We start from the raw sequence: 72,089 nt of genomic DNA on the forward strand, positions 1-72,089 counted from the left end.
TGTCATCTCTATTTCACCTGTTAAAGAATATTTTACAAAACAAAATTATTTTACTATATAATTTTACACATGTTCTGTCAAGGAAATTTACACTAAAGTAAGCTGATATAGGTCTACGAAATTTCCGAACCACAGAAAACGACAGAATATTTTTAATATACGCTGATGAAGAAGTTGGTTTAATCTCTGAATTAGAATCTACTGTTGATCTTTTTTTAAATTTTATTAAAATAAATCTTTTTTTCTCGCACTTCAAAGCTACGACATTATAACAGACTATAACTGAAATCAGTTAAGAACGTTCAGTAATAAAATCACAGGCAAGTACACCAAAGTTTCGTAAATATTGTATTGTATATTATACTGAAAGAAACATACTAATACCAAATTCCGTGTTACGTACACTGGGTTTACGGAAAGATACGGTACGTTAAAGAAAAAAGGGTATAATAAAATTATTAAAATAAAGTAGGATAAAGTATTTTATCTGAAAGAATATTTGATCATGTAAGTTGAATGCATTGTTTTCTTCTTATTCTTAAGATAGCATTTGTTAAAATTTAAAGAAGTAATTCGTCTTAATATTGGCCTTAATTACTTCTCCCTATTATTTACATGTCGCCACGATACAGTGACGTCACAGACACCTTGCTTTGAAAAAAATGCCATTCATAACATGTGTGTTGATGTGATAGTGTAGACATTAACAGGGATGTAAGTCAAATTGGTAATATTTCAACCTTTTTTAATCAAACGTTTTGATATATGCTCCATAATATTAATATATTTATTCATAGAGGAGTGACTACGTACACTGTTTTCTTAGTTTGAAGACAAAATTATATACTGTATTGAAATAGCTCTATTAGTTATTTAGTATTAATATATAGATTAGTCTAATAATAAAATTATCTATCAATGATTGATGATAATCATGAAATGTATTTCTGACTCACCATTATTAAAATATAATTTGAAATGAGAACCTGTTCATTATAAGCACATATCTTTACCTTAAAGTTTTAATATTTACTTTATATAATGTGTCATTCAGGTAATTAAAGTTAGTTAGCTAGTGGTAAAGTAGTCCAAATAATAGGACGTTTCGGGACAGCGTGATAACTTTTGACTGTCGCTGTCCAGGGATGACAACTATAAAATATCAGATCATAAAATATAAGTCATCCCGATAAGCCAGTGAGTAAGGCTAGTGATATGGCAGTCTAAATAATGAGACCTCAGGTATACCAGTTCTACATTTTGATATTTCATATTGTCCACCAGTAAAAAAATATAAGGATATTCAACTCTTGAGGACAATTATTTGTAGTATGGTAACAGGACTTTCAGACCCAGAGTCTAGAGTCCGGATACCGGATCTCTGGACAACCCATATATGGGCTGTCTTAATTGTGTTCTGATAATGAATATAAATACTGAAAATGATAATTGCAAAGGATACCATAATTATAATCAAAACTGGATGATTTCAAAAATCAAATTGCTTAACATTTTATTTTATAAATTAACTTGTTTATTTTGTTGTTTAAATTGCAAGTATTAATAAGAAACAGAATTAATGTGTTAAAGATCCTTACAGAAACAGAGAAATCCTTAACGTATAATCATTGTGATGTTATGAAAGCTTAAATATCTAAATGATGTTTTCTGATTAAGGCTTTAAATATTAACCAATATACGACTTAGATTTTTGTAGTATTTTGACGCAATTGATAGCCAGTCGTATTTTTCATACACCTCCTGGCCTAGTTCGTGCTTTCAAAACAAACAAATAAATTTCAATTTTGTACGTGATGATATTTGTAGTCGATATACCAAACAATTGTACTAGGCAATCACTTTTCAATAGGCAATGAGCCGCGATTTCCCTACTGACAAGCTGTTTCCATGTGCTGTTACAAATTAGATTACTTGCGCATTACAATATGTGTGAACGGCAACGGTATGCGGTTTGAACACTTGTAGCCAAAGATGAAAGCATTTAAAACTTTACATGTGTCAAATGCTGATGTAATTAATTAAATAACAAACAACATTGATATGGAATTGCATGCATTTGGGGCAAAAAAAACATGGAAAAGTAATAAGTGACAAGCATCAAAGTGCGCTCCGAGAAATCAATGATAGTTTGATCTTATCGCAATAATATTATACTGCCTTTTTTCCCATCCCATCATTTTCCCAGAAGATAAAAAAAAAACTCTGTTATTTAAAATTATTGTAACATTTTAATTAATAACATTGATTGAAATGGCATATAACTGCTTCAACGGTAAACATTTGTAATATGCAACAAAACAATTACAAGTGTTATAAACTTAACATCTATCTAGCCTTTCAGCAGTTACATATTTCCTTGTACAACCCTCCTTGCGAACATTGACAGGAGTCACTCGCCTAAGTTTGCCAGAGTCCATGCTGTTCACTTGAAGTTATTGGAAATTGAAACCTGTTGCGACATGCTGGATCCTGACTCGAATGGAAGCGCGCAGGCGGTATGGACCATGCTGGTGCAAATGCACTCTTGGTTATCTGTCATTTGCAGGCCATATACACAGCAAATCCAGTCTAGACATGTCAGCTGCTTAAGAAGCTTATTAACTTTTGTACGGTATACTCGTCAATTCAAATAGAAACATGAATGGAAATTTATAATTTAAATAATAATATTTATATGTGACCTGTTAATGAAAAGCTTTAAATTATCACAATTAATGATGTTTTCTATGAAATCGAGATAATAAAAATTAACAATATACCTGACTTAGATTATCTGTGTATTTGCCATTTGCAATTAGGCAGTCTGTTGATTTTTATTGCAGACTACTAAGCCCTATTTTCTGTCATTTCAAAAAAAAACAAAAATGAAATTTCATTTTTTTTAAGAACAGTGATTGATATTTTGCTGAGTTCTGATGATGACAACTCCAATATTTGTCAGCTAGTGCATTAGCTGTTAGTGTCATATAGGCGCGCGCGATTTCCTCTCAAATGAAAGCGTCTTCCATATGTGAACAATTGTGTGAAATTTAAGATTATCTTTAGACCATTTACAATATGTGATGAAAAGGCAAAATCGGGTATATCGGCAATTAAAAAATGAAACACAAGTTCTGTAAAGGCCAAGAAGATGAAAGCAATTGAAAAACTTTACAATGTCTCAAATATATGCTAGATGTAACTTAATGTAAATAACAATGGCAACATTGAATGTGAATTTGTCATGCATTTGGGAAATAAAATATGGCATGGGAAGAGGTATATTGAGGTGACCCAAGGAGCAACAAAGTGCTGCTCCGAGTAAGGAGTCATCCGATAAAGCTTTTGATCACTTATCGCCTGTTGTTTTACTGCCTTTTTTTCCCCCCACCTCCTGTCAATTCATTTTTCTGCCCAGAATCCGAGTAACAAAAAATTAAAAAACTCTGGCCTTATTCTCAAAAATTGTTAAGTTTGTTAACATGTTTTAATTAAATAACATTGAGTTGTGGAAATTGTTGAATAAGTTTTATATTCAATATGGCTTCAACCCGAGTAAGAGCCATTTGTAAGTTTATGTACAAAAACTACATTGTACAAGTGTACATGTAATAACGGCAACTAAATAACATCTATCTAAAGCCTTTTCCCAGCAGTTACCATAATTGAGCCGTGCCATGAGAAAACCTACATAGTGGCTTTGCGACCAGCATGGATCCAGACCAGCCAGCACATCCGCACAGTCTGGCCAGGATCCATGCTGTTCACTTTCAAAGTCTATTGGAATTAGAGAAACTGTTAGCGACCAGCATGGATCCTGACCAGACTGCGCAGATGCGCAGGCTGGTATGGATCCATGCTGGTTGCAAAGCCACTATGTTGGTTTTCTCATGGCACGGCTCATATACACAAGTGATCTTTAGACTCCAGGTCAATTAGATTCAGTTCAAGCTTGCTTTTAGGACAGCCTTATACAGTATAACTTTTTGACCGGTCACTGACCTCGTAGCAAAACAAAAAAGAAAACAAGAATGGGAATTTTTAAATTTTAAATAAGTAGTTTTTATCAATGCGGTGGACCTGTATCCAAAGTAGGAAAAAACGTACTATTTTTAACAAAAATATAGTCACTGACATGTAATGGTAATTGTTGTTCTATGAACATCCCAGATAACCTTTCATGAACAGATCAAGCACAACTATACACTGTGCTAAATGATGTGTGTTCATGCATTATATAATATATGTAACAGCTATTGTTTTATGCAGAATAAGCTTAAAGCACTTATCTATACACAGTTAAGGTAAATATATTAACTGCAGCAAATTTAAAGCTTTCACTTATTTTTTATATTCTTGAGCTTACAGTGTATTATTACGGTAGTTCTGATGATTAGGCCGGTTTTCAGACATGTCCGAGATGGACATAATATCAGACTGAAATAAGCTGAAATTGATAATTATTATAATATTATTATGTAAAGTTGGACCACATGCACTATTACCTAGGCTCTAACCTGTCATATTTAAACAGTCAGATTTTCATATTTAATTAACAATGACCAGCTGGGAAAAAGCAGTGAACTTTAAAAAGTGGTTCAGATTTATTTTATCTCTCTTTAATAGGTATGTTTCAAGTCAATTTTATTGATACTTGCTACTCTTTATAAGCTCTCCTCAAGTAGATGAGAGGTATCAATGGTATATAATTTAAAATTCCAGGCAGTCATTAAGTATAGGTTAGTGTTTATTAGTAAGCATTTATCTAATTAAATTAGTCTAAAAGGGTGCAACCCTAAATATTAATTTTCAATATTAAAGGATCTCTGTCAAATAAGTCACCCATTTCAGCACTGGACTGATGTTGCCTGACCTGTGGACAGAACTTCAGTACCAAGTCTGAGGCTGTTATGTTCATTCCTTTTAATTCATGTATAAGTTAGATAATACATAAAAGTGTGTTACCGGCTGGTATCATCATGCGCGGGGGAATCTCAAGGAACGTAATTTGGGTAGCAAACGAGCCTCGTAGAGGCGAGTTTGCTATCAAATTACGTTCCCTGAGATTCTCCCAAGCATGATGATACTCGCCGGTAACACACGCGTATGTATTGTCTAACTGATTTATTGCATGATTAAAAACAGTAAACTGAACACATTTTTTAAATATCTTAAATTTAAAATATTTTAAAATATTTCCCCTCTTGAGCCTCCCTTAGAAACATTTCATGGTAAACCCCCAACTACCATATAAAAGCCAGAAGATGGCGCTGGGCAGGTTTTTTTTTTTATATAAATTATGCATGCTTCACATCAGAGATCCCTTTTTCAAAATTTTAAATAAACTACTAAAAAAAAAGTTATAAAAAGTGCATAAATACGCATTGAAACATTCTTTATCAATTGGTGTAATTGTTTTTCAAAACAAAAAGTTGTGAAATAGAGTTTCAAAAATAATTTAAACTTAAACTGCTAAAAATTTGAATTTGCTGGGAGGTGGGGGGTGGGGAAGGCGCTACGGAGGTCATGAACCCTGGAGAAATAGGGAATGTAAACAAACCCCACGTGGCTAATTTTATCAACAAACGTTTCATGTATCTATGAAATTAACACCTAGAGCATATTGTAAAGCTTTGACAGAAATGTAATTTGAATTTTTAAACTGAATAGAATATCATAATCATTTTTGCAGTTATATTTTTATGTTATTTAAAAAATCAAGTTTTAAATCAAGATGTAGAGAACTAAACTACAGAAATACAGTAATAAATTATTTCAAATAGCTGATCATTTTCAATACATTATCACAGCAACACTTGCTAATTTGTGTGTATTGTTCTACACCCCAGACAGAGAAAACTGTGAGCGATACCTGTGTGCAACGGAATTTAGAGCATGGCTAACCGTGGCGATACCAGAATTTAGAAAACACAAAACTTCAAAGGAAAATGCCGCAGTCATGCAATAAATTGTGGTAGTCCATCTCAAGGTCTTCTCTGTTGAATGCCAAATTTTAACCTTTCTAGCATTCAGTTAATTCTTGGTTGAATTTGAAATAAAAGTAATCGCTTTCTTAAATTTAATGAATTTTTTGCACATATTTGATTTCACCTCTCTCTAAATGAATTTGATCCTGAATCAATAAATTTGTACCAAGCATTACAGTAATTAAAAAGAGTTACAAATTGTTTGCAGAATGCTATGATTGTTATCAAGAGAAATTAAAATTAGTTTTACATTGGTTGAAATCATTTATGGATTGGACTGTGGTTCTCCACATCAACAGAATCTCAATTATTTCAACCTGTTCAATTATTTCAACCTGTCTGCAATTTAAATAAATTGCTCGTTGAAATAAATTATTGCTCTTTCCAAATGATTTTTAAAGGCATTAATTGATTTTAACCCCTTTCAAAATAAATTAATGTGCACATTGATTTATGTCATTTTTAACAAGCATATATAAAAATGATTCAAGAGTCTCACGTTCAAAAATTGAAATTGTGAGAGGTTAAAATTGATTTATCCACAGTTAAATCGTTATAATGGATTGGTCAACAATTGTAGCAGTTAATGCAAGCATTGGTTTAATTTCACTGTTATCATTAACTCAGTTAGTTTACATTTTTATGCCCCCGAAGGGAGGCATATTAGTTTTCAACTGTCCGTCCGTTTGTTAGTACGTTCGTTCGTTCGTCACAATGTTAACTTTTTGCATGAAGGCACTTTACATGCGAACCACTGCACCCAGGACCTTCAAACTTCACATGCTGATAGTACTTATTGAGTACACAACCCCTACTGACTTTGGAGTCACCAGGTCAAAGGTCACCAGGTCAAAGGTGGTGCTGCGGGGGGGAGCGCATTTGTCACCATTAGTGACAGCTCTTGTTGTATTCTTTAAATAAATTGATGCGAGTGTCTTCTTTAAATGTATTGATGCGATTGTCAAGTGAATTGAAGCTGTCTGAAATATATTTTCACTATTTTGTGTGCCCATTAAAGGAACTAACCCACACATTATAAATGTGTTGAAAACTTTAACTCAAACTGCGGGCAAGCAGTTTTAATGTCAGTTTCAGAGAAGTTGAAAATTATTTAGAGAGCTCAAATTGAATTACACTGAGCTTTAATTTAAGATTTAAAGAACTTTCTTTTCATTTCGGTAATGCACTTTCTGTTTATTTCAAGAGATGTCCAAATAATTGGAGAGATTTTCGATTATTTAAATTTATGTCAGTTTGGCATCCCATACTTCTCACCATCATTTTTGAACTTCTTGCGCAACAGGAGGAGTACCTCCAATTCTAGTATCTTGCAAAGTTTAGTTTGGAAAGCTCCTAGAGTAGAACAGTCTTTTTTCACAACAGATGGAGAAAGTAAACAGAAATATCCAATGTCTGTTTGTTTGGTATATATTTGAAGTAATGATTTAGTCCTCTGATCAATGCAATATCATTTCTCTTTGTTCATTTAAATGTCAGATTTTGTATTTTCAGATTCACGGATAGATAAGGATTAAATATGGCGTGATTTTAGAGTGTAGAATTTAGAGGACTTATAAAGAGCCAGATAGTGCCAGTGTTGTGTTCAGCATAATATTATCTTAGATTGATCTATCCACATAACTGTTCAGTGATGGGCTGTGGACCATCTCAAGTTGAGCCAGCAGGGAACACTGACAATAGGCCAGGAGAAAAACCACAGCAGAATGGTGCCATAACTAATGGAAATAAGACAAGTGATGTGAACAAGAAGTCTACAATTGATTCAAATGCAAACGTACCAGATACAGTCACAAACAATCCAGGTATGGACAGATAATTTATTAGTCATTATGCAAAAGGAAAAATGCACAAATAGGCTATATTCTATGAATTGATCACCCAGTTTATCAAATTGAATGTTTTTAGTATTTTATTCCATGCCAAACCCACTCATCAGAGATGGTGCCACACTCATTTAGTACATTATCTTCAGTCGGTTATTAGAATATATAACTTATCAAATGTAATTTTACTAGCGCGTACGTACTTCTTCAGCATATAGGGTTTGTTTGTGACACCCACATCTACACCTATGAACGAGAACCACATAGCCTAACATATCTTATTTCAAATCAGTAATGTAAATTCCTGACCCTTTAGCCTCTTGGTGTGTATGAAAGGAAAGAAATCAATGGATGTGTTCATTTATTATTTAAACTTTGGATTGCTTATCACACGGACAATCATAAAGTTAGCACTCTGGTATAAACTGCTGATAATAAACAAACTGTACATATACAATACTTAAGTATGTTTCCATATTTACTGATAGCTCATGAAAATAATCAATAACATATATTTGACTTTTACCAGTAATATTTTTACTCATAGTTTGATAGAGATCATTGAAAATCACACTGGGTAACAAAAAGTTGTTTTAGTTCATACTTTTTTCTAGACATATCAGATATCAACAGTTTGAACACTAACTTCATTGACGATGAACCAGATCTAGAATTATCTGCATTGTTGTATTTTGAGACAAATACATTTTTGCATGTTTTCATAGATACTCTGCATCCTTACCCTTACTATGGATAAACATTGACAGATTCTGTTTATTATGTCTCCCTTATATTTGGGGTATATTGTTTTGCTCATTGTTGGTCCATCGGTAGAGCATTTGGTTTGAAAATGTTACTTCGTAGGAATATGGTCTGTGGTAGTGCAGTTAACCCCTATTGTTTTAAGATTAAAGGTCGAGATCAAAGTTTTGGTTGGTCAAAAGTCAATGTTACAGTGACCTCTAGCCTAAAAACGGTTAAAAATGATAATACTTAGAAAGTTACCTGAAATTCTCTTAATAGAAGAGAAACTAACTCACTGTTTATAGATGAACACCATTTGTCATGATGTTATATCAGTGCAATGGAAAAGTTATCTACAGTCGACATTGTATTAACAGACCGCCCAAGGGACTCCTGGAATGGTCTCTTAATGAATATTGAAGTCAGGTGAAAAGAAAAGTTATTTTAACTGTTAATGTAACTGTATTTATAATGAAGAGATTTGTATATATATTTCAAAATGTATAAATGTATATTGTGTATTGTCTCTGTTCTATACATCATTATCATCATCAGTCATCATCAGCATCAAAACGTACTCGCTAATTACACAAGTGAAGTAATGCCCGGCGGGACTTTGGTACCCAGTTGCTTAATAGATACTTTTGTCGAATATTGTACCTGTCGGGACTACATTAATGTGGTCACTAGTCGTTTAATAAAAAAGCTATTTAATGGAATTACTTTGTGTACTGAAAACCTTCGGGAGAGATTTTGACCGATTGTATAATAAAAAAATCGCTTAAAAGAGGTGGTCGCAAGTACAATGTCGACTGTATCTATGTTACCTGCTATACAACAGGATAATACAGTCTTGAACTTAATAGTTCTGAAACTTTTTTCTTTGACTTTTTCTCATATTTCTAAATATTTTTCCCATACTTTTACACATATAATATTGTTACTTTCTCAACATTTTTTACCTTGTGAAATTCTGCGGGTTTAAACTTAGTCTTTTCTAACAACTTCAATTTTAGTGGAGTTGTGTTAAATTTTTTCCCAAATATTTTACCCTGGATCATTAAAATGATACTTTAATATGTTTTATCAGAAAGTGCACTTGATGTAGTTAACTATACATTATCTAATGCTCTTGAAGTTTGAATTTTTAATTCCAATACCTTTAATATCTATTAAATAAAATACAAAATTAAATACAGGGCATTTTCATATTGTTGAACCTTAATAAAAAATTGTTGCATTTCTTTATTTCATATACCGGTACATCTAGATTCTTTTTCTATATGTTATATAATAGCTTCTGATACCAGAATAACTATATTGTGACAAAAACACTTTTACTTGGGAAAAAATCATTTCACTTGACAGAAACTTTCTGATTTCTACATTCATTAAAGTTTATCAATTGACACTAAGCTATTGCAACTCTGATTGATTGAAGTGAGTCCATTGGGATATAAGAACCACCAGGGGACCACATTGTAAAGTATTTTTCATAAATATTTAATGCATTGTAGATAAACTTCACTTATACCAAAGGTATTTGCATGCATTAATTATACGAGGCGTCACATTGGAAATCTGATGTATTGTTTGTTTGTTGATAACCATTACAACCAGCTGAAGTACAAAAGTGCAATTCAAAATGATTTTCTTCATTGTGGTAAACTTTTTTCTTTTGATCAAATCGTGATAAGAGAATGAAAATTAATAGAAAATTGTCCAAATATAGACACATGGAAATAGATCTAAAATCTTCTCTCACAGGAACTTGTACAATCACAGAAACTTAACCCTAACGCTGCTTAATTTCCTTAATGAACTTGTCCACTGTAGCATTAACTGTTAAAATGGTTACTTACCAAAAAGATACTGACTGAATGGCGAACAGTGCAGATCTTGATCAGACTGCACAGATGTACAGGCTGATTATGATCTACACTGGTCACAAAGGCAGAATCAATTGTGTTCAGCATGATAAGGGTTTACTGGAATTTCATATGATTGTTCAGACCTAATTTCTAAGATTTGATGCAATGTAGGAAACCACTAAAATAAGTCCCCAATGTATGTTACCTATTTTACAGCGTAGATAATTGTATAAACATCTGTTTACTGTAGATTGAGTAATAATCACCCTGGCTTGTAAGTCCCTAATCAGTGTTGTATTGGAGGGGACTTGTGGTTAATGCACGCCCACTCCCCACTCTTCTGTCCATCCGTATTTCCGTCATCCTGCTGCAATAATATACATGATAATTTTTCATGAAATGTGATACACAGATAGATGACAATAATATGGAAGATATGCACTTACTTTTATTTTATTGATCTTGCAAAAATGTAGTTACCATGGCAACAAATAAGGAAAAAATGATGAAAGTGGCAGAGTGGGACCCTGCGATAGCTGGAAAAGTACTTGACAATGCATTTTTTCATAATCATGAAGCTTGGTACCTTAACAGTTGGCAACATGGAAAATATGCACATTTTTTTTCTTAGTTTCTGTGGTAGGATGTCATTAAAAGTATGAGAGATTTTTCAATGAAGCCTGAAATATAGATAGAAAGCTGTATGTATAATACTGTGATCATTTTATCCCTTTATCCATCTGTTTATCTGTCTGTCTGTCCATCTATTTAAGTCACAAGTCATGTAACCTGATTTAGTTTTGGAGCATATGTAATTTCTTCATTAATGTGTCATTCTCTTTTCAGTTCCCAAGTCAATAGCATTTACTGTTGATTTAGATGGAAAAGAAACAAAACAGAAGCTATTGGGAGCTCCTCCTCCTAGATTAAAGGTGAGACATTTGTTGTTATAAGATATAAGAAATTGCTTTGACACATCATGATGTGATTTTTGCTACTTTACTAAATGTTGGCTATTGTGATCACTTATCATGTGTCTGACTGTCTGTCTGTCTGTGTTCACATGTTCTTGAAACATCCTTTTTCTGATACCATTTGGTGGAAGTTGATGAAATGTGGCATGAATCTTTCATGGATAGTCTTCTTTCAAATTTACTCAAAGAATTCTATACTATTACTTTAGTTGCCAAGGCAAAGGAAAGGAAACAGTTGTAAAATTTCAAAAAAGTTTCACTGAATGTTCCTTGGGTGACTCTCTACTAAAAACATGGTCACTAGGAGGTTTTGTCAATTTTTCCCTTATGTAGATAACACACACTCTAAAAGTCTTCTTATCAGAAATAGCTGGCCCAATCTTGAAATAGTTTCTCACAAATGTTTCCCTGATAACCCTTTATCAAGATTGTTCAGTTTATTCTTGTTGGAAACAGCCAACATGATTATTCATATAAATCTGATTTACCAAACGTTTCCCTTATATGTATTTTATGAAAACTTGTGATTTGTGTTGGCTCAGTTTAAGATAATTTCATACAAATGTGTCCTAGATTATTCCAATTCTGTTTAAAAAATAGACTACCAGTTTTAAAAAAATAGCAAATTTTTCTAATTCAGCTCTTGCTTCTCTTTTTCACCTGTAATATCATCCTCTAGACATAAATTTGCCAGTTTTGATTTCTTATTAATTAAGATATTTGCGAAGTATACTTAGTCATGTATTGTCAGCAAGTAACATATGACGATACAATGACAGGAATGCGATTGCCCCTTTAACATTTAGCCTGCTGGTGGCACGATTTTGCCTTTGCGACCAGTGCAGACCAAGATCAGCATGCACATCCATGCAGGCTGATCATCATGGTCTGTACTGTTTGCTACTCAGTCAGTAAATTTTCTGTGAACACCCCTTTGAATTGTAAGTGGTACCGTGCAAGTTGAATGAAAGACCAGTTCATTTGAGGAATTTAGCACGGTAAAGGTTAATGTTGACCTCCATGGCTTAGTGGTTTCAAGTGGCTGACTTGCTTTCACAATACACCTCACCACTGTTTCCTTAATACCTTGTTCGATAGGAAGCATTCAGTCTGGCTTACAGGAGGTCGGTGGTTCTACCCAGGTGCCCGTTCTTGCCTGAAATAATGTCCAGACGGGCACAAGGGATCTTCCTCCAGCAAGAAAAGGTGCTATATGATCTTAAACTTGGTCTGTCTTACATGAAACTCAACAAAAAAGAAAACAAGGTGGTCTCAAGATTTAGTGAAATTTCGCTGCAATTGAGCCCAATTAAGTTGAATTAAACTAACTTACTTGTATTTCTTATACCGACTTGGTTTTATTACTATCTGATACATAGACAAACTGGTAATTAAAAAATAATGGAGTACCTCAAAATGAAATATTATCATTAGCACCTCATCACCAGCATTGTGTTGTCTGTATAGATAATTATAAAAAGAATACTTCATTTGAAATTTAACCCTGAAAATGTTATTGGATACTCAAACGGCTTTGTGTGTTATTTGAGATAACATTTTAAAGAAGGGGTAATATTTCATTACAGTGTCACATTGTTAATGTATTGAATGCTTTTTACAGCCTTGAGCATTAAATGTGCATTGTTCATTTTCACATTTCTCACATCAGTGTTATTTAGAACCCAACAAAATGTTATTTCCCTGTCTGACATTTGAGGACAATAACAGACTGATATACATAACATTTTAAAATGCTAAAAACTTTACAGATATCAAATTGAAATGTTGCACTAGTGTGTGACTTTTTTTCTCAAATTAAAAAAAACTGTATTTTGTGGTTCTCTGCTATTACCCCATTGCTCATTTTAATGCAGTTAAGTTTTCTAAAAATTATTGAAAAAAGCAACAATTCTCCTCAAAAGTATGTGACCTATATTTAGAAAGTTGCTGAGAGAAAGTATGAAGTAGTATTAATTGCAAGTCAAAATATGTTAGAAAAAAGTTATGAGAAATACATTTATCGGTAAGAAATATATATGAGCCGCACCATGAGAAAACCAACATGGAGCATTTGCGACCAGTATGGATCCAGACCAGCTGCGACCAGCATGAATCCAGACCAGCCTGCACAGGTCAGGATCCATGCTGTTCGCTAATGGTTTCTCAAATTGCTGTAGGCTTGCTGGTCACAAATGCACTATGTTGGTTTCCTCATGGTGCAGCTCAATCATATACATTTTTTTAATGTAAAAGGGGATGAAAATGTATATGAAATTATAAGATATTAAAGAGTCGGTAAAAGCAAAAAACTCAAAATAGAAAGTGTGGATTTAAATGTAGAGTAAGAATTTCCTGCAAGGTAATAAATCTTTAGCTTGCTGGCGGCAAGTGATTCTGCCTTTGCGAGCAGTGCAGACCAAGATCAGCCTGCAATTCCTTGCAGGCTTATCTTGGTCTGCACAATGTTTGCTATTCAGTAAGTAAATTTTTAGTGAATACCCCTCGAATAATAAATGATACTGCCCAAATTGAATGATAGACCAGTCCATTTTAGAAATTTAGCAGGGTAAAGGTTAAAGAGCTATGGTTATTTTTATGATTATGTCTGGCTTGTGTATTCCTTTGCTATAGCAAATAATGTCGTTTTTCTTTCCAGCGTTTAGATCCACTTAATGTGCCAAAATTGACTGCAGAAGAACTCGCAGAAAAGCAGAGAATAGCAGACGAAAAACGTGATGCTGTGAGTAAAAAAGTTTTGACCATTACCATTTTACCAACATTCCATCTGCCAGTTCTATTTTCTGCTGCTTTCAGATCATTTAGTCCATTCAATTTCACTATTATAGAATTCCGCTCAAGCTGGCGCTAGTCGCCTTGAGTTGGATTGCGCATTTCATTACCTCTCTTGAACAGTCGCAGTTAAACCGTGTTGGCTAGTTTTCTGCTTGGTTGCGTTCTTTGCATGCAGAGGATCTTCTTGAAGACTTTATCAGTAAATCATAGAATACTTAGAACAAAAGATAGAATAAATTGATCACTTTTGTATGTCATGCTTTAAATTTGGAAGAACAAATAATTTTCATATACACAGAATTAACAATATAAATGTTTAAAACTATAGTAACTGTTGTGTTAATGTTTTCTTTCAATTTTCAAAATTTACCAGAACTAAGAATTCTTGTACTTTGAACTGAAAGTGATATGTATGAAGAATAAATGCAACACATGAAAGTTTTACAATGTTTTTACATTTTGGTTGATTTTTGAATATATTATTTGAAATGTCAGCTGACAGAAGGAAAATTTATTTGTTGATACCCAAATTAGGTACCGTGGTATAATATTGTCCAAGCCCTGTAATGATTATGGTAGTCAAAGAGGTTACTAATATAAAACAAGTCACGGAAAACAGTGTCTGTAATACCGGGTATTAAATGTCTTGTATTTCATGATTTGATTGGTTGTTTCTTTCAGCAAATCAAAAGAAAACAGAGCGCATCACTGAAAGCATCACGACGTCGGCAACAGATTCTAGAAGCTCAAAAGTTTGATAAAGAACTTCAGCAAAAAGAAGTTGAAGGAAAGGTAGGGTGTAGGGTGTGAATGCCTGATTTTCTGTGTTTTTATCATTATTATGTACATTACTATAAATAATAACGAAATTGTTCTGGACAGAACCCTAAGGCCATGCCAATAACAGGAAGTCTTAAATAACTAAGGTGATGAGCAGGTATACATTTACAGCCAGCCTCTAAGTGGTCACTTAACTGGAACAAAAGAAAGAAACAAAGCCAATCAACTTCAGTTGGTTAGAATTTATATAGAAGGCTGCTTTGAAGTGATCAAAAATATGTATTATGTGACTGTGCTGATCAGGCATAAAAAATGTTTGTTTCCAGTATCCCAACCTACCCTCAATTTTTGGCCTGACTCTTAATGTTTTTATGGCCTTGGAGAATTTTTTCTTCAACTTTTAACAAAAAGTTGCAAAACTGCACTTTTTATGCTATAAACTTGGTCAGAGATGTTAGAAATCAACTTACTGATGTTCTAAAGGCATAACCCCCTTATTTGTATTCATTTTTTGAAACAAAAATAATTTCCAAAAAATATTCTAAAAAAAATTTACTTATTTACTTCTCAAATAAGGGGAGATAAACCTTACAGGAAATACAACTTTCTTTATAGAATTATTCCCCTTTGTTATTATTGTTTATATGCCATATTTGTTTACAGTCAGGTTTCGAGGTCAGCGATGTGTTTGTACTTAGTAATGGAATGATCCATTTTTAAGGTAGCGTTATTCAATATGATAGTGGTTCTTACCTAAATAAGGCAAGGTAAATCATGCTGATTTCCCTGATCGGCAGACCAGTCTATACACTGAACTCTCAAATGTCCAAATCAAACTATAACTGCAGTAGGCTATTTGCTTTGGTCGGGTCTTCTGAGTTCTGATGTTCTAGTTACTTCCAATGTCATATTTTGGAAGTACTTGAAGGTAAGCTGTATGGAAATTTCTTCAGGCTTTAAACTAGAGGTAGAACGAAATTTCTTCAGTTTAAAAACAGGTTAGTTAACTTTAATGATTGATTTCTTTATTTCACTGTTCTAGATAACAGAATCACTAACATCTGCTGGCAAAACTCGAGAGGCGAAACTGAAAGATATACAAGAAAAACAGAGAATACGAGAAGAGAGAGCAAAACGTGCTAGAGAAAAGGTTTCATTACTATCACTATATTAATGTTTTCATAAAGGGGCCTCCATGGCCAAGTAGTTAAGGTTGCTAACTTTGAATTACTTGCCCATTTCCGATGCAGGTTCGAATCTACTCGAAGCATTGAATTCTTCATGTGAGGAAGCCATCCAGCAGGATTACGGAAGGTTAGGGATTCTAAGTAACCCAGGTGTCAGCCCGTGATGAAATAATCCACGGATGGGCACCTGGGGTCTTCCTCCAATATTTTAAAGTCACCATTTGATTTCTAAATGTGTCAGTGCAACGTTAAACCCAACAAAAAAAGATAATGTTTTCACAAGAAGTTAAAGAAAAGAAACCAGTGTAGTTGTGATGTGTAAAGAGTATGTACTGGATAGAGAAATTGTCAGTTTAGATTCTAGTTTCTGGCCAGGTGTAATAATTTATGTCTAACCAGATATAATGATTTGATGCTTCTGGCCAGGTGTTATACTTTGTTTCTGGCCAGGTGTAATAATTTGATGTTTTTGACAAGGTATAATAGTTTGATATTTCTGACCAGATGTTGTAATTTGATGTTTCTGACCAGATGTAATAATTTGGTGTTTCTGACCAGATGGTATAATTTGGTGTTTCTGACCAGGTGTAATAATTTGATGTTTCTGGCCAGGTGTAATAATTTTATGTTTCTAGCCACGTGTAATAATTTTATGTTTCTGACCAGATGTAATAATTTTATGTTTCTGACCAAGTGTAATAATTTGATGTTTCTGACCAGATGTAATAATTTGATGTTTCTGACCAGATGTAATAATTTGATGTTTCTGGCCAGGTGTAATAATTTGATGTTTCTAGCCAGGTGTAATAATTTTATGTTTCTAGCCAGATATAATAATTTGATGTTTCTGACAAGATGTAATAATTTGATGTTTCTGACCAGGTGTAGTAATTTGATGTTTCTGACCAGATGTAATAATTTGATGTTTCTGACCAGATGTAATAATTTTATGTTTCTAGCTAGATGTAATAATTTGATGTTTCTGACCAGGTGTAATAATTTGATGTTTCTGACCAGATGTAATAATTTGATGTTTCTGACCAGATGTAATAATTTTATGTTTCTAGCTAGATGTAATAATTTGATGTTTCTGACCAGGTGTAATAATTTGATGTTTCTGACCAGATGTAATAATTTGATGTGTTTCAGGTAAAAAAGATGAATGATTTGGATCATGATCTGGAAATGGAAGTAGAGAGAGATGAGGATTATAATGCTGAAGATGGTATGTAATATTCTACATTCATCTTTCTGAACCCAGGATCTGTCTTCATTCTCTGAAACTGTAATACAGTCAATCTCTTTTTGCTCGAATTTTACAAGACAAGCAAAACTTGAGCTATAGGTCACTGTTCAAGCCATTGAAAAATATACAGTATATAGATAATTTGCTGGAATTTGACAATGAGTGTGCGCAAAGTGATGTGTACGAACTATCAATAGTTCAAGCAAACAAAGTTTGACTGTAGTGCAGTATAAGGTTTAAATCAATATTTCACTTAGCTGCATATTATTGATTTCTTTTAGATGGGTTGTGATGTCAAAGTGCATTCAAGAGAATATGCTGATTCTTCAGTTAAGTTGTTCTTATGGCAGCACATATGAGAGATGCTACTTCCAGTAGGGGACTTTTATTGCTTGATAATAGTCATGCTTTGCAGTGTTGTTTTAGCCAATTTTATGTGCAAGAAAATAAAAGAGATCTGAAAAAAAAAATGAAAAGTCTGACATGTTATAGCTGACAGTGAAATATTGCCATACAATATGAGATGATTATCATTTTACCTGATTTTCTTTTAAGCTGTTACCTTAGTATGATTTGCAATTAGAAATGTATGATACTCAGTCATATAATCTTAATGGACACTTTCATAAGCTTCATTTACTGTGGAATGGGTAATATTTTGATTTGAGAGATCAGAACAACACAAAGATTCAAAATTCCTGTGAATATCAAAAAGAAGAGATGACAACAAAGCACAATGTCTTAACAAGGTGAATAAGGCTGTTGACAATCAAATTTAGATATAAAAATGATGTGAAAATGACCAAGTCTACAGTACTCCATATTTGTTTATGATACCAAAGTACATTGAAGAAAAACAAGATGTTTCCTCTTGCTATTGACCTTTAGCCTGCTAAAGTTCTAAAATGGACTGGCCCGTCATTCAATTTGGGCTTAATTATTCAAAGGGGTGTTCACTGAAAAATTTACTGGCTGAATAGCGAACAGTGCAGGCATGTGCAGGCTGATCTTGGTCTGCACCGGTCGCAAAGGCAGAATCACTTTCCGCCAGCAGGCTAAATGTTAAATATGAGGAAAATTACAATCATGTGAAAATCTTATAAAAACTGGGTTAATTTATAACTATCTGATAATTATACAGTTGAAATGGAGATTGATTCTTGGATAGAAAGTAAGAGTAGTGGCCAAGTGTTTGTTTTAACTTAGATAGACATTAGGTCTTAGATGTTGAAAAGTTTATTTCACAAGGTAGGAAGTGTTGTTATATTTTTAGCTAGAACATTGTCATAACAGGAACTGTAAGTTGTTGTTCCTATATTACAGCAATGGGATTTAGGACTAGATGTTGTTGTTAATTTGCAGTACAGCCTCTTTGAGGCAAATATCATTAAAATACTGAATTTTGTTTGTATGTTATTTTACTGAGAAGCAAATGCAATTTGAAAAGAAATATCTCACTTTGTTTTAAAGTATTTTGCTCTTTAGGGGTATCATCATTTTGGGGTTATACTGTAAATTAATTTACACACATCTATTTGAATAAGTATCAAAACACAAGTTGCAAAATCTCCTACTGAAAGCTGTAGATCAAGAAAATTACCATATTTAAGACAGAAGTGCTGGAGCATTTTGTTAGTAGAGAGGATTTTCTTCAATTTCAAGAGTTTTATCAATTTTTTTTTGTTTAGTTGGGGATGAACTTAAACGTAAATATGCACAGTCTTTAGACATGCTGTGAATGCAGTGCTGTTGATGGTAGCTGGTGTACTAGATATGTTAATTCACCTAAAGCATTTAGGGAATCGTATTGAAGAAAAGTTCATTCGTGAGGGATTTTTTTTTGACTGATAATTCAAGTCATCTGTGATTATTGTATTCCCCTTTTCCCCTTTGAAGAAGAGGGAGTATATTATTTTGCTTTTGTTGGTCAGTTGGTCTGTGTACAATATTGTTTCCAATCAACAACAAAGAATGTTTGGTCTACAGTGTTCAAAGTTCATAGAATGGTTTCCTGAAGTCAGCAGATGATCCAGAATAGTAAGATCAAAGGTCAAAGTGGCATTGAGACTGAGATGGGTTTGTGATCAATAGCTTGGGCCTACAGTGGTCAAACTTCATCTAGAGTTTTCAGGGTCAGTAGGCCAGTATCAAAGTCACATTAACCTTGAGATTAATAATACTTTCTGATCAGTAACTGGAGAAAGCTTGGACATAGGGTGATCCCAGTTGTTTTGGAACTCAAGGAGTCAAAGGTTAATGTTACAGTGACCTCCAGACTTAAGACAGTTAACAATAAATGTTTGAAAATACTTTAACTTAGGATTGTAATTCCTCTTGTGGTCAGTAAATGACCCTTATCATTTTATGGATCAGTAGGTTTAAGTTGACAGTCACAGCAGCACTTATATTATTTATCCACCAGAAAAAATGGTATCAGCTTCATAGCTACAGAAACTGAAAGCAACAATTATTAGTCTCCCGCCACACAGTGATGTGGGAGACAAATTGATTTACTCCTGTCTGTCTGTCTGTCTGTCTGTCTGTCACAAAGCTTGTCCGCACAGTGCCACTCTTAAGTCGAACATTTCTCATCTGATCTTCACCAAACTTGAACAAAATGTGTTTGCCAATGAGTCCTTGGCCAAGTTCGATAACTAGCCAGATCAGCCCAGGCTCTTCAGAATTATGGCCCTTGAAACTTGTTTTTTGATAATCAAAGCACTCAAAGTCTGATAAGGCAGTTGAGGTCTTGGTGCATGGTTGACTCATATACTACTATTCAGATGATTAGGCAGTTGTGGGAGACATGCACTTTTCTCAAAAGCAGCTCTAGTTTTATTATTAAATTGCAACAATTGAAAGCTAATTGAAAAAAAGAGTAATCAAGTTCAAATGTTTGTTGTGGTTGTTAATTATTTTTTCCTGTGTTTTTGTCTTAAATTTTGTACGATGTACATTGATACAACATCAAAATGCTATATATACATTTGTACCAGATTTGTATAGCATCTTTTTCATGATAAGCACATTCAAAGGTGCTGCATATAGAAAATCAAGAGCCCGTTGTGTTTTTAGCTCCACCCACTAGTTGATACAGTTTTTTATCATTAATCATGTGACTATGGACAGACCAATAGAAAGGACTACATGTACAAATATGTATTTAATAATATTTTCAGACATCTAGGATATGACATACAACTGTAAATATGGTATATATGTATACATGTTTGATAATTTCATATACTGTTGTATGTGTCTATATAATTTGGTAGTTTCATCTAATTTTAGGTACATTATACAAAAAATGAAAGAAAGAATATAGAATTATTTTGAAAATGTTAGAATGTCCATCCAGTTTTCTTTTGGAAAAGCAGTGTAATTAACTTACATCTTGTGTATATCCATCTGCAGTATCATACAATGTTATTCCAGAAAAAGAATCTCACAAAATTCTCTCCCACCCCCTTCCCATCCCCCTTTGCAGCTGGTCTGTGATAGTTGAGTCCCCAGAATATTTCTTTACCATGAATGTATCCTCTTCTGGTTAAAGTGAGAGTTACAGAGTCTAAGATAGACTTTGCATCTGTTTCTAATTCTTCTAATAGGGACATGGTTTTTTGGTCTTGGAAATTTTGCACTAATTTTTGTTCAGCAAAACTAACTGGCAGGTGCTTTTTTATTTTAATGTTATACATCTTAAAGAAACTATCAAATTTTGACAAAACCTTTTCAGTTTTTCAGTTATTCTTTATATTGAATATTTCTATTTGTAATTAAGTTTACGTTGTTATCTCAAGCACTGTTTGTGTTCAGATTGATTTCAGCACCATTGTAGCATATGGTATAAATTTGCTTGCTTTCTGTCTTTAATTGGAATATTATTGTGAAACACTTCCAAGTTTTGTGCATATACTGAGTGTCTGTTAACAATTTCTGAATTTATTGTGCTTTCTGCCTAGACAGCCTTCTTCATGCGAGATTCATCATTGAATTCTGTCTAATTTACCCAAATTCAGTTTTATTGCAAGACTTGAGGCGTGCATCTTTTTGTACCCCCCGACAACAAAGTTGTAAGGGGGGGTATACTGGTTTCAGGTTGTCTGTCTGTCTGTCTGTCCGTCTGTCCATCTGTCTGTCTGTCCGTCTGTCCGTAGACGCAATCTTGTGCGCACCATCTCTTCTTATCCCCTTGACAGAATTTAATGAAACTTCACACAAGTGATCAGTACCAACAGTAGTTGTGCATGGGGCATGTTAGGTTCTTTTAGAAAAAAAATTTGCAGAGTTATGGAACTTTGTTTTTTTGTTACTATACTATATACATAGACACAGTCTTGTGCGCACTATCTCTCCTCATCCCCTTGACACAATTTAATGAAACCTCACACAAGTGATCAGTACCAACAGTAGTTGTGCATGGGGCATGTTAGGTTCTTTTAGAAAAAAAATTTACAGAGTTATGGGACTTTGTTTTTTTGTTACTATACTATATACATAGACACAATCTTGTGCGCACCATCTCTCCTCATCCCCTTGACAAAATTTAATGAAACTTCACACAAGTGATCAGTAACAACAGTAGTTGTGCATGGGGCATGTTAGATTATTTCAGAAAAAAAATTTGCAGAGTTATGGGACTTTGTTTTTTTTGTTACTATACTATATACATAGACACAATCTTGTGCGCACCATCTCTCCTCGTCCCCTTGACACAATTTAATGAAACTTCACACAAGTGATCAGTAACAACAGTAGTTGTGCATGGGGCATGTTAGGTTCTTTCAGCGACAAAAATTGCAGAGTTATGGGACTTTGTTTCTTGTTAACATACTATGTACATACAGTCTGCATATGCAATCTTGTGCGTGCCTAATCTACCAAACCCTTGCACACAATTTAATGAAACTTCACACAAGTGATCAGTACCAACCCTAGTTGTGCATGGTGCATGTTACATTCTTTTAGATAAATATTCTGCATAGTTATGGGACTTTGTTTTTTGTTACTATACTGTATACATACAGTCTATATACATACAGTCCACATAATTATTCAATCTTGTGTGCGTCAAATTGCAATGTACTGTGTCAGTGCATGCGGGGGGTACATTCATCACCTTTAGTGATAGCTCTAGTTTTCTTTAATTGCAGAAGCACTTAAAATATTTGATTTAGCAAGTTGTTTTGTATCTTAAGGATGTTTTTAAAGGGAATTCCTATAGTTTTTTATGCACATCTTTCTGCGCAGCCGACACTTTCTATGGAAAACTGAAGTGAAGTCAACTTTGTTGAAACATGTGACAGACAATCTTAAATACGATTAATCTTGACTGAAATAACTCTTTTGATCAGTTTTATCAGTAATCAAATGTTGATACTGGTTTATGTTGTATTGACAAGTATCATGCCTGACAGGTATCTTGCCATTTTTTGAGGTTGTGTTTTCACATCGCTTTTTAGTACAAAGACAGTGTCGCTCATATAATGTAAGACAATTGACTTAGTACTGATAAGACATTATCTCCTTTCAGATTATCTAGTATTCAATTATTGAAATAATTAAGAATTTTTAAAACTTTTTTGAACTTCTAGCAGATAAACATGTAATCAGTTTGGCCAGGTTCGCGCCATTTTTCGTCCAAACAGGTGTTGTATTCAAGCGGTCTTAACATAAAATTTAGCCTGGGGACCCATACATTTTTAGCCATTTTTATGTTCACAATACAACAATTTATACACAAGAAAAACAGGAAAAAATTCTATGAAACAGTTTTTTCAAAATTTAAAAAAATATTCTTCACTATAAGTATTTTTCAATGAAAAAAGTTCACAAAAGTGAATATGAAACAAGATTTTTTTTTCATTTGTACCCATTATCGTAAGGATATAGTATTACAAATATGACTATGATATCTAATAAGTAAAATCTGTAAAAAGAATAACCTTAATGTGCTGTCTTGATGTATATTTTGGTTGGTATTTATAAAAAAGAAGAAAATTATGAAAATGTTGAAAAATCGCTGACAGTTTCAGCAACTGTGGGTGTGTTCAAAACAATTTTTCACAAAAACAAGCCTGGTGACCCATTGTTTTTATTTGTTCATTGTTCTCAGCACAAATTTTCCTATCATATATGTGAATTTGAAAAAATTCTATGAAAGGAAAAAACTATAGGAATTCTCTTTAATGACAGGATTTTATTATAGATAAACTTCATTTATTTATAGGTGTATATACAATACTTTTAGGGGAAAAATTGTAGTGCAACATTTTATTGCATATTATTTATATTTTCAGCTGATTCCTGGCTTGACGGCGACAACAACAACAATGACACTCGTTCTGCTGATTCCGCTGAAAGAATTTATTCTGGAAGGTCAAGTCCTAAAAAACAGGCAAATACTAATGGCATAAGGCGAGGAATCAGTGCAAACACTATAGATAGCTTTGATAATGCTTTTAATAGAAAACCACCAAGTGCGTCACATATAACCACCAACGGTATTGATGAATCTCAGCGAGACGATTTCTTCGACACATGACGGCAACATCTTGTTTTAAGTTTACCAAATAGATTTAGAAATTCTATGTTCGCATTGCTTCAGGATCAAAAATATGTTCTGGTTCAAGATATTCTATGAATTGCAGCTAAGAATTTCTTGAACTGAAAACATTTACATTTTACAAATAGTCTGACTTGAAATAACATTCTGTAATCAGAAGGATGTAAGAGTGTCCAGACAAGCAAACTTCATGTTAAAAGATTCAAATCCTATTAATTCTTTAGTAAAACAGAAACTTTACCAGTTTTACCTTTACCTCTATTCAAGGCTTAACTGGTACTCAGAAGTATACTCCGTTCATGAAGAAAGTAATACAGGTTTGCAAACAATATATGAGCCGCGCTATAAGAAAACAAACATAGTGCGTTTGCGACCAGCATGGATCCAGACCAGCCTGCACATCCGTGCAGTCTGGTCAGAATCCATGCTGTTCGCCAACAGTTTCTCTAATTGCAATAGGCTTTGAAAGCGAACAGCATGGATCCTGACCAGACTTCGTGGATGTGCAGGCTGGTCTAGATCCGTGCTGGTAGCAAACGCACTATGTTGATTTTCTCAGTGCACGCCTCATATGACTGTCGGCTTTATGATATCTATTATAATTTACAGTTAATGGTAACCTTTTCATCTAGCCACTGTCAAATTAATGACAACTATCAAGTTGTACCGCTGTGAAATTAATTTTTATATCACTCAAAATTAATTTTTGTATCATTCCATTATCAAACTGTTGATAAATATTGCATCTGAAGCTTTGTGTAGACTTAGAAAACCTAATCTATATGTTAATTAATCTGTGATAAGAAGAACTCTAGTATGCATGCATTATATATTTGCTTAAGTTTTGTAAAGATGCAGGGCCTGTTTTTTTCAACATTCTTCATTATTTCAGAGTATGGGTTAATTCATAACATTAAAGAGCTGTGTCAGGCTTATGTTTTGGTGACTCCTGGAAATCATTATGTTACTGGCATCCTGGACTGCCACCTTACAAAGAAGGGTCATTACTCTATCAGCATACATAAACATGTTTAATAGATTAAGCCAAGCCCCCTTATAAGCTGGACATGGTAATGTTTACCTCTGCTTTTGTGATCCTTCTATACAACTTAAGACAATATAAACATTTAGTTATTTTATAACTACCTAATTTGAATAATCACAAGTTAAACAGTATTATCTGTTCATGTAATTCATACATAATTGTGGTCAATGTGATTGGGGGAAACTTACCAGTTTTGTAGAAGATTTTGCACAAGCATAAGATTTTGCTTGAAGAAACCTAGTCTGCTGTCTTAGTGACCATTCCTTCTATGTAGTTGACAGCTCTTGTCACATTTCAAATCTGATTTCATTATTTTGCAAGGTACATTCGACATTAACAGCTACTGCGAAATTCAGAGTAATCCACTAAATCTGTAAAAGGATTTTTTTAGTTATATATTTTATTTGGAAGAGCTGGGTATGACTTAAACGGGTCTTCAGATATCTGCTGTTGGTTGTAGGAATTTCTTGAATTATGTTATTGGCAAAAATGTGATTTTAAAGAAAAATTGCTGTGAAAATATTTGACCTTCAAAAATTAAATTAAGAAAAAATACATAATATTGTACTATTTTTTTCACCAGTCTATTAGTTCTATGCTTTCAAATTGATTTGGTTAAAAATACAATAAGAATTATATGAGCCGTGCCATGGGAAAACCAACATAGTGGGTGTGCGACCAGCATGGATCCATACCAGCCTGCGCATCCGCGCAGTCTGGTCAGGATCCATGCTGTTCGCTAACAGTTTCTCCAATTCCAATAGGCTTTAAAAGCGAACAGCATGGAGCCTGACCAGACTACACGGATGCGCAGGCTGGTCTGGATCCATGCTGGTCGCACACCCACTATGTTGGTTTTCCCATGGCACGGCTCATATTTTATCACAACTGTCTGAGGTCATTTTATTGATATGCAACTTTCTGGTGTAGGACATTTATTTTTGAACAATTGTCTTGATATCTGTAAATTATTCTTCTGTGATATTTACATACTGTATATAATTATTTACAAATGTACATGCAAAACTAAAAGATATTTATTTACATGCAAAACAACAGTATTAGCCATTAATGAAATTGTCTTGCCTGGGTACCATATTTATAAGTTGTTTTTGAATTTATTAATTCTGTATATATGCAAAATTTATAAAATACATTTTGAATTATGGAGAACCATTATGAATGATTTATTTTATACCTGAGCTGCTCCATGAGAAAACCAACATAGTGGCTTTGCATACGCGCAGTCTGGTCAGGATCCATGCTGTTCGCTTTTAAAGCCTGTTGCAATTAGAGAAACCATCAGTGAACAGCATGGATCCTGATCAGACTGCGTGGATGTGCAGGCTGGTCTGGATCCATGCTGGTCGCAAAGCCACTATGTTGGTTTTCTCATGGCGCAGCTCACCTATTTTTCTCTTCCAATCAGAGATTCATATTTGTACCATGTGACTGTCTATCTTTTTTTCCGTATCGGATACACGATATTCAATATTGGATTGTGAAACTTTTTAGAAATTCCCATGTTAAGGATACAATAAAAGCCGTTGACCGATAAAAATATCTGCACCAGAATTCAGCGTCATTTACTGGTAACACTTGATATACTGTTCTTTTTATGTAAGTTATCATCATCAGTTGTTTCAATCACCTGGAATAATTGTGCACGTCTAGTTGTTTTTAGCTCACCTGTCACATAGTGACAAGGTGAGCTTTTGTGATCACGCAGCGTCCGTCGTCCGCGTGCGTGCGTCCGTAAACTTTTGCTTGTGACCACTTTAGAGGTCACATTTTTTGTGGGATCTTTATGAAAGTTGGTCAGAATGTTCATCTTGATGATATCTAGGTCAAGTTCGAAACTGGGTGACCTGCCATCAAAAACTAGGTCAGTAGGTCTAAAAATAGAAAAACCTTGTGACCTCTCTAGAGGCCATATATTTCACAAGATCTTCATGAAAATTGGTCAGAATGTTCACCTTGATGATATCTAGGTCAAGTTCGAAACTGGGTCACGTGCCTTCAAAAACTAGGTCAGTAGGTCTCAAAATAGAGAAACCTTGTGACCTCTCTAGAGGCCATATATTTCACAAGATCTTCATGAAAATTGGTCAGAACGTTCACCTTGATGTTATCTAGGTCAAGTTCGAAAGTAAGTCACGTGCCTTCAAAAACTAGGTCAGTAGGTCAAATAATAGAAAAACCTTGTGACCTCTCTAAAGGCCATATTTTTCAAGGGATCTGTATGAAAGTTGGTCTGAATGTTCATCTTGATGATATCTATGTCAAGTTCGAAACTGGGTCATGTGCCTTCAAAAACTAGGTCAGTAGGTCTAAAAATAGAAAAACCTTGTGACCTCTCTAGAGGCCATATATTTCATGAGATCTTCATGAAAATTGGTCAGAATGTTCACCTTGATGATATCTAGGTCAAGTTCGAAAGTGGGTCACGTGCCTTCAAAAATAGGTCAGTAGGTCAAATAATAGAAAAACCTTGTGACCTCTCTAGAAGCCATATATTTCATGAGATCTTCATGAAAATTGGTCAGAATGTTCACCTTGATGATATCTAGGTCAAGTTCGAAAGTAAGTCACGTGCCTTCAAAAACTAGGTCAGTAGGTCAAATAATAGAAAAACCTTGTGATCACTCTAGAGGCCATATTTTTCATGGGATCTGTATGAAAGTTGGTCTGAATGTTCATCTTGATGATATTTAAGTCAAGTTCGAAAGTGGGTCACATGCCATCAAAAACTAGGTCAGTAGGTCAAATAATAGAAAAACCTTGTGACCTCTCTAGAGGCCATATTTTTCCTGGGATCTGTATGAAAGTTGGTCTGAATGTTCATCTTGATGATATCTAGGTCAAGTTTGAAACAGGGTCATGTGCGGTCAAAAACTAGGTCAGTAGGTCTAAAAATAGAAAAACCTTGTGACCTCCCTAGAGGCCATACTTGTGAATGGATCTCCATAAAAATTGGTCAGAATGTTCATCTTGATGATATCTAGGTCAAGTTCGAAAGTGGGTCACGTGCCATCAAAAAGTAGGTCAGTAGGTCAAATAATGAAAAAACGTTGTGACCTCTCTAGAGGCCATATTTTTCATGGGATCTGTATGAAAGTTGGTCTGAAAGTTTATCTTGATGATATATAGGTCAAGTTTGAAACTGGGTCAACTACGATCAAAAACTAGGTCAGTAGGTCTTGAAATAGAAAAACTTTGTGACCTCTCTAGAGGCCATACCCTTGAATGGATCTTCATGAAAATTGGTCAGAATGTTCACCTTGATGATATCTAGGTCAAATATGAAACTGGGTCACGTGCCTTAAAAAGCTAGGTCAGTAGGTCAAATAATAAAAAAACCTTGTGACCTCTCTAGAGGCCATACATTTCATGGGATCTGTATGAAAGTTGGTCTGAATGTTCATCTTGATGATATCAAGGTCAAGTTTGAAACTGGGTCAACTGCGGTCAAAAACTAGGTCAGTAGGTCTAAAATTATTAAAATCTTTTGACCTCTCTAGAGGCCATATTTTTCAATGGCTCTTCATGAAAATTGGTCAGAATGTTCACCTTGATGATATTTAGGTCAAATATGAAACTGGGTCACGTGCCTTAAAAAGCTAGGTCAGTAGGTCAAATAATAAAAAAACCTTGTGACCTCTCTAGAGGCCATACTTTTCATGGGATCTGTATGAAAGTTGGTCTGAATGTTCATCTTGATGATATCTAGGTCAAGTTTGAAACTGGGTCAACTGCGGTCAAAAACTAGGTCAGTAGGTCTAAAATTATTAAAAAAATTTGACCTCTCTAGAGGCCATATTTTTCAATGGATCTTCATGAAAATTGGTCAGAATGTTCACCTTGATGATATCTAGGTCAAATATGAAACTGGGTCATGTGCCTTAAAAAGCTACGTCAGTAGGTCAAATAATAAAAAAACCTTGTGACCTCTCTAGAGGCCATACTTTTCATCGGATCTGTATGAAAGTTGGTCTGAATGTTCATCTTGATGATATCTAGGTCAGGTTTGAAACTGGGTCAACTGCGGTCAAAAAGTAGGTCAGTAGGTGTAAAATTATTAAAATCTTTTGACCTCTCTAGAGGCCATATTTTTCAATGGATCTTCATGAAAATTGATCTGAATGTTCACCTTGATGATATCTAGATCAGTTTTTAAACTGGATCACGTGCGGTCAAAAACTAGGCCAGTAGGTATAAAAATAGAAAAACCTTGTGACCTGTCTAGAGGCCATATTTTTCATGAGATCTTCATGAAAATTAGTGAGAATGTTCACCTTGATGATATCTAGGTAGAGTTCAAAACAGGGTCACATACCTTCGGAAACTAGGTCAATAGGTCAAATAATAGAAAAACCTTGTGACCTCTCTAGAGACAATATTTTTCAATGGATCTTCTTGAAAATTGGTCAGAATTTTTATCTTGATAATATCTAGGTCAAGTTCAAAACTGGGTCACATGAGCTCAAAACTAGGTCACTGTGTCAAATAATAGAAAAAACGACGTCATACTCAAAACTGGGTCATGTGGGAAGAGGTGAGCGATTCAGGACCATGATGGTCCTCTTGTTTATTTATTAGAGAGAAAAATAAGCATAGAATAAAAAACATATTTAACAATTTCCTGTACAATACAGGAGTATGTAAGTGGATAGGTACTCCTCCTAGTGGCTCGTCCAAAGTTTTTCAGATAGGTAATCGTGGACGTGTAACCATCGTATTGTACAGAAAAGTGTTAAAAAACCCAATAGTATGTTCCTGTATGGGATGTGTATGGTTTTTGTCTTGATAATGTATTACATGTAAAAAGTCTGTATTTAATTGAGCATATGGATAAAGACATGTCTAAATTTGCTTAAATTACATTTGGTATTATCTGCTAAGCCTTTTTAAAACAAAGTACTGGTAGTTATAATGCACTTTATCTTTAGTGCAGTCAGAAAGGCAGGACAGAATTTAACTTTTTAAATTACATAATGAAAATAAATCTTGAATAGTTAATATTTAATCTTATCCTGTAAGGCAGATATAATAATTTATTTGAATATGAAGATATAATATTAAAGGTGGGGGATTTTTTAAAATCAAAACAAGGGCTTCCTTGACAAGGTTGTGAAGGCCGCAGACTTCTCTTGCCCTTCACCACTGCTGGTTTGAGCCCTGCATTTGACATTGTAGTCATGTGAGGAAGCTATCCAGCTGAGCAGTTCTACCCTGGTGCCAGCCTGTTCCTGAGATAATGCCCAGTGGGGCACCTAGTGTGTTCCTCCATTATCAAAAAGTAGGAAAGTCGCCATATGACCTGAATTTTGTCATTGGTACTTCGGTCCCAACAAAATATATCAGATCAAAATATCTCATCAGAAAATTGTTTAAGCCACTTTGTATCTGACACAAGTTCATATGTTCATCAGAAATATTATATATCTTATCACAAATTCCTGTAAAAAGGCATACTCTTGAATACTCGTTATACAATTGAAACTGTGTATCTCAAATTTAAAGGGATCAATGGTTTTACTACTGAATACCTGAAATTCAACTTCTTAATTAAAAGATTTTGATAACTCATTGATGATGATTTAGATAATTTATGGGTGATGATTTAGATAACTCATTGATGATGATTTAGATAACTCATTGATAATCACTTAGGTAATTCATTGATGATGATTTAGGTAATTCATTGATAATGATTTACGTATAAAAGGGTTTGTGGCAGAGGATACTGTATGTATTTTTTTTTTGTAACTAAGATCTGATTTTGATCTTCAAGTCTAAATCTTTAACATATTCCAAATAATTGGCTTGAATACATCAATTTACAAAATCTATTCAATACCATGAACTTAGTTAATTTTGACTATTACTTGGTGGACACGAAACGAAAAGGAATTTTACTTGTTTTATAGGATCAAATTTTTTGGATTGACTTGGCAACAAGAAATTAATCCCCCATTAGTAGTAGTGATTTCATGGTATATTGCATTTTCCAGACTGTCATTAATTTGTTCGTAGTGTGTGTAAATTTTTATTAACAGTATATTTATGGGTTTTTTTATATTATATACTTTTTCATTGTCTTGTTCTAAAAGAACTATGGTACATTTTGGTAGTACTCTTCACATACTTTGTAATGAGCATTTTTCACATTTTGTTATATATTACATTAAATTTATATATGTTCAAGATTGTTTAAGATTTTCTATTTTTAGATTTTTTAATTTGAGTCAAAAGAATTTCTGTAAGAAATCTTCCATTAATGTGTCTTCAGAAAGTATAAAGCTTGATTTCATATGAGAAATGCCAGATATTTTTCATTGCTTATTTTATGTGATGGATGTGTGAGATAGTTTGTACATACTGGGTCATGCAAGCTTTTTCTAGTAGTTGTTGTGGCACAATTTTCAGCAATTCACTTGTTGAGTTTTCGTATTTTATACATGTTTTGTGTGCAAAAATTGCCATATTCCTCTTATTAATTGGTCATGCAATATTTGTTTTACCACATATATTCATTTTTGTCTTCAAGAAAACTTTAAGATAAGACATTTTAGAAGTTCTGTTTAGCTCACCCTTGAGCTATAAATGTAGGTGGATTGTCTGGCGTCCCTCATCCATGGTCCTGCATCAACAAAATTACACCAAACTTGGTCAGTAATATTGTTTACCTTGGCTCCTTTTAGGGGCCACCAGAGCTAAAAAAAGAAAAAAACTTTTGACCATCTTCTTAACTTCTTGATGGGTCTTCATCAGTCTTTGTCTGTAACATTATTATAAGGTCCTCTCCAAAATTTATTCAAGTGGGAGCACTTGGCCCCTTTTTAGGGCTGCTTTTAAGAGTCAAAAATAGAAATTCTTTTAAACAACTTCTCATAAACAGCTGAATGGATATCAAACTTGGTCAATAGTATCATTATAAGGTCCTCTCCAAAGTTTGTTTAAGGGGCAGTCTGCCTTTTAAGGGCTGCTATGGTTATAAATAAAGATACCTTTAATCTGCCTCTTTTCATGAACCTCTTATGGATCTTCACCAGGACTCAGTCTGTACCATTATTATAAGGTCCCTCTCATTAATTTGTTCAGTTGGGGCTATTGGCCCCCTTTTACAGGCAACTAAAGCTGAAAAAAGAAAAAACTTCACACAACAATTGGATGCTTTGTTAAGGTAGCAGAGAGCTGAAAAAATCAAAAATACATTTACATTGAAAAGTCTTTTTATGCTGCAGATGTAATTAATATATGGAATATGGTTATCAAATTTCATAGATAATAAAATTTTATATATGTTTGTTCTTTACTATAAAATAAATATTTCATATAATGTTTTTTTTGTGAATGTGTGCAACTCTTTTCTACATATGGCTCAGACACACAGCAGTCTCTGACTTGGTCCAGACACACAACAGTGTTTGACTTGGTCCAGACACACAACAGTCTCTGACTTGGCGCAGACATACACCAGTCTCTGACTTGACTCAGACACTCAACAGCTCTGACTTGGCTCAAACGCGGATGGGTCTCTGACTTGACTCGTACACAAAGGGGTCTCTGACTTGGCTCAGACACATACAGGTCTCTGACATTGTGCAGACTTATACCAGTCTCTGACTTGGCTCAAACACATACCAGTCTCTGACTTGGTCCAGACACACACCAGTCTCTGACGTGGTCTAGACGCACAACAGTCTCTGACTTGGTCCAGACGCACAACAGTCTCTGACTTGGTCAAGACGCACAACAGTCTCTGACTTGGCTCAGACACACACCAGTCTCTGACTTGGTCCAGACACACACCAGTCTCTGACTTGGTCCAGACACACACCAGTCTCTGACTTGGCTCAGACACACACCAGTCTCTGACTTGGCTCAGACACACACCAGTCCCTGACTTGGTCCAGACACACAACAGTCTCCGACTTGGCTCAGACACACAGCAGTCTCTGACTTGGTCCAGACACACAACAGTCTCTGACTTGGCTCAGACACACCAGTCTCTGACTTGGCTCAGACACACAAGTCTCTGACTCGGCTCAAACGCGGATGGGTCTGTGACTTGACTCGTACACATAGGGGTCTCTGACTTGGCTCAGACACATACAGGTCTCTGACATTGCGCAGACTCATACCAGTCTCAGACTTGGTTCAAACACATACCAGTCTCTGACTTGTCTCAGAAACATACTGGTCTTTAACTTAGCTCAGACACATACTGGTCTCTGACTTGGCTAGGACACATACCAGTCTCAAGTTTGCTCAGACAAATACTGGTCTCTGAATTGCCTCAGACACATACACTAGTCTATAACTTGGTTCAGACACATACCGGTCTCCGACTTGGCTAGGACACATACCAGTCTCTAAGTTTGCTCAGCCACATACCAGTCTCCGACTTGGCTGGCTCAGACACTCAACAGCTCTGACTTGGCTCAAACGCGGATGGGTCTCTGACTTGACTCGTACACAAAGGGGTCTCTGACTTGGCTCAGACACATACAGGTCTCTGACATTGTGCAGACTTATACCAGTCTCTGACTTGGCTCAAACACATACCAGTCTCTGACTTGGTCCAGACACACACCAGTCTCTGACGTGGTCTAGACGCACAACAGTCTCTGACTTGGTCCAGACGCACAACAGTCTCTGACTTGGTCAAGACGCACAACAGTCTCTGACTTGGCTCAGACACACACCAGTCTCTGACTTGGTCCAGACACACACCAGTCTCTGACTTGGTCCAGACACACACCAGTCTCTGACTTGGCTCAGACACACACCAGTCTCTGACTTGGCTCAGACACACACCAGTCCCTGACTTGGTCCAGACACACAACAGTCTCCGACTTGGCTCAGACACACAACAGTCTCTGACTTGGTCCAGACACACAACAGTCTCTGACTTGGCTCAGACACACCAGTCTCTGACTTGGCTCAGACACACAAGTCTCTGACTCGGCTCAAACGCAGATGGGTCTGTGACTTGACTTGTACACATAGGGGTCTCTGACTTGGCTCAGACACATACAGGTCTCTGACATTGCGCAGACTCATACCAGTCTCAGACTTGGTTCAAACACATACCAGTCTCTGACTTGTCTCAGAAACATACTGGTCTTTAACTTAGCTCAGACACATACTGGTCTCTGACTTGGCTAGGACACATACCAGTCTCAAGTTTGCTCAGACAAATACTGGTCTCTGAATTGCCTCAGACACATACACTAGTCTTTAACTTGGTTCAGACACATACCGGTCTCCGACTTGGCTAGGACACATACCAGTCTCTAAGTTTGCTCAGCCACATACCAGTCTCCGACTTGGCTGGCTCAGACACATACAGGTCTCTGACTTGACTCAGACACATACTAGTCTCCTTCATAGCTCAGACACATACCGGATACATACAGGTCTCTGATACATACCGGTCTCCAACTTGGCTGAGACACACACCATTCTCCATCTTGACTCAGACATACTGGTCTCCGACTTGGCTCAGACACATACCAGTCTCTAACTTGGCTCAGACACATGCCAGTCTCTGACTTGGCTTAGAAACATGCCATTCTTAACTTGACTTGGACATGTACCAGTCTGACTCGGCTCAAGACACATACCAGTGTCTGAGTTGACTCAGACACATACCATTCTCTAATTATACCCCCAGATACTAGTATCTGAGGGCTATACTGGATTCCAGTTTGTCCATCTGTAGACGGAATTTATCCTGGCTATTTCGCAGCAATTATTTGCCAGATTTCCATCAAACTGTATAATTATTATTAGTACCAAGCCTAGTTGTGCATGTGCGAAGCGCTATTTGGATTATTTTTCACTTAATGCATTATGGCCCTTTATTTTTTCTTTATGTATGTGAAAAAAATTTGTCCGTGCTATTTCTTGGGCCTTATATGCCAGACTTTTATCAAACCTTGTGATTATCATTGGTACCAAGTCAAGTTGTGCATGTGCAATGCACATTTTATTTGAATGATTTTTAGCTCGTCTGTATTAAGTATATGGAGAGCTATCCTACTCACCGTTTCGGCATCGGCATCTTTCTGCGTCCCCACCTTGGTTAAAGATTTTTTTTACACTTTCTCCTTTTTCTCCTTATTTCTGTAATTACTTGATGGATTTGCTTTAAAGTTAAAATAGTTCTTCCTCATCGTCTCCCACATCCTATGGCACAAGGATCTTAACCTCACACCAATTTTTCATGAATTATCACCCCTTTTTAGAATTTCAGGTTAAAGTTTTGATGCACTTTCACTCTATCTCGGTTATTCCTAAATGGATTCGATTCAAACTGAAAGTAGTTGTTCCACATCATCTCCCACATCATATGACACAAGGCCCAAAACTCTGGTACCAATATTTAATGAATTATCCCCCCTTTTACCTAGAATTTCACAACCTCCGCGCAGGAATGTCAAACTGTACCGATAAGGGGAAGTAACACTGTTGGAGTTTGAGAATTTCAGGTTAAAGTTTTGATGCACTTTCACTCTATCTCAGTTACTCTTAAATGGATTTGATTCAAACTGAAAGTAGTTGTTCCACATCATATGACACAAGGCCCATAACTCTGGTACCAATATTTAATGAATTATTCCCCCTAATACTTAGAATTTCAGGTTATAGTTTTGATGCACTGTAACTTTATCTCTGTTATTACTAAATGGATTTGATTCAAACTTAAAATACTTTTCAACATCATCACTCTCATCATATGACACAAGAGCTATAACTCTTTCACCAATATTTCATGAATTATCCCCCCTTTTTTCTTAGAATTTCAGATTAGTTTTGATACACTTTCACTCTAAGTTAATTGATTCAAACTTAAAATAGTTGTTCCACCTTATCACCCACATCATGACACAAGGTGCATAACTCTGGCACCAATTTTTCATGAATTATGCCCCCATTCTGCTTAGGATTTAAGGTTAAGTTTGATGAATTTTCACTATATCTCAAGTTATTACGAAATGCATTTGATTCAAACTTTTTCCACATCATCACCCACATCATATGACACAAGGTGCATAACTCTTGCACCAATATTTTATGGATTATGCCACCTTTTTGCTAAGAATTATACTTATTATACTTACATAGTGTTTTGATACATTTATCTTTACCTCACTTTATAACTTAATATTTTTGACACTGACTCGAGCTATTGTGCAGTATCTTCGTCCACCATTGGAGTCATTAAACACTCCAGTGACAGACAGCTCCAGTTTCCTCAGATGTGCCCAGTTCCACTATCCAGCATCGAAATAGTTGCGCGTGCCGTCTCCTGCGACAGCTCTTGTTCACATAGTTATGGCCCTTCAATTTTTGTTGAGCATGCTTGCGTCGATGTCGTCACTTTTGGCGGGTCTGTGTATGTGCGTGCGTCCGTCCGACCAAGTCTGGACCATTACTTTGACATGCATGGACAAATCTTGTTTATATTTGGCATGAATGTTTACCTCAATGAGAAGGAGTGTCATGCGCAAACCCCATGTTCCTATCTCAGTTGGAAGTCAAAGGTCTAAAATCGAATATAAAATGTGTTCACAAGGTAAAATTAACAAATTTTGGCTCTTTCACAGGTAAATCAGGGGCTGTAACTCCGGAATCTATGATTGGATCTGCCGGATTCATCAAGAAATTCAAGATCTATTGTTGTTAAAGATATTGTATCAAATCAAACAATAAATGAAGTCTCTATATGGCTGTAAAAGCCAAAATAGCAAATTTTGGCTCTTTAAGGGGCCATATTTATTTATTTGGGTTTTACGGCGCACCAACACAGTATAGGTTATATGGCGCCAAACAGGACTACAAATGATGATTTCACATCTCATTTACATCGAAATAAAAACAGGTATAGAATCAAAATTTGCATACCTGCTGGAATCACAGAGTTACAGCAAAACCAAGTGTTAAGACCCTATTAGTCGCCTGTTACGGTCATGCAAGGGTAAGGCAGTGGTTCCAATTCTTTTCACACAACGATCGTCCCAGAACCACATGGGGCTTAAGGGGCCATAACTCTGGAACCCATGATAGGATCTGATCAGTTTTCGAAAAGAACAGATAATTTGCCAATACAAGTTGTGTGCAAGTTTGATTAAAATCAATTGTAAAATGTGGTCTGGATCATATTCACAAGCCAAAATAGCAAATTTTGGCCCCAAGGAGCAGTAACTCTGGCACCAATGATGGGATCTGGCTAGTTTTCGGAAGGAACTGAGCTATTATGCCAATAAAAGTTGTGCGTTTGATTAAAATTGACTGCAAAATATGGTCTCTCGTTTCACAAGAAATTGTGGACAGACGAAGGGCGATCACAAAAGCTCGCCTTGTCACTACTCAACAGTTGAGCTAAAAAGCAAAAGATTTTGTTAAAGTTACTTCACAGGTGCTGACAAATAATAAGTTCATACCCTAAGTGTTTGACAAGTTTGGACTTTTGACCAATTCAAAATGTTGAAAAAACTATGTTTCATCCTTACATGAAAATTATTTGCAAACAAATTAACATGCACAATAATCTAAAACTCTGAATAGGTCATTGTACAAATATTGCTCGAGGAGCATTTATACTACCTATAGAAGCTGCTGTTGTAGCTATGTAGAAGAGTATGTCTTAGGTGCAGGTCCTTGCAATTATAAAGCTCTAGTTGCATAATTTTGACATTCTGAACAACATTTAACAGTTTTAGTAAACAGTCGCACAAGGATCATTTGTGGGACATTGTTATAGTTTGTCGGACGTCTTCACTTTCATACACCTATGCGGACGACAATGCCCTCTAGCCGACTTGTTTTTTTAATAAATCGAAGCAAATTGAACACCCTAGGGTCACCAAGCGATTATCTGTGAAAATATTTCAAAATACAGCCAGCAGTTTGACAAAATTTTCAAGTTTCTACTACAGTACATACAGAGAAGTGACTATGCCCTTCAGTGGTTTTTTGTGAGGAACACTTGGAAGAACCATAGCAGATCAGGCCAGCAGTCAGAAAAAATGATTAAGCTTCAAGTAAATAGGACAAATTCCTCTAACACCAATTTTATTTTAGCAGAATAAACTCTCTTGCAATTTCTTTTGTACAGGGCCACAAAAGGAATTTTCATTGAAAATATATCTAATGAGACCACTGGTAGAGTAGATGTTCTTAAAGCGCTGGCAGTTAATGCTACCAAAAACAATGATAAAACACCATCCATGCCAGAAGACTATGTATGACGATGTTGCCACTACTTATTGTCACTGTAGTCTTACTAAAAAAAACATTTCATATTTGTTTTTTTTTGTGCTACTGTACTTGTCACACTGCATGTGGAGCTAGAAGCAAGTGACTGCATCTGTAAACTTGTACTCATTACAGGTTACTGGTAAGGAATATAGAATAGAGTTGTTACATGTTGGGGGATGAAAAATGCTTTCATTGACCTGCTTTAACCCACTAGTCTGACCAGTGTACTTTTGGCGACTGCACCATGTAGTTGAATTTTACTAGTGGTGCAAAAAACCTAAATTAACGGCAAATGCCCCCAAAAGCTTACTCAAGAATGCTCCAGTTGCCTGCGCAAAATAGTTTAAGGTATGAATAATTATTGACTGACCAGAGACCCAGATCGGAAGCTCGTCACACCCAAATATGGTTATCATGTGTCAAACTATTTTCAAATCCTCCCAATCAATGTTGAAGTTACAGCCTGGACAAGAAATATATCCCGTTAACCCAATCGTCTGACCTTGACCTTGGGGTCAGGGTCTTGAGCACGACACTTCTCATGGGTAACATTAGCTCAAAGTAATTTCAAAATCCCTCGATGAATGGCAGTTATGGACCAGACATGAAATATACCCCATTAACCTCTGTGACCTTGGAGCTACAGGTCTGGGTCTTGCACAAGACACATCTATTATGGGAAACATTTACCCAGACACATGAACACACAGATGGACAGTGCAATTTTAATATGCCCTCTTGGAAGCACAAAAATTACCTAAATTTTAAAGAGTTGTGTAATTTTGAAGAAATGGTTGCTTCACATTCATCAATGTATTTGCTATGTATTCTAGACTAATTAAAAGTTATAATAACCTCAACATACACATGTTAAAAAGTGTCACAAAAAAAACAACATATTCTTATTAGACTGGATTTGGGAAGTATCAAGAAAACATTTCAATGTAGAAGCAATATAAACACGCATCCTTCGTACTTTTTTTGTCAGTCAATGGGTGCAACTTCGGGACCTTGGGGAATTTTTTTTTAGAAGGATGCGTAGAGTCTTTAGGCCCATTGTCAGTTGACTTAATGGCCAAATACACACCTATGCACCTGCTGGCTAAATGACAACCAGGGGAATCTTTTTTTTAGATGTGTGGAGTCTTTAGACCCTTTGTCACAGTTGACTTAATGGCAAATACACACCTATGCACCTGCTGACTAAATGACAACCATGTGATGTTCAATTACTCTTTGAAATGTATGCATGTACAGATGAACGGACAAAGGTACAATATCACAGTATGGATGTATGGGGTGGGAGGTCACAATAGCTCACCCACAAAAGTGAGTTCTGGTAAAGTAACAATTAAGCTTTCTAGTTTTATTCACAGTAATGCTTTTGTATCATTAATGAAATACACAAGAAATGTCCCAAAGATGAGTGGATGAATGAAAAGAAATGTGAACATTGACATGTTCAAATGCGTTTCAAAACTGACAACATGTACTGCATTTTTAAAAAAAACAATACAACTAGAAAAAAAATAATCACAGATTGAACAGAACTAAACAGCATGGTTTGATCAATTGCAACATGTCTTGGACAATATTATGTTTGTGAAGGATGAAATAAGATGGGAAATGACTTCTTGTCAAACTGCCATTTTTCTTATTAATCTTACAACACAATTGTGTAGAAAAACGAACATACATGTCAAGATACCAGCTGCACAAGATGTTAACAGAACTTAAGCTCTTAGCACATTTAATGTCTATTTGGTCTGTATGATGTATCTAGACGATGAACTCCCATTAATTCCACATTAAGTTAACAACACAAAGTGGGTAAAAAGAAAATGTTCCATATTTAATCCACTTCTTCCATGCGTGACGCATCATCATCCTCGCCTTCTAATGGTGGCATCTCGTCAGTGTTGGCATCACCAGTCTCCCCAGGTACAACTACATCATCTTCATCAATACCTGCAAAGAGTCAACCTTTAACTTTAATTCTCTATACACCTGTCTTGCATATCAAAGCAGTGGAGAGGTAATATTCAAATCCACTATGCTACCTATTTAGTAAAAAAAACTTCAAATTTTGTTGTCTCCACAATGACAATGAAAGGACAAGCAGTCCAGCCATCAACGCCAGAAGAACTTTAATTTCACCTCCCGATACTAACGTCTACACAAATAATGTAAATGATGTGAAGAGGAATACTTGTCCACAGGAAGAATCTCTGCTATTCCTTATTACTTCATTTTTGTGACTTGCTACTACAAGTCCAAGCACTCGTGTGATTTATTTATGTTGCCTTCAAGTGGTGTAGATTTTCAGTATATGTCATGTGTCTGCACGTTATTTTTAGTAACATCGAAATACTGGAACAGATCTAAATCCAAATTTCTGTTTGTACTTCTGAATGAATGAGTATATTAAATAAACTTGATAAAACTGGTGAACTTACCAAGACCGAGTTTGATCATTCTGTTAATTCTGTTGGCATGTGTAGTTGGATCTTCTAGGGAGAACCCTGAAGCCAGGAGAGCGGTCTCGAACATGAGCAGTACCAAATCTTTCACAGATTTATCGTTCTTATCTACACTGACTTTCTCCTTCAATGCCTTAATGATAGAGTGCTCTGGGTTAACTTCTAGATGTTTCTTGGCAGCCATGTATCCCATAGTGCTGGAATCTCTGAGGGCCTGGGCCTTCATGATACGTTCCATGTTTGCTGACCAACCATACTGACTGGTGACAATACAGCATGGGGAGTTAACCAGACGGTTGGAAACTGTGACCTGCAATGTTATAAGTAAGCTGAAATTAAGCTGAACCAAAAAAAAAAAAAAAACAATTTGATAAAAGTATAAAAATAAATAAAAATGTTGTCTCCATTATGACAATGGAAGGACAATTAGTCCAGCCATCAACGCCAGAAGACGTTTTATTTCTCCTCCCGATACTAACATTTACACAAATAATGTAAATGATGTGAAGAGGAATCTGCATCTCAACAGTACTAGTCTCTGTTGTCCTCGCTTCCCAAAAGATGTCCCTCCTTACTAAGGTAGAGTTCCATAGCATTAACAGTAACTTTTTTTTTAGCCTTCAAAAATATGTTTTATTCATAGCCTAATTTAGCCGAAGAATTATATCACAGTTGTAAATGAGGAATCTAAGAAACGAGCCCTTCCGTAATCCATGTTCAAGTACTTATTTGCCAGTTAAACTTACCTTCTCAACTTTTTTGTCTAGAATTTCCTTCATGACCTTGCACAAGCCCTCAAACTCGGCAACTTGTTCTTCGCGTTTCTTTTTCTCGTCCTCATCCTCAGGAAGTTCAAGACCTTCCTTGGTAACACACACAAGGTTCTTGCCTTCAAATTCCTTCAGTTGTTGGACAGAGTATTCATCAATGGGGTCTGTCATGTAGACAACTTCAAAGCCACGGCTGATCACACGCTCAACAAACGCTGAAGACTGTACAACTTCCCTGCTCTCACCTGAAATAAAGTATAAACTTGGTAGAACCTGAGCAACAGAAACTTGGGAAGTTTTCATACCATATTATAGATCTACAGATGTCTGTACTTCTTAGAACCTCTTTTCCAAGATCACAAAGAACAAGATAATATCCACAGGCTTTTCTTCAAGGAAAGTATTAACTTCAATAATTAACAAAAGACTTTATGGAACAATATATACTAGTCTTGCTACCGACTAGATCTTTTTCAAAAAATTCTTAGAAAAAAATAACTGTTACATATTCCGACTTCATCAATCTTGGCTCTGATTATCAAGTTTGTTTTGTTTTTTTAAAGAAAACGGACATTATTATACAAAATTTGAACAGCCTCAGGAGTTATGTGAACAAAACAAAGGGTCTACTAAATATATACCTGTGATATAATATATGTCTTTCTGGTTTTCTTTCATTCTGGACACATATTCTTTCAATGACGACATTTCATCACCGGACTGTGAAGTATAGTATCTAAGGAAATTGGCAATCTTTTTCCTGTTTGTAGAGTCTTCATGGATTCCAAGCTGGAAAACAACACAAAAGTTAGTGACTTTTTACCATATCCACAAAATACTTACAAAGCACTTCTATTTAAGCTGTTCAGTTATTTGGAAAAACTTATGAAACCATGATTATATGGAAACATTTACTGTATGAAAGCCGTGTTTAAAAACGAAGTATGCAATACCCAAATTTCTTAATAATGTATACAGTTTTAAAGTAAAAATATGTCTTAGTAACTTACCTTGAGATTTTTTGCAAACTGTTCATAAAACTTCTTGTAATTGTCTTTGTCCTCACAAAGATCGTCGAACAGTTCCATACATTTTTTCACAAGATTTTTGCGAATCACTTTCAAGATTTTACTTTGCTGCAACATTTCTCTCGAAATATTTAAAGGAAGATCCTCAGAGTCCACAATTCCCTTAATAAAGTTCAAATATTCTGGAATCAATTCTTCGCAATTGTCCATGATAAATACTCTTCTGACGTACAATTTGATATTGTTCTTTTTCTTTTTGTTTTCAAACATGTCGAATGGGGCCCTCTTTGGAACAAACAGTAGAGCACGGAATTCAAGCTGACCTTCCACAGAAAAATGCTGTAATTCAAACGAAAATAAAGTTAAAATGCATCAGTTTTCACCCTTTGTTGCAAGCATTGTAGTAAAACTTCAAGCTTAAACATTTACTGTCTCCACACTAGAAAACGCTAAATTTTAGCAAGGCTATTGATTATTTAGAAGCACAATAATTTAACCAGTTTGATTTTGCCGACTAGTGTTCACTTTTAGAGAAATTGTAAAATTGTATCGGACAGAAAAACAAATCTATTTCCGAAACTGTTTGTCTTCTAGCATGCATGATCAATTTGGCTTTTTCTGTAAAACATTTGCTGGAATATTGAAATAGAAAATGTACCTTGACAGCAAGGTGGTCTTCCCAATCATTTGTCAGTGATTTGTAGAACTCTCCATATTCCTCCTGTGTGATATCGTCCGGGTTTCTGGTCCACAGTGGCTTTGTTTTGTTGAGTTCTTCATCTTCCTGGTACTTCTCCTTGATCTTCTTCTTCTTCTTTTTGTCTTTCTTATCATCATCCTCCTCATCTTCATCTAAATCCTCAACCTTTGGTTTGTCTTCCTCCTGAAAAATGGTAAACATTTGTCAATTGAGCCTCTAACACAAACTTGTGCAACATGAATTTAATATTAGGCTTTAGGCCGTCATGGTTTATATGATTGTTAGCATGGTTCTACTTGGCCACGACAGTCAGTTCGACTTACGTTACCGTCAAAAGTGCTTGGTTATAATATTCTTCAGAAAAAAGCATAATGACTTCCACATCTATACAGCTTACAACGGGCTCAAAATAGCCTATGTCCACATATCAGGACTAGTTCCAATGTCCACCTTAGATGGATTACCAGTATGCTCATTTAAAAGATACTGGGAAACTTATATAGACCTACCTTTTTCTCCTCGCCTTCAGCAGATTCTTCTTTTTTCTCTTCTTCCTCCTCATCATCTGATACTTCCTTGTCTCGCTCTTTCTCACACACAAGTTTGATTGGATAGCCAATAAATTGCGAGTGCTTCTTCACTACCTCCTTGATACGTTTCTCCTCGAGATACTCTGCCTGGTCCTCCTTAATTTGGAGAATTATCATCGTTCCTCGTTCAAAAGGTGCATCTGTTTAAAAAAAAAAAAAAAGCATTCATTTTTAAAACAAGCTTCACTTCATAACTCAAATTAGGTCAGTGATCAAATTTCATCGCGTAACCAGTACTCCCAAAATGAAAGTACCTTTTGAAAAATGCAGGCACTTTTGCCAAGCTCTCAATTCTCCATACTTTTTGGAAGTGCACAAACTGAAATGACGATTTTCATTCTTCAGTTTCCCACTCAGGGATTCATTATTGACGTTGGAGGTGGAAGTTTCAAGTGTGGGTCCTCCCATTCAGAATTCTATTAACAGTAGAGGAAGTAGACAGTCCTTCAGACAACTACAGCAGGGGAAAATCCCCACCCCACTTGATGAAATTAATTGTAATTTCAACAGGTCTTCAAAGCAAACATCCTAGACTGCAAATTGACTGAGTGTATGCATGTGCTCTGCAGACATGTTATCTTAATCACATGAGGATATTGTACCTATTTTCATCTTCTCTCCTTTTTTTGAAAGAAAGTCCAATTTCTTGCAACTGCACATGTCCATATTAAAAAGTAGCCATACAAAATTTTTATCAAAAGTTGGAACAAAATTGCAAAATAATGTCTTTATTTTGCATGTTAAAACTTTCTAATGCTTGCCAAAAAAAACTGTAAAGTGAAAGAAAATAAATTTTACCACAGAGTAGCACTTACCATGATTTGGTTTTATTGTGAAAGATCCTCCAGCAGAGGATTCCCAAGTGTAAGCTTCATCATCATTGTGCTTTGAGATGACAGTTACTTTGTCTGCAACCAGGTACGCAGAGTAGAAACCTACACCAAACTGACCAATCATAGAAATGTCTGCTCCTGCTTGGAGAGCCTCCATGAAGGCTTTTGTTCCAGACTTGGCAATGGTACCAAGATTGTTGACTAGATCAGCCTTGGTCATACCAATACCAGTATCCATAATGGTCAGCATGTTCCTTTCTCTGTCTGGAGTGATCTTGATGAACAACTCCTTTCCACTGTCCAGTTTTGATGGATCTGTAAGGCTTTCATATCTGATCTTGTCAAGTGCATCTGAGCTGTTTGATATCAATTCTCTCAGAAAAATCTCCTTGTTTGAATAAAATGTGTTGATGATCAAGCTCATAAGCTGAGCAATTTCAGCTTGAAATGCGAAGGTTTCAGCTTCCCCTTCTTCCATGTTCTGTTGTTCAGGCATCTGAAACAAATTTTGACAATAGTTATCCGGCTTCAAGCTTAATGGTAATTGACAAAGTTCAGTTGGTGACAAAAAATCTGACATCCAGTATTGATCTATTGCAGTGTCATTCCTACATCTGATCATTAACCACCAATGGCATAATAAATTAATGCCATGTACAGTGTTTTACAGTACTGGGGATAGTGAACAAACTTTTGATGCATTCTTCTTCTAAGAAGACAAATATAATATTTTTCCCTGTACATGTATATCACAAGGAAAATGTCATTTTTTTTCAATTCATTCAACTTTAAGTAATATTTCACTTCCATTTTATAACTTAAGCAATGATTTTGTGTGTATGGGATAGTTTTGGTCATTTTTCAATTGTTAGTAATAAACAAGAGCCGTCACTATTAGTGACAAATGCCCCTAAAGCATTCCCAAGAATGCTACAGTTGTCTGCGCAAAATATGCCAGAACAGTTTAGACCTATGAACTTTTTATAAATAGTCTCTAAAGCCTTAAGGTGACCTTGACCTTGGAGCTAGGGGTCTGGGTCTTGCACAAAACTCATTACAGGGAACATTTGTGCAAAGTAATTTTAAAATCCCTTGATGAATAGCAGAGTTATTGATCAGACAAGAAACAGACTCTGTTAACCTTTGACCCTGAAGCTAGCGGTCTGGGACTAGAGCATGTGACCTCCCCCTTGAGCTAAGGGTCTGGATCTTGTGCATGATACGTTGTCTCATTATGGGGAACATTGATGCAAAGTAATTTCAAAATCCCGTGATGAACGGCGGAGTTATGAACTGGACACGAAACAGACCCTGTTAACCTTTGACTTTTAAGTTTGACCTTTACCTTCGAGCAAAGGGTCTTGGTCTTTCGCATGACGCATAGTCTCATTATGGTGAACAATTATGCAAAGTTATTTCAAAATCCCTTCATTAATGGCAGAGTTGTGGACCAGACACGAAAAGGACCCTATTGACCTTTGAGCTCTAAGGGTGACCTTGACCTTGGAGCTAGGGGTCCTCCCATTATATGAACATTTATGCAAAGTTATTTCAAAATCCCTTATGACAATTTTACAGCCCGTACAAGAATTTACACAGACACGCACGCATGGAGGGACAGAGCGATTTTAATGTGCCCACCTTTTGGGGCATGAAGGTGGGCATAAAGAAACCTCTAAACAAACTTCTCAGTATTATTACTATAAATCAGAATAATAGATCACCTCTTTTCAAAAACATCAAATAAATTTCATTCACCGATGTTCTTTATAAAATTTTATATATACACTGATTTAGTCAGTACATGATAGCTTCAATTCTCATTTGATTTATGAAAAACAAGCAAACACTACAAATGTATGTCACAATATACACATTAACAATCTACGTATAAATACAAAAATGGGCTATTCCAAAAATTTTCCCTGCCCCTCCCCATGTGGATGCAGTTTTTTTTTTTTTTTAAAGAAAATTACCCCCTCTCCCTATTCTACACCCTGGTCTATACAGTATTTAATTCATAGACCTCGCGCCTAACTTGTGCAATTTCTGCTAGCCTTACTCATTTGGCTTATCGAGACGACTTATTTCACGATCTTTTATATCGTGACAGGACATGTTCTATTATGGAAGCCGCCCAATAACCGGATGCCTTATCATATACGCTAGGGTTTTTCTGCCCATCCGGTAATCAATTTATGAATTATTCATTTTTCTGTTAAAATATTGTACTCCGATTTAGATTATGTTTCTAACCTTCATACAATTTATAAATCAATATTTGTGTAAAAACGCAGGTTTAAAGCAAGGTTCATTGTTTTCACTGGAACAAAAAAAATATGGTATAAACTGAATCATTTTATTACACTATTCTAAACAGATTAACGGACGGCTAGAAAAATCCTACTTGACTACATTTCTGCTAACCTCGTAATAAACATCCCATCTAGTCCCTCCAAATACCCCAGCTTAGAAACTGCTTCCACACTACACACACTGAAACAAACAACATGGGGGGGAGGGGCTCGTCCCTATCTATAATCAACCTATCCCTAAAAAGTACTGTATTCATAATTTTGCGATATAAATATTTGATCATCTTTAAAAGCAACAACAAAATATCCTACTGCCCCAAATCCAGCTAAAAATATACACGGTACAGAATTTTTGCATGCTTCAATTTCAGTGATCAAAGCACGTGGTGTTCATGCCCACTAAAATTTAGTAAAAAAAAATTATAAAAATCTAAATCAAATAATTTTGAAGGACGATATCGTTAAACAAGTAAAGTATTGTCAGAAATAAACTTATTACCTTTGTGGGTGTTTCTTTTTTTTCCCTTCACTATCACGCCGTCTTCACTCTGTTCAATCTGTAGCGTAACTGAATCAGACGCACGCCGGTTGGAAATATAATAAGTGTTTTTCGCGTAGTAAAATCTAACTGTGTTGGAAATAGATTCTCACTGAAACCTAATTATTTGAATAAATTTTAAGTAAATTTCACTATTCAACTCTTTATAGTACTGAACTCTTTCATAAAATATTGTAGACAGATTGTTTCTTCGCATACATTTACGCGCACTATTTAACGGATATAGTACAACACCAATTTATAGTCCGTAAGTCGGTATACTCTAGAACGTTCTAACGGAAGTGACGCATTATTCCAGAACATTCTTGGGATTTCCGTACATAATTAGGTCAATGAAACTAAAAATAGTTTCAAAATTGAAACCGAAAGTAGGACCAATCAAACAACAAAACAGACAAGGGCGCGAGGAAAGTGGACAGGACAGTCTGACGTCAATTTGACCTGTAAGAAGATATAATGGCGGATGTATCGACAAACAAATAAAATCAGAAATCATGGCTGAAAGGAAAAATAAGCTAAAAGATATGGTCAGATATTAAAAACAGTATGTACATGTAATATGCCTCTTTCTCGTAATTCGAGCCTTCTCATTGATCCGAGCCTTTGGAAAATTTGCACTTGCAGCTATTTCCTGTTTCTAAATTTTATGTATGTTGTGGCAAATCATAAGACAATCAAACAAAAATAAAAAGAAAATAGTATTACTTGCATTAAAATAGAAATATACACAACAGAAAATTTTGGCACAAAATTTGCTTATCTAAAATCACTGGGGTAATATATAACCTTCTTACAGAAAACAGAAACCACATATTTTAAAACTTTTTTGTCCGCAAACACTATAATGTATCTGTTCTTAATTTTAAAAAAGAACTTTTTCAAAAAAAGCCTTATTTTTTCAGAGCTAGTACAAATGATCGCAAGTCTCGGTTCAACGAGAAAGAATCTGGCTGTTTCAGAGGGTTAGGGTCATCATGTGAAAGCCTGGATTATTCATTTACGACAATCTTTAGAATTTTTCTTCATGGGGATTTTTTAAGTTTAGATGTTGGAGTATCAAACTATAGCAAAAACACTTTTGAAACTTAAAGCTGTTACTGACCAGCACTGAAATACCGGTTAAGGGGCTCGGAATAACGAGAACAGGGCATATATAGCCTAACACATTAAAGCACGAACGCATAAAGTACATAAGAAAATTGAATTGGCAGACATATATAATACAGTATCTTACTATGAAATAACTGCATAGAAGGTGCTAATGCAGTAGAAATAAAATAAAGAGAGCAGAAAAGATATACTAATAATATGAGGAAAAAGGCATATATTTTTTTTATTAATGCAGCATGTCCATACAGGTTGTTATGGCATATTAGCACTTGCCCCTTGAAAGTAAAAGCATAGCAGATAAAACATTATGTTAAACAACAAACAAAACAAAACACTGCTTCTACTGTAACCAGGTCATTTAGCTCGTACTTCGAACCAGCTGATAGCTTTTAATTTTGATTAGGCCTCTGCAATAAGATAGGAAATGTTTTATTTTAAGTCGGCAATACATTATAACAATACAACATAAGCTCTAAATGATCTTTTTAAACGACACCATCATATATAGTTCTGATCATGCTGATATGCTTTGTGAGCGAAGCAAGTCTATAAAAATATGCTCCGGGGGCTCCGTGGCCGAGTGGTTAAGGTCGCTGACTTCAAACCACTTGCCCCTCATCGATGTGGGTTCGAGCCTCATCCGGGTGTTGAATTCTTCATGTGAGGAAGCCACCCAGCTGGCTTACGGAATGTCGGTGGTCGCTCGTGAAGAAATGATGCAGGGAGGGGCACCTGGGGTCTTTCTCCACCATCAAAGCTGGAAAGTCGCCATATGACCTATAATTGTGTCGGTGCAACGTTAAACCCAACAAAATAAATGAATAAAAATATGCTCCCCGGAATTGTCGGGGTGGGGTGGGGGCGGGTGCTGGATTTAATAGATGATTTTAATCCACACAGTTTGTGTGTGGAAAATGCAGGATCCGAGATGACATATTCAGGGACGATAGAATGATTTTTTTTTATTTCCAGGTCTGTCCCATGAAAAAGTCTCTATATATCATATACAATTTGTTATTGCGAGTTATGCTAACTAAAGATATCCTGTAAAAAAATCTATCGACAAATATAATCAAAATATTTCGAATTATTTGGTGTTCAAAACTGGCTGATACACAAAGAAAAGCGATACATTATATTCTGAAATTTCAAAACAGTTCCTACTAGCTAAATAGATAGATCGATCTTTTATTGCTTCAATACAATACAATACAATACAATACAATACAATACAATACAATACAATACAATACAATACTACAATAAACAATACAATACAATACAATACAATACAATACAAAAGTTTGCCAAAAGAAAGTTTGCGGCAAATTCACCAATTTGACCCCAATTTGCCGCAACGTTCATCGGAAGCCTGATATTTTGGTTGGAGCAATGATATCTTCTTCCCAGATTTTGGTAAAACAAAAACAAAACAAAATAGCTATATATGTATAGCTATTTACCAACATAGATAAGAAGACTAACATAAAATAATACAAACATTATCACAATCATATGCAAGATATAATTCGTTTTCAAGACACAACACTCGGAATTCTTTAGAATGATTTCTGATACGAATTGTATTGTCCATTATCATTCGATTTCGCATAATTACCACTGGCTGATTTATTTAGCTGTAAGTGCGCCGTATGCAGATAATATGTTTTGCATGTGGCGTAGAATTCAGATAACTAATGCGACTATATGGCGACAGCTTCTTGATCAAACAAGGGCTTAACTGGATCTGGATCTGGTGGACAGATAAGTTGCAGAGTCTGGTATAGCGTAACGCAACGGGAGAGAGCTGGGATGACACTAATCCCCATGCGGAAACGGCCGCTCTGCAGCCGCTGACTGCACATACAGATGTTTATTCAATATACAATCATGATAATACACATTACATAATATATTTGATGTAGGTCAACAACACCCATGGTTAATACACATTCTGAAAAGGATTGTCGATGGCGGAAATATGCTTAAAACGAGTTAAAGTACATGCATAAAAAATACACCTCGCTGTGACAAATAATAAAGTTTTCGTAACAAATTGCAAAGTTTTGACAGGAGACTATGTATTTACTTCCGGTACGGTACCTAGAAGTACAATCAGAAAGAAAAAATATATGATGTAAATACTGTAGATTAAACAATTACACAAAAAGATTTTCTGTTTTCAAAGGCGCTATATATGAAAGTAGCTAATTTCTTATGACTTTTATGTTTTCAGATGTTAATCATTCGATGGCTTTGTGCATGCTCTTTCTTTTATAAAAAATATGATCTAATATATTTCTTTCTGAAATCATTATGCAAAACAAAACACATTCTGGCAAATGGTATTCGTCTTCTAGTTTGTTACAGATCAGACATATTCTATTTTCAAATAGTGTATTATTCCACCTTCCCGTTTCTACTTTAAGCCTATGGGATGAAACTCTAAATCTAGTAAGTGCAATCCTATATTTCTTAATATTTACTTGATTTAGGTATATTTGATATAATTAAAAGTTGAAAAAGATCTATAAAATAATGCTCTGCTTGATTAACCGATCCTACTTGTAACACACGGTATGTCTTTTATTCTTTGTTTAAAAATTGATAAAAAGATAGTTACATCACCAACATTTTGTGCGAGAGTCCATATTCGTAACCAGCGAAGCCCAGTTTGTCTTATTTGGATGAACATCAAGATCTTTTAACATTAGTTTCTTATATCATTGAAATTTATTTTCTTTCAGGTATGTTTACATCTTTTAGCCAATATTTTATTATTTTAAATAATCGTAATGATTGAAATATCAACCTTCCAGGTTCCCCGTAAATGAAGTCGTTCTGTGTAGTAGTTTTAACCCCCAAAAGAGACATACAAAATTGTAAATGAACACGCTCGGCAGAATCCCCACGTTTCACTCACTCCCATATAGTTCAAAATTGGTGAAATCAGTTTAGAGAATGAGAACAATTTTGTAAAGAAATCAAAGCACTGAAAGTGCTGACAGCAAGGGGTTCATTGCATATCATGGATGTCAGTTGGAGAAATGTATACACTGATTAATACCAGCCTATTAAGTACCACCATTAAAGTAAGATACATTCAAAAACTCTCTTTGTTTTGTTGGTTTCATGCCAGATTTCAACAGACTTTCAGTAAGAACCAGTAAAGTGTAAGTCACGACTCGTGACAACTTTCTCAATAAAGAGGTCAATGGCCAAGTGCACATGTACGTCATTTGAGTGAGTAGCAGAGATGGGCTCCGCAGAGCTGAACGCAGTTGATGGAGATATCAATATCTTACTTTAGTCCATGATGTGTAACTGTTGAATGTTAATGATTTTCGCTGATGCGCAAGACCATGACTAAGACATGATCACTCGTATTTATAAACTTACAGAAAAATCAGATTAACATTAAAGCTATCCGACAAAATCAACCATTATGCTAACTGTACAATAATAACAACAAGGAGATGACTTCTCAATAATTAAAATCTTGCTTCCAGTTGTTGTCAAAATCGTGGATACACTCCGGAATATTGTTTTCGAAAGGATTTTTTTACAAATCCGAAACTTGCACCGAAAAGCAAATGGCCCATATTGGCGTATTTGTTATATATATTGTATTATTATTAGCTAATTGTATAATCATTTCAAAACAATAACTATATTTTGGTATTTATTCTATCACTGGGGAAAGATTATAAATATTTTTTTGTAAGTCGAAATTGAAACTGATTCCATTTGTAGTCTGTTCCACCGATCTGTCTTAGCAATACAGCGTCAGTTATGGGGGCAAGAGACAGTAAATTTGAAAATTCCACGAATCTGCGTTGATACCAGTGCGAAAAATCATTAAAATTCCAATTTTGAGAAATCCCCGGAAAGTGCTGAGCGGATGTATTGCACATACATTGTATTTAACACTTCATTGTGACATTTTCAGCCTGCTGATGATAAAAACGAGTAAAACTCCGGTTTAAGGACACTAAATTTTGAGACAAAATGACCCAAAATGCACACCTTGCGCGACCTGTACCGCATTAATTGCAAATGACTGGCCTAAATCATATGTATATTTTAAAAAAATGTGACCAGACAAAAATAATGGTGGGAAGAAAAGTGTCTCATAACCGTTTACTTTTTCCGCACATTTGAGCTGAATCTGGATGGATGGATGGATGGATGGATAACCGTTTTCCTTTACCTCAGGTAAGATTTTAGACCCGGCCGCCTACACAGCTAGGAAACTCATTTGACATAGAACCTTCGAACTAGTTATAATAATATAATTATTTTTATTGCTTTAAATGTATTGTTCTGAAAGGTAATCAGCTCACCACTTGCTCCGTACGAAACAAAATAGGTGTCATATGCACTGAGCAAATTGTTTTAAAAGTAGGAGAAAACAGTGTCATGTGTTATTCTTGAAATATATTTTGCACATGTCACAGGGTGAGAAAAATGTGCAGCCAGACCGGGAGTCGAACCCGGCCTCGGAATACCGTTCCGATGCTCTACCGACTGAGCTACCCGGCCGCCTACACAACTTCTCCCCGTTTTAATATACAAGTTCTATACCGTGACACACACATCATTTACAAGATATATGCCATTTCTATGCAAACAGTTCGTTATTACTTTTATGTGATCTACTTTCTTGTTGGTCAAAATTCTAGCAGTATATTTCTTGTCAAGGTCAACTTTCAATAATAACAAACGATCAAGAACTGACTTGAACACCATTCTGAACTTTTGCATGTATTCATACTGCTGCCTGTAAAATGTTTATGATCTGTGTTATTTTATGAATTTGTGTTCATCGGAAGAGTTTTAAGCCTGTTCTTCAAAACAACTTGCAGTTTTCACTATACCTCATATTAACCAAGTTGTCGACGGAAAACATCTTGCGACGTCAAGAAATACAGAAATCTATATCATTTAAAAGAAACTTTCCTTGGCAAACAAACTGATTAAAGGCCGAGTATTCATCCATCTATTTTGTCACATTCTTTCAATGACTGTATAATAATGTATACTCTCCTAAAACATCGTCTGTCCATAGAACTGCATTCTGTGTATCATTGAAGGTTCCATGTTACATGTACACCGCCGAGTGGGTGTCTCTAAATTATATTTTGGTACTGGTAGCATGTGTAAATGTTGAGTTCTGCTAGAGGGTGTGGTAGGTAGCATGCATGTCCACTGCCGTCCGTGAACAGGCTCCTCACAATTTGCCCAAATAAAATTTGTCTTTACAACCTTTTTAAAGGGTTTCTTTGTGTTGGAAATTGGTCCCTTTTGTAAGTGGGTTCCTTTTTTAAACATGTATTTAAATATTTTCTGAATCAGCAGTTTTTTTCCGCTTTTTTCTCTGCATATTTCTGGTGTTATCTTGTAATTTACCTTTTCTGCGGTTTTGGTCGTTAGCGTACTATATTATTTTCGTAATTTGGGTGGTGTTCAACAAAATGACATACAATGGCCTTAAACTCGTTCTTCGAGCTATAAACACACATAAATAATCTGAATCTGCAACGAAAAAAAAATCACAATATAGTATTTATTAGTAGAGCCGGGCTTTCTACAAGATATTGAGAGTGAGACTTTAATGCCAAATTTAAAAAGATACCTTTAACTGTTTTTGAGATAATTCATGTAGTATCAACTTAAACAATGCTCAACATCACATAGCGTAAGAATAGAATATACATTTACAATTGGATTATTGCCCGGTGTTGCACTAGTGAGTTACGATTTAGAGCTTATTACATTAATTACAACAGAGTAAACGTTATAGATATCAATGTAAAAACATAACGTATCTTCAGGGCTTAAGAAATTACTGTTTTGAACTTTGAAAAGGAAATGATAATGTACATTTTGTAAGATTTATTCTATAAAACTCAGTGATAATGTAACATTACACAGTACAGTACAGTAAAATGTGATACAGGTCAATACACAGTACATAATTATATTTGCAATACACAGTACACCATCGACGCTCATTTATGACCAATTTCTCCGACATTTGAACATTTACAAATGTTTTCTTTGTATGTAACTAAATAAATCGTACGATTCAGAATTTTTATCACAAGACAATGTGACGATATCGTGAGAAATGTATCCCTGGCCTGCATTTATCAAATGATAAAATTGCCATTTTATCACAAATTTTAGCGTTTCTTCGTAAGATTGACTCATTTTATGCTTGTAAGAGCATATATGCAGTAGCTGGTTTCTAAAAATAAAATCCCCTTTTTCTTTATAGAAGTAAAATAGAGTTTTTATTTACCTTGATGACAAACCTTATCACAAGATGGCAATATCCGGTGTACGCATCCTCACCGTGATGGTTACCGGCATTTTTTTCGCGATCTAGAAGGTCGGGTATACGTGTTTGCAGATCGGCCCAGTTGTTCGAAACTTTATCAGTTGATTAAGTTAACAGTCGATTAATTTTTAATGTAATATTTCGACATTTTAGAAAACTTAGAAATTCAAATGTATGACTTAAGGATTATGAACACTTAAACGTCTTTACAGTAAAATTAAAACATCTTACTAGTGCTTCCCACCTAGACTAGTATTTTGAATCAAAATTTAACAGGCGATTAGTTTGACAGTCTGTTAAAGTTTTGAACAACTGGACCGGTACCTTTCCCCCCCCCCCCCCCCCCCCCCCCCGATTTTAGGCCATAGGCAATAGCATTTGTGTTTGTGGTACATGCGTCTGACTGTCTGCTACTTATTAATTTGAGCGATTTAGTAACTAGATGGAGATCGATTATGAATATAGGACCTGTGATGGAGTATTTCAGACATATGGGCTAGTGTACCCCTATCAGCCGTTTGTAACTTCATTAGTAGATCGTTTAGTGCATTTTTTTAGTACATAGAAATATAAGGTACATTGTTCTTTAAATATAGTTTATTCATTTCAAAGCCCGAAATTATCCTGATTCATTTTAGTGGAATTAGAAAATAATATATTCAAATGCAAAACTAAGCTGTAACATTTTATAATTATAATAAATATCAGCACGCCGGATAGATACAATTAAATGTGGCATTTCTCATACTTTATTTAAAGTTGCTGACCCCTAATTGCTAGTCTCGCCTTTACTATAGTCCAGCTACTTTAAAAATGGATACCATTTCAAGTTTAGAAAATACATTAAAGTTAATCAATTCTCGTTTAAAGAACGGGCGTAGTATTATACTATGGCACCTGCTTATGTAGGGATGTAGCTGCGGTATATATACTGGTATTTATGTAACGTGTACTTATAACGTCATCAAGAAAATGCGTTCACTTTCCTTATTTACACAATGATTATAAATTATACATTATATAACAAACGAACACAATCAGTCCCATTATCTGTACAACCTTTTCATATACTTGGCTTACATTTATTTTAATACATTGCTCGAGAATTTTATTGGTTTAAAAGAGGTGTACATTGTAATTTAAGCCCTCGTGAACTAGTCATATGACAATATATACATGTATTTCTGATATTTTAGTGAAAATTTGATAAAGTAAACAATGGATAATATTTTATATTACGAAGATACGAAATAGAAGGACAATTACAGTATGATATCACAAGGGGGGAAATGAGAGGATACTAAATTTTTTCTCAATATTTAAACCAGTCTGAGATTAAGTAGTGGACACACTGAAGGTGACCAGCGGACACTTGACAGTTAGTATCATGATCTGGATATACTGTTTTATTTGTGCGATTGGATTTAGCTCTGTCGGTACGATTTATAACTTTATTACATAACAATTATGTATAGTGATATTTGCAATTTATGATCATTTTGATATTTAAAAAAAAGATTAATTAATTTAAAGTCTTTTTGTGTCTTTATTGGTTAAATTGATAGTTACTTTTGCATAATGCTGTTCGTAAATATCAGTTTTTATTTGGCCTACTCTACATTTTATACTTATAAATAAAGTACAAATATAGGTCACATTAACCGAATTTTCTTTTACCGGAGTTCATGACCAAAATAATACCTGTGTCAGATCGAAGTATCTTTAAAAGAGATCAATAAGTAATATTCATGTACAAATGCATCTTATTCAAGTTTGACTATATTAATGGATTAGGTTTAACATAGGTTTAATAGTGTACATTCAATGCGTGCGAATTAATTTCAGTTTTTGCGCGGCTAATATCGTTATTGTAGATACGTAGAAATGCATTTCCGTGTTAGCTCAGAGTGCGAGTAAAAGTCGGTATTTTTCAGGCGCGGATTACGGAAAGTATGCAGACTTTATTCGCCGGCAAGCTGAAAATGAGACTTTTGTCCGGCTGTTCGAGAAACATATGAGTCAGTTTCAGGACAATGATAAGGTATTTGCATAAACTATCGTATATAAGAAAGATGAAACGAGTTGTTTATAACGATGTCTTTTTATCAAAGTTGTTCTTTTAGCTATTATATAAATTTCTATATATTTGTTTTATATTTAATGATTAAATTTCCTCATCATACAGGGAACTGAATATTATAATTACAAAGTTCGTTTATCGGTATATATCCAAAAGTGACACTTTGGATATGTAAAGTAGGGCCTAAACATATGCAGTCAATTCCAAGATTTATCTAATACTGTCTTACCAGCAGTGAGATAACCCGTGGAGACTACTGCAATATTACAAGATTACAACTTTTTTGTAATATTGGGGCATTGTTATACCAATCGCTAAACGTTTTGACTATTATCCAGGTAGACAGGCTGAACTGTTTCCGAATTAATATAGCTCACGAGCAAAAAATGAACATTATCTTTTAACTCAAAGGGATGATAAATTTGCATATCATTAAAAAGGTGGCGTGTTTGGTACCTTGTATATTTTTTCAGAATCTCCGAAAAAGTTCAACATTTGGGTGTCGAGCGTTCCCACAGCCCGCGCAGAAAACAAGCTCAGGTGATAAATTATACAATGATTGTCTGTACCCAGATGATGTAGCCTGTAGTATGATGTATCGTAACTACATGTATAACGTTGGCCGGATTCTATTTTTCTATCATTATTATAATCTAGAATCGCATTAGACTTTGCTCAGCACGTCTTAACAATATAGATTTTTTTGTCTATTTTTCTAAATATATGTTGTGTCAAAAGTTAGTAACAAAACATGCCAAAGAGATCGGTGGTATAATGAAAGTAGCTCTTTACATATATTTATTATTTTGTGTAAATGCTACATGTTAATGTATGTTGTTATTTGTTAGTTTCAGTATAATATTTTTCAACTACTTGCATTTCATATTGTATGCAAAATAAAACTATTTATTTAGCAGATTAATCTATTTATTTTATTCCCGCAGTTCACAAATTGAGACCGATGGACGTAAAAGTGATAGGGGCGCTGGGAGATTCGATCACGGTAGGTTTATTATGAAATCGTAAACCAAATTAGTAAAATTATATTCATTCAGTTCTAAGTTACATAATTTTACAACAGATCTTATATTTAAAACGCGAAACCACACGTTCTGACATCAAATTTGAACTTAAGCTGTACATTAAAATGTAGAAAGTCTTTCTAAGTATCTAAAATCCGTGCAGTCGGCACGGGTACCGCCGATACTGACCAGTCTGATATGTACTGTAGGCCGGCACAGGCACCGCCGATACTGACCAGTCTGATATGTACTGTAGGCCGGCACAGGCACCGCCGATACTGACCAGTCTGATATGTACTGTAGGCCGGCACAGGCACCGCCGATACTGACCAGTCTGATATGTACTGTAGGCCGACACAGGCACCGCCGATACTGACCAGTCGGATATGTACTGTAGGCCGGCACAGGCACCGCCGATACTGACCAGTCTGATATGTACTGTAGGCCGGCACAGACACCGCCGATACTGACCAGTCTGATATGTACTGTAGGCCGGCACCGGCACCGCCGATATTGACCAGTCTGATATGTACTGTAGGCCGGCACAGGCACCGCCGATACTGACCAGTCTGATATTTACTGTAGGCCGGCACCGGTACCACCGATACTGACCAGTCTGATATGTACTGTAAGCCGGCACGGGTACCACTGATACTGACCAGTCTGATATTTACTGTAGGCCGGCACGGGTATCACAGATACTGACCAGTCTGATTTGTACTGTAGGCCGGCACGGGTACCACCGATACCGGCCATTCTGATATTTACTGCAGGCCGGCACGGGTATCACAGATACTGACCTGTCTGATATGTACTGTAGGCCGGCACAGGTACCACCGATACCGACCATTCTGATATGTACTGCAGGCCGACACGGTTATCACCGATACTGACCATTCTGATATGTACTGTAGGCCGGCACATGTACCACCGTTACTGACCAGTCTTATATGTACTATAGGCCGGCACGGGTATCACCGATACAGACCAGTCTGATATGTACTGTAGGCCGGCACGTGTATCACCGATACTAACCAGTCTAATACGTACTGTAGGCCGGCACGGGTATCATCGATACAGACAAACCTAGGTCATATTTTGTTATAGATACTCACCGGCCTGTTCTATATTTTAGGCCTGCACGAGTATCTTGATACGAACAAACATAGTTTATATTTTAAGCCGGTACGGGAATCATAGATACTGAACAACCTGTTTTTATTGTGATCTGGTACGGGTTTCATAAATACTGACCAAACTATTTTGAACTATAGGCTGGCATTTTTATCAGCCTGTTGTAGCCTGTTTCATTGATACTGACCAGTCTGTTTTATATTGTAGCCTGGCACGGGTTTCATAGAAACTGACAAGCTTGTTTTGTATTGTAGGTTTGCACGGTTATCAGTCTGTTTTATTTTGTAGCCTGGCACGGGTTTTACAGATACTGACAAACATTTTTTATACGCTCGAAGGGACGTATTATGTTATGGTCCCGGTGTCCGTCTGTCCGTCCGTTAGCAATTTTGTGTCCGCTCTGTAACTCTTGAACTCATTGAAGGATTTCAAAGAAACTTGACACAAATGTTCACCACACCGAGACGACGTGCAGAGCGCATGTTTTGGATGTCTCGTTTCAAGGTCAATGTCACACTTAGGGGTCAAAGGTCATATGAGTATGTTTCGTGATCGCTCTGTAACTCTTGAACTGCTTGAAGGACTTCAAAGAAACTTGGCACAAATGTTCACCACAGTGAGACGACGTACAGAGCGCTTGTTTCGGATGACTAGCTTCAAGGTCAAGGTCACACTTAGGAGTGAAAGGTCATATGTGACTTTGCTGTGTCCGCTCTGTAACTCTTAAACTGTTTGAAGGACTTCAAAGAAACTTGGCACAAATGTTCACCACACTGAGGCGACGTGCAGAGCGCATGTTTTGGATGACTCGCTTCAAGGTCAAGGTCACACTTAGGGGTCAAAGGTCATATATGACTTTGCTCTGCATTGCAATGCTCATGTTTTTATTTGGCAGATTCCTTTTTGTTCTCTTACAATAATTTCTTTGAATTACTTCCCTTTTTTGTTACTATAAAAAGCATATTTTGAAACTTTTTTATTATTGGCCGTAGGGAATTTCTGTGGTACAATATGGATGGTACATCCAATTTTTTTTATGTATTTTGACATAACTTTACCTGGTAAGAATTTTTTTGTGGACTTGGAATTTCTTCTTTTTGTTGTTCCAATCATTTGGGCTTCAACAGTCAAGTTCTTTAAATTTTGCTCCCATCCTCTGATGTAACCCTTCGGGCGTATATTGCCCCGCTTGGCGGCGCTCTTGTACTGTAGGCTGGCACATGCATCACAGATACTGACCGACCTATTTTATGTTATAGGTAGGCATGGATATTACAGTAACTGACCAGCGTGGAGGTCATAGATACTGACAAGTATGTTGTTTATAGGCTGGTACGGGTAAGATTGTTTTATATTGTAGGCTGGCACGGGTAAATCTGTTTTATATTGTAGGCTGGCACGGGAATCACGGCTAAAACTGTTCTGGGACTTCTCCAGGAAAACAGGGGATTATCTTGGAGGTTAGTGACCTGTTAGGTGTCCTTCGGTTGAAAATGACAAACAGTGTAACATTTATTCAAACTTAAGCTACATTTGTTAGATAGTAGTTTACTTTACAATATAATATACGTACTAATCAATAAAACTGAGTGAAATCACTTAAACTTGAAGAAAAACATAAAACTATTTGATCAATTCTTTGTTTCAGTGTTGGTGGTGATAAATCCATAAACGAACAACAAACTATTCCAAGTAAGTATACCATGGTTTTCTCCGGGAATACTGACGAACCTGTGATGGATGAGACACTGTTTTAACCCAGATCAGTCCCTTTGTAAGAAAAATAATCAAGTCCCAAGTCAAACCTATTCTAATGGCAACCTAGTTGTAAAGGACACTAACTGGATTTCATTTTTATGTGTTAAACCAGTAAATAAAGTAGAGCACTTACAAATAAAAGCGACACTCTAGGAAAATCAGCTTGCCTTAAAATGGGCCAAACCTAGTACATGCAAAAGAAATATTTCATACAGTTTTGACATGGGACATATCTTTCTTTTTGACCAACTAAAAGTTGCATGTCATAGCAAGTGCTCAAAGTTTGCACAATACTCCCTGAAATTGTAAGGCCATCTTATGCAACTTTTTTGTAGATAGTTTCTGCGATCATTTTCTTTCGGACAGTATTTTATTTGATTTGTTGCAAAAAAGTTCTAGATCAAAACTCAGCCTGACTAGCTTATTCTGGCTAACCAAACAATGGTCTTTGTATACAAGTTGGAGTGTATTTCAAAATGTATGTCACCTTTCTCATATCGTTAAATCAGTTATTTGTATTATTGTGTGTTATATTTTTCTTCAGATATTCTGAAAGTGTACAACCCAAACATTAAAGGTTTTTCCACTGGTTCTGGGCCCGTGTGGTGGGAACCTAGCTCACACCTAAACATTGCTAACCCAGGGGACAAGTCTGAGTATGTTTCACGTGCAATAAATTTGAATGACATCAGTTCATATAATTATAATATAAGCGTAATTTTAAGTTGAGAGGATGCAATAGTTCAAACAATACACATATTTCGTAAGAAATTTTAACATTGTTTCAGGTAATAAGAATAAAATTAAAATCTGCTTATCAAACATTCATCAAGCTTAATGTTGTACACATACTATTCGTGATGTATTTCAGAAACATGCCCGATCAAGCGAAAACACTTGTTGACCGTATGAAAGCGGACAAGAACATCAACTTTGAGGAAGACTGGAAAGTTATTACATTGTTTGTAGGCGGAAATGACCTTTGTGACTACTGTGGGAAGGAAAAGGTGCTAAATATGAAATATAAATATCAGCAAAAAGTAACATAAAAGGGGAAAAAATGAAAATGACATATATACAGAAACAGAATGACAAACGATGATCTTATAGATGGGAAACTTGCTTAGAATACGATTTGTATATCTGTACTGCCCTTAAAATATAAGATTTTGATGTGGCGATTTTTGTTCAAACTGTGTTGTAAGGAAGGTCAGAGAAAGTTAGTGTTAAAACTTAGCGGCATTGTGCGTATATGTGTAGCCTTCATTTATTCTACCTATACATAACAAAAATATCTGAATGTCAAATGCAAATCTTATATTTTTGAAATTTCAGGAAAAGTACCGAGCAGAAAATTATGTTGCACATATACAAGAGGCACTGGACTATCTGCACCAGAACGTGCCCCGTGCATTTGTTAATCTTGTTGAAATACTCGATATCTTCATAGTAAAGACACTGAATGAGAACATTGTCTGCGACACTCTCCATTTGTAGGCTTTTTTCTTTATTCTTAATACTTATACTATCTATTTACATGTAGTATGCATGTTATAATGCTAGTGCGGAAAATATTTTGAACAAATCCACCAAATACTGAAGTAAATGTAACTCTTGAAATTGTAAATGTTTACATCGAATGTGACATGGCTTCATTTGACATTCATACTGAAATTTAAGAACATATTAAAAGAAAAATACTTATCCAGGTGTCTTCTGGGATTAATAGTCATTTTGTTTACAGCTTTTTGTGTGCGTGTGCAGCATTCCCGGCTAACAGTGATGCGGAAGCTGAACTTCGAGCCGAGACAGAGAGATACCGCAGCCTTGTTAATGAATTGGTGCTTACAGGACGGTATGACACGAGGGACGATTTTACTGTAGTTGTTCAACCTTTCTTTAGTGAAACTCATCCCCCTATCCAGGTAGACTTTGGTTTATAATTATACCCCCAGATACAAAGTATATAGGAATTATAGTTGAGTCATGCATGTCCGTTAGTCCATCCGTTTATAATTCTTTCCGCTCAGTATCTTTGAACCGCTGGGAAGGTTTTCAAAAAAACTTGCATCAAGTATTAACTTCATAAAGGTGACATACAAGGCACACAGTCCAAGTCCAAGATCGCACTTAGGAGGTCCATGGTAAAACAGTTTAACTCTTTGTCGGGTCCATATCTTCTAAATAACTAGGAAGAATTTCATAAAACTAGCATCAGATGTCTAAATTTACCTATTCAAGATGACATGCAGACCACACAACTCCGGTATTTTGGTCAAAAGAGGTCAATGATCAAATAGTTAACTTTGTGTTGACTCCCTATCTTTTAAATCATCAGGACAGAGCGCTTAAAGATCACTAGGTCCAATGTCAACGTTACACTTGGAGGTCAAGTAGCTTCAGGTTGTGTACGCTCCATCTTCTAAACTGCTGAGTTTTCTTAAAACTAGCATCAAAACTTGACCTAATCAAGACACCATGCAGAGCGCAAAACCCAAGTCTTTACGCTCAAGATCAAGATCACTCTTGGAGGCCAAAGGTCAAACTGGTTAACTTCATGTCCACTCCTCATCTTCCCAACTGCTTGGAAGGTTTCCATAAACCGGCAACAAATATTTAAATCATCCAGATGTGCAGGGTGCACAACACGGGTCACTAGGTTCAAGGTCAAGGTCACAAAGTTTAAAGATCAAATAGCTTAAATTTGTCCACTCCACTAGAATCAGTTCATAAAACTAGAGATGCTTTTGAGAAAAGCGCATGTCTCCCACAACTGCCCCTATGAAAAATGTTAGTTTCTCTAGATGTTTTAGACAAGTGGATCCAATTAGATGGTCTGGATGAGTGGATCCAATCAGTAATTCAAGGGCCATAAATCAAAAGTGCCTTTGCGGATTTGGCTAGTTATCGAACTTGGGTAAGGTCTTATGGCCAAACACATTTTGTTCAAGTTTGGTGAAGATCGAATGAGAAATGTTCGACTTAGAGAGCAGACAAGAGTAAACAGACGGATTTTTTCGGTAATTCAAGGGCCGTAACTCTAAAATGCCTGGATCGATTTGGCTAGTTATCGAACTTGGCCAAGGTCTCATGGTCAAACACATTTTGTTCAAGTTTGGTGAAGATCGGATGAGAAATGTTCGACTTAGAGTGCGGACAAGAGTAAAAAGGCCGATTTTTCGATAATTCAAGGGCCGTAACTCCAAAATGCCTGGACCGATTTGGCTAGTTATCTAACTTGGCCAAGGTCTCATGGTCAAACACATTTTGTTCAAGTTTGGTGAAGATCGGATGAGAAATGTTTGATTAAGAGTGCGAACATGAGTAAAAAGGCCAATTTTTCGATAATTCAAGGGCCGTAACTCCAAAATGCCTGAATCGATTTGGCTAGTTATCGAATTTGGCTGAGGTCTCATGGTCAAACACATTTTTTTCAAGTCTGGCGAAGATTGGATGAGAAATATTCGAATTAGAGTGCGGACAAGAGTAAAAAGACCGATTTTTGGTAATTCAAGGGCCATAACTCCAAGACGCCTGGACCGATTTGGCTAGTTATCATACTTGGCCGAGGTCTTATGGTCAAACACATTTTGTTCAAGTTTGGTGAAAATCGGATGAGAAATGTTCGACTTAGAGTGCGGACAAGCTTTGTGACAGACAGACAAACACACACACACACAGACTGGAGTAAATCAATATGTCTCCCACACCAGTGTGGTGGGAGACATAATTAGCAGAAGTCGTTAACCTCTTCTTTCAACTTCATCATGACATACAACGTGCACAACCAAGATCACTAGGATCAATGTCACATTTGAAGGTCAAAGGTCACGATATCATCATTTTATATTCCCTGTATTAAAGTGGCATCTGGGGGGTACTAATCACCTTTATGATAGCTCTAGTTCTTTTTATCCAGGGGGAAAAACTTGTTTAAACATGTGCAAGCTTGTGTAGGAGTAAGTTTAGCATTTGATTAGCAACATACACCAGCCAGATATTGACTAACTGACTAGTTTAAATTGCTGTATTGTTAAATTATTTGTATCATTCAGATTGGGTCATTAAGCTGGACAATGGAATAGAAATTCATGGTTAAATCAGATCCCCATGTACATAAACAAATAACGCCTGTGGAAGTAATGTACAATATTTTGACCATCCACTCATACCAGTCTTCCTCTCCACTACCAGAGTGGGTACGGAGTGGTACAACACCTAGGTCTGAAAACATTTACTCTTTAGTCCATTTACTATGGAATGGTACTGAACATATTTACTGATTTCAGAATGGCAGTCCAGACCTCAGTTATTTTGCACCAGATTGTTTTCATCTCAGTTTGAAAGGACACAGGGCTGCAGCAGATGCTCTCTGGAATAACATGGTAAGTTTTTGAAAGTCTGCTTGCCGTTGCGGTGCAGCTAAATTATGACAACATATTTTATATTAATTTCCTATCACTAACACAGATTTTATTAAGAGGAAAACTTGTTTGTAGTGTTGAAATACTGAATGTCATCCATTTTCAAATCATGTTATGAAATGATGCAACAGTTCAGTCATATTGAAATCATTGTCACAATTTTATTTTTCAGATTGAACCAATCGGAAAAAAGCGAACAAAGTGGACACCAGGAGAGATAGTAGAGTGTCCATCAGCTGTATGTATTCTCGCACAAATACTTCCCACTTATTGGTTTTAACAAGAACAAAAGTGTGTTTTACCAGATTTTCTATGTTTTTAAATTACACATGTAGTCTAGAGGACCAATTTTATTCCTTTTCACATTTAAACAATTGAAAATCAAAACGAACTACCTTGCACTTGAAAGGTACTACTTTTTTCTTTACAGGAAGCACCATATTTCTACACTTATAAGAACAGCGACTCTTCAAATGTGATAGGAAATGCATTGGGACAACTTGAAAGCCAACAGGAATTCGATTCGAACACTGATCCTGACAATCACAAGTCCAGCCAATCAGGATCAAGCTCCGTTGCCATGACAACTGTTGCCACAGTAGTAGGTGTTCTGATTGTAGCAGTGGTGTCAGTGTTTGCACTGGTTGCATGGAAACGTCGCCATAGCAACAAAGAGGAACGTCAAATACTTCTCCAGCAGAGAGATAGCCAGTATTATGCTCCTATCTAACTGAACAAAAAGTTTGATGATAAAATCTGTGATAAAACATTTCTATGAAAAAATTGGATATTAACTTTTGAAAGCATTTTACAGTTATATTCATGTCAGTGCAATAAAATGAATAAATTACTTCAAGTAAACAAGTGTTGTCAAGTTATCTCCATGTATACAGTAACAATTCTGCTAGCTGTTGGGTTTTCAGTGACACCTGTGTTAAGCTTGGATTTTGGCAATATCCACAAATTAAAGCAGCATGCCTGCAGATCGTTCGACAACAACATTTTTTTTAAATATCTTGAAATAAATGCTATACTTCTTAAGAAGGCTTTAAAACTTAATTACTGACAAACTTTATATCGGAAACACATGAGAATTTGCTGTTTTTACTACTTTTTACGATGAAAATCGAAAAACGTTTGTCACGCTTTTACTCCGTGTAAATTGTCTCGATTATAAATATCTATATTTTAAAGTCATTATTCACTACTTCAGCTATAGCGCTATTGGTTACGACGGGGAAAACGTCTTTATTGCCGGGGTTCGATTCCCGACGTGGTCATCTTTTTTTCTTGATTTGGAACTTTTAACATATTTTAGAAACAAAAAATAATATTCTAATGTTCATAATAAGACCAAACTTTAATTTGAAGGAAAGATTATTTTTTAGCCAAATCTGGAGGCATGCTGCTTTAAACTGCATCTGCAGTATAAGATCAGAAAAGCAAAACCAAGCATTTTTTCAACTTAAATCCTTTATTAAAAAATTTTGAAACAAATTGTTTAACATAAATTCTAAAGACAAGTAATGCTTTTTATGACATATGCAAACAAGGGCTTCAAATAGTAACTGTAAAGATCAGTCATGTGACCTGTCACTGCTTGCTTGAGAACTGGTCGAGTGAAATAAATGCTGCAGGTGGGCATATTGTCCATTTTCCCTTACACTTATCAAAATTACAACAAGCTGTACTCTTTATATCTAGAAATAACTTCTACTTCAGCATAAACATGGCCTTAAGTTCTTACTCAACAGACATAACTGTATGAATGTGTTACATCTGTCTACATACTGAACCAATGTGAACAAAGGCCAGTGTTGTCACTAAGTGAACACTGCACTGTTTTCAATTTAACCTAATCCTAGTTTTTTTCACCACTTTATCGAAGACATGTTTGAATTTGATATTTTCAGTAAAGAACTGTTATGATCAATCCGATGGAAAACTTTGTTCACTGGTCTTGGAGACCTGGACACTGGATACAGGAATATCCAGCTATACTATTTTTCACAGTTTAACGCAAGGTTGCCCAAATACTTAAAAACTGTACTGTAACAAAACATAGAAAGGGGAAAATCAAAGGAAAGAGATCGCTTGAATATGGTTAACCCAGACATGACAAGCATGAAAACAAGAGATGTTCGAGGAAAGCAATGCTCTACTATTCAACAGCCTTGTCAAATGAAAAGGGACACAATTTTGTAAAATGCAAAGCAGAGTTATGGAACCTGTACAATACATGTCAGTTCATCACAGTGGACAAGTATGTAAAGTCTTAATTCATTCCCATTAGTGGGTATTGAGATACCAGCTTACATACAAAAGTCGAAAAATGGGCATAATTTTGTTAAAAAGCAAAACAGAATTATGGAACCTGCACAATGTTAGTTAGTTTATCACGGTGAGTAAGTGTGTGAAGTTTCAATCCATTCCCACATGTGGTTACTAAGATACCAGCTTACATACAAAAAATTAATCAAATTGGGATGCTGATGCTGACGCATGTGAGAGTCCAATAGCTCTAACTATTCTTTGAATAGTCAAGCTAAAAATGATATGGTTTACTTAGTAATGGCAAACATGTTAAAGATTACAAACCTACTTAGAGATGAAAGTACCAGAAATATGTATACCTTGCCTTGAAAGGGGTTATGTTAAAACTTTTAATTGAAAATACCCGATTCTAACCCAGCCAGACTATACAGACACAAACATCAAAGGCGAGATGCACATAGGCATGATTAACCAATTTTCAGTTTTTGATAACCTGTTTTTTGGGGGGTGGGGGGGGGGGTGCGAGGGGAGGGGTTAGTAGTGTCACACCAACACAATTTAGGTAATTTTCCAGCTATTCAGGTCTGGGGAAAATCCTAGGTGCCCCACTAATTTAGGCGGGTAGAACCACGGACCTTCCATAAGCCAACTCATATGAAGAATTCTACATCTCGAGGGAGGTTTCACACCAATATCTGCATGAGTTAAATGATTTCAAGCCAGCAACCATAACCACTTGGACACAGAGGCTGCTACTTTTACAAGTAAAAACAGAATTTCTTGAGGAAAATTAGGGAATAGAGGAAATGCTTGATGGCCTGTAGTTTTCATCTGTAAACCTAGATGACCACTCATCTTCAGACTGCTTTTCCACAAGCAAACAAAAATATTCACCCAAATTTCAAGGAAAGTAGAAAGAATATTAGCACTGACTTATCAACTTTGCTTTACAACTGGACAGGAGACTGCAGGAACTTCTACAATGGATACTTATCAGAATACAAAAGAAGAATTTTTAACATAATGAATGCCTTTAATGGTTAGGAAGTACATGAAACCTGAATGAATCGATGAATAATGAATAAAGAAGAGAAAGGAATGAATGAATGATTGAATTAGTACTGAGTACAGAAGAAAGAAAGAATGAATGAGCAAAGAAGTGAAATGAATGAATGAGTGAAGATGGGAAAGAATGTTAAGAGAATGAAATGAATGTATGAATAAGTAAAGAGGAATATATCAATTGTTCTCTAAAGTTTTTCAGTTATCACTATAATGAAGACTGTAATATTTTTTTTTTTTCAACAGAAAGAGCATTTGAAAGTAACAAACTAAAAATCATCAACACGGTAATTAATTTTTTCTACAGAAATATGGAACTGACTGAGTTTTATTTTACACTCTTGTGTAATAAATGATTCACATGACTTACTTCACTGAAGGAAATCTTATTTGTAATAGTTTGAATGTTATACACAACTTTACTTCAAACAGCAATGTAATCAACGCAGATTTTCTGTACTTAAACAATGAATACTGCAATAAATGTAAACATACACCACTATCTCTTTTCTTATTCAATTGTGCTATTTCAGCTTGTGACATTCAGTGAAAAGGATATATGTATTTTTTAAAACTTAAAACAAAAAATAGCCTTTAACACACATATAGCTCTAATACACTCCATTAAACTGATAACTTGTCTTATACAATCAACAAAGACCATGTCTACCAACTATCTTCTGTTATAATGCTTAATGAATGAATGAATGCACATGATCAAAACTTGATGGAAGCGGACTAGTTTTTGCAGTTGTACAGGTAACTAAGGGCAGATGTCCTTCTGACAAAGAACAATTTTTAAATCAACTATAACCTATATTGTTAACAATCTGCACCAACCAAAATTCTATGTACAATTTAAAATTTAAGTAGCACAGGCTGTAGTGTTAAAAGATTCATCTTTACACAGATATGTGTTGGTCGCTGTAAATTTGTCCTAATTTACTGACAAACTGTATCAGAATCTAGGTGCCATGATGTCACATGTTCATATAGAGTAGCTGAACTATGTATATCACATAATGTGTCATATTGTCATTATATTTGTATATATATATGAAGTTTCTTGCTTGAAAAATACCAGGCTGACATGAACCTTCCAACTGTTATCACATTTTTGGCTAAATCTCAAGATATGCATCCACATTACACATTTATCTCCCTGCTTCTGAGTAGCTGTTGACAGGGTTCATTAACTAGAGTCACAGTGTCACATAAATCTCAACACCATCTTTTAAAGATTTTCAACACACTGGTTTTATTGTTTGAGGGCAAAGGTTGAAGAAATCCATACACATGTCACAGTTCGACAAATATCTCCACAGTAAAGGCTGAAATACTCCACAAAGGTGTCACAGTTCAGCAAATATCTCCACAGTAAAGGCTGAAATACTCCACAAAGGTGTCACAGTTCGACAAATATCTCCACAGTAAAGGCTGAAATAGTCCACAAAGGTGTCACAGTTCAGCAAATATCTCCACAGTAAAGGCTGAAATACTCCACAAAGGTGTCACAGTTCAACAGATATCTCCACAGTAAAGGCTGAAATACTCCACAAAAACGTCAAAGTTCAGAAAATATCTCCACAGTAAAGGCTGAAATAGTCCACAAAGGTGTCACAGGTCAGCAAATATCTCCAAAGTAAAGGTTGATATAGTCCACAAAGGTGTCAAAGTTCAGCAAATATCTCCACAGTAAAGGCTGAAATACTCCACAAAGGTGTCACAGTTCAGCAAATATCTCCACTGTAAATGCTGAACTACTCCAAAAAGGTGTCACAGTTCAGCAAATATCTCTACAAAGGTGTCACAGTTCAGCAAATATCTCCACATAAAGGTTGAAATACTCCACATATTTCATCGTTCAACAAATATCTCCACAGTAAAGGCTGGAATACGTTTAACAGGAGTTGCAATTTTGCACAAATCTCTAGGGTAACCAGTGACAGTCTCTAGGTCAACAGCTGAATGATTCCACTCCTAAATCCTTACGTCTTTGAGCGTTATCCCCAGGGTCACATTTCCCGAACGTGTCAGCAAGCAGAAATCCAAGGGTCGAGTTATCTCCATAAGATTCCGGGGGGAAAAGAAAGGAAAGAGTAAGAGCAAGCATAATACTGCAGATTTCTTATTAACCCAAATACATATTAACAAGACACATTTATCTAAAAGCAATCAACTCAAAAGTCCTAAATACTTTCAATACAATTTTTTACAAACACTTTGCCATTTAGCTTTTACGCTATTATTTTAGAGTAAAACCTTTAATTGCTAAATTAAATGGCTAAACTGACCCAATAAGTGTGAAAATTTACTCAAAAGAACCCAAAACATAGAAAAAAAATTCATGTGATATTGTCTGAATAATTCTGTCTGAATAATTCTGTCCATAGTGGCTATCATCCTGTGAATATTTCCTAGCTTAAGAATTAACATTTTTTTCTGTGACTTACTGCACAGAAAATGCAAATAAAACTTCATTCAAATAGTTCTTAGGAAACAGATTCAGAGGGAAATCTGCAGTACATCTTGCTTATACTCTTATCCCGTGCATTCACAAAATACTGATGGCTGCAATAATCGTCTTGTATCCATGGCAACAATTATCTTCTACTTTTTGACATCTGAAGTTCCAGATGCTGCTATACTGTCACTGAAACACAAAGTTATAAAGCTGAATAAACAAGTAACATAGCAATGTCTACCACATTTCCATAGATAATTTTCATCAATACAGTAAAAACTGTATAATGCAAACAATAAGGTCTAATGTAAGCTTGCTGTTCACTAGTTTGGAGACAAAATGTCATCACAAACTGAAGTAACTGGCTACTGTTTATTTCTAATAACAGCAATCCTGACCAGATTGCTACAAACACAACAGCAACATTTCTCTCCTTTTAGCTAGTATATACCACATTCCATTGCAACATCTTTTCCTTACTACAGTCAATGAGTCGAAATAACAGCAGCCTTAACAAGTTCCGTCTATTACAAGCTTACTATATACCAAGCTTGGTGAAAATACTTCAATCTGAGCTTTACTTTTTGATCAGAAAACCACCTTGCTTTCAAAAAACATCATACTCCAATGTAATAAAATAAAAAAAAAACTGGCTAAGAAATGTAACAACCATCTGTCTAGTTAATGAACATTTATCTTATAATATGTCTGATGCTATAGACCCTGTCAATATCTGTTACTTGGTAAAACAATTGTAATAGCAAATACTTTATTTCATAATTTTGGTATTATTATAAGCCCTCATGAATGACTAGTCTTTCACAAACCTTGATTC

The 72,089-nt window shown here is 35.5% G+C and overlaps 4 protein-coding genes across 11 annotated transcripts in view; 2 read left to right on the top strand and 2 right to left on the bottom strand.

The window, feature by feature from the left end:
* Positions 1 to 433: 433 nt before the first annotated feature.
* LOC123543404 (uncharacterized) lies at positions 434 to 32,382 on the top strand. Of its 8 annotated transcripts, XM_053542647.1 has the most exons (10): positions 640 to 727; positions 7,500 to 7,810; positions 11,293 to 11,378; positions 14,077 to 14,160; positions 14,895 to 15,005; positions 16,036 to 16,143; positions 17,330 to 17,405; positions 18,700 to 18,724; positions 19,115 to 19,132; positions 23,726 to 23,837. In XM_053542647.1, exons 2-8 carry the CDS (start codon positions 7,639 to 7,641, stop codon positions 18,714 to 18,716), a joined length of 654 nt encoding a protein of 217 aa, XP_053398622.1. In that variant the 5' UTR covers positions 640 to 727; positions 7,500 to 7,638; the 3' UTR covers positions 18,717 to 18,724; positions 19,115 to 19,132; positions 23,726 to 23,837. The 8 variants fall into 8 exon arrangements, with proteins under 8 accessions (XP_053398610.1, XP_053398622.1, XP_053398597.1 ...); XM_053542635.1 differs by lacking the exons at positions 640 to 727; positions 18,700 to 18,724; positions 19,115 to 19,132 and adding exons at positions 434 to 507; positions 18,568 to 18,597 and having other exon boundaries at positions 23,726 to 32,382; XM_053542622.1 differs by lacking the exons at positions 18,700 to 18,724; positions 19,115 to 19,132 and adding an exon at positions 18,568 to 18,597 and having other exon boundaries at positions 23,726 to 32,382.
* Positions 32,383 to 39,659: 7,277 nt separating this feature from the next.
* Positions 39,660 to 47,776, bottom strand: LOC123543395 (heat shock protein HSP 90-beta-like). Its single transcript, XM_045329467.2, has 9 exons — positions 47,524 to 47,776; positions 44,692 to 45,205; positions 43,796 to 44,016; positions 43,245 to 43,469; positions 42,569 to 42,925; positions 42,200 to 42,347; positions 41,535 to 41,803; positions 40,765 to 41,098; positions 39,660 to 40,276 (listed from the first exon to the last, which is right to left on the bottom strand). The coding sequence occupies exons 2-9, from the start codon at positions 45,203 to 45,205 to the stop codon at positions 40,161 to 40,163; spliced, it is 2,184 nt and encodes a 727-aa protein (XP_045185402.2). The 5' UTR covers positions 47,524 to 47,776; the 3' UTR covers positions 39,660 to 40,160.
* Positions 47,777 to 56,129: 8,353 nt separating this feature from the next.
* Positions 56,130 to 66,318, top strand: LOC123543384 (phospholipase B1, membrane-associated-like). The gene is made up of 13 exons (XM_045329459.2): positions 56,130 to 56,472; positions 56,971 to 57,077; positions 57,590 to 57,656; positions 58,061 to 58,119; positions 60,665 to 60,732; positions 60,921 to 60,964; positions 61,575 to 61,686; positions 61,902 to 62,037; positions 62,366 to 62,523; positions 62,775 to 62,955; positions 65,320 to 65,415; positions 65,627 to 65,692; positions 65,885 to 66,318. The coding sequence occupies exons 1-13, from the start codon at positions 56,424 to 56,426 to the stop codon at positions 66,182 to 66,184; spliced, it is 1,443 nt and encodes a 480-aa protein (XP_045185394.2). The 5' UTR covers positions 56,130 to 56,423; the 3' UTR covers positions 66,185 to 66,318.
* A 1,916-nt stretch (positions 66,319 to 68,234) lies between these two features.
* The window catches only part of LOC123543368 (zinc finger CCCH domain-containing protein 14-like), a 6,966-nt gene continuing 3,111 nt past the window's right edge, over positions 68,235 to 72,089 (bottom strand). Inside the window, exons 3-4 of the mRNA XM_053542679.1 lie at positions 72,082 to 72,089; positions 68,235 to 71,443 (exon numbers count right to left, since the gene is read on the bottom strand). The exon at positions 72,082 to 72,089 is cut by the window's right edge and continues 105 nt beyond it. Coding sequence (XP_053398654.1) covers positions 71,401 to 71,443; positions 72,082 to 72,089 — 51 coding nt within the window. The 3' untranslated portion in view covers positions 68,235 to 71,400. The remainder of the gene's footprint in view (positions 71,444 to 72,081) is intronic.

Source organism: Mercenaria mercenaria, chromosome 1 (assembly GCF_021730395.1).
Source record: "Mercenaria mercenaria strain notata chromosome 1, MADL_Memer_1, whole genome shotgun sequence".
Taxonomy (NCBI): Eukaryota; Metazoa; Mollusca; class Bivalvia; order Venerida; family Veneridae; genus Mercenaria; species Mercenaria mercenaria.

Excerpts from the sequence above, each read along its gene's own strand:
- LOC123543404 (XM_053542635.1), top strand. The coding sequence starts at position 7,639 with ATGGGCTGTGGACCATCTCAAGTTGAGCCAGCAGGGAACACTGACAAT. Across the intron at positions 11,379-14,076 it reads CTCCTCCTCCTAGATTAAAG|CGTTTAGATCCACTTAATGT; the intron begins GTGAGACATTTG and ends TTTTCTTTCCAG. Across the intron at positions 17,406-18,567 it reads GGATTATAATGCTGAAGATG|TTGAAATGGAGATTGATTCT; the intron begins GTATGTAATATT and ends ATAATTATACAG.
- LOC123543395 (XM_045329467.2), bottom strand. The coding sequence starts at position 45,205 with ATGCCTGAACAACAGAACATGGAAGAAGGGGAAGCTGAAACCTTCGCA. Across the intron at positions 42,348-42,568 it reads AGTTTGCAAAAAATCTCAAG|CTTGGAATCCATGAAGACTC; the intron begins GTAAGTTACTAA and ends GTTGTTTTCCAG. Across the intron at positions 41,804-42,199 it reads AGACATATATTATATCACAG|GTGAGAGCAGGGAAGTTGTA; the intron begins GTATATATTTAG and ends ACTTTATTTCAG.
- LOC123543384 (XM_045329459.2), top strand. The coding sequence starts at position 56,424 with ATGATCTGGATATACTGTTTTATTTGTGCGATTGGATTTAGCTCTGTC. Across the intron at positions 58,120-60,664 it reads CGCTGGGAGATTCGATCACG|GCTGGCACGGGAATCACGGC; the intron begins GTAGGTTTATTA and ends TTTATATTGTAG. Across the intron at positions 65,693-65,884 it reads TAGTAGAGTGTCCATCAGCT|GAAGCACCATATTTCTACAC; the intron begins GTATGTATTCTC and ends TTTTCTTTACAG.